Raw genomic sequence first — 64,598 nt, 5'->3', positions numbered from 1 at the left:
CCCCCCCCCCCCCCCCCAATCAACTGAAATTTGTAAAGCAGATATGCAAAACAACAGCCAATAACAAAACACCGAGCAGAGGGATTTCCTTCTTTAAACTGCAGACACATAACCCCTGGAGCCAATACTTTATTTTGATGACGTGTTCTCTGCCTCATTCAGTCCTGTTGTTTTAAAACATACTGAACCCACTGACCTCACAAGCTTCCCCTACATCCTGGTGTTATTGCACGTTATCCATCTGGCTGCAGGCTCAGCAGGTGCACACCAGTTAAACCTCAATCTCTTCAGTTACATGTCTGTCATACATACATTTGGCTAAACTACAGGCCTTAAAAGCTGCTGCTGCTGCTGCTTCTTCTGCCTCACCCACAAACCAAATCCTGAGCGTCCCATCTCCCTCCCGGCCTCGTACGTAATGCTTCTGGCTTCCCTGTGCAGCTGCAGAAGTGGATTAGCAGACGCTGAAGAGATGCGACTAGGAGCAGAACAGTCTGAACATTTACCGTTTCAGGGCTTTTAAAAATGACAAGAAAAATAATCTTCTACAATCATATATTAGATTATGATCCCAGAGCTCTGCTGCTGCAGGTGGCTCAGTAATCGCGTTCAAATCCTGCACGCGCCTAATTACAAGTCAACTCCCAAATCTGTGAGATTCATGCTTTGGTCAATTTTCCAGCATCACAAATCACAACCAAATGCCCCGATAACGTTGATGAAGGGACATTTAGGTTCCAGCTGAGCGTTAGTCCAATCATTCATTCTGTCTGTAACAGTAGAGCATTTACTGCAGGACAAATCCAAATGCCACAACTGCACACACACTCCAAACAGACCGGAATGAGTGTTGCCTGTGCAGCTGAAAGAGAGATTTGAGTCTCACATGACGTTCAAATCCCAACAGTTTGTACTCACTCACACCTGCACTCCAGCACCAGAGGAAACGTAGCTCACACATATATTAAACATGCAGGTAATGCACCAAAAACACGGCTCCTAATGCAAACCTGGGGCAAGTTACACGTTGTGACTTTTCTTCTGGGCGTTGCCTTGGCTCAGCAGTTAGGACACTAACAATGAACCACAAGGTCCACAGTTCAAGTCCAGCTGAGGAGCTTTTTTGCATCTCTCCACCATTTCTATTTTCCTAAAAGCATTATTAACTACCCTGTTCTTTTGCTAATTAAAAACACACCAAACTAGCAACCAGCAAACTGAGCATGCGAAAGCCCTGCACGACTTGCAAATGCATGTGCGACTTGCGAGCGGCAATCGTGTGGGGAAACGTGAATATTGCGCTTGCGCAGCGACTGGGAGGGAACACTTCCTTCTCCACCTTATTATAGTGTTTATTCGCTAATTTAATCTGCTCCCTTTCCCTTCAGTTTCCCCACACTCGCACACACCTACACTTCTTGTCTCTTACTACAAACACACCTGGTTGCGATTCCGTATGTGAAGGAGGCGTGTTGACGAAATAGCCTATGAACATAAAACCAACATGGTAGCTAACTAATGGTATCTGCGCTGGTGTGTTAACGGTTGCTTTGCTTGGTCAGAGCTTGTGAAATATTCACCATGAATGATAACAACTCTTTCTGCGAAATGCTAATGGATCGCCAAATATACCTGGGCGGCCCGCCAAAGAAAAGTCTTTGTGTGGGAAACATTGCCAACCTGTGGCCAGGTAGGTGCTGTTTTACATAAGGCTACTTGCTGAACCTCAAATACAAAGTGAAAAGTGTCCGACGCACTGGGTGTAAAAATTATCATATTTATAATCTTGTTAACTTTTTCTCTCATTAGATAGTTCAGAATATAATTACAATATTTCCTAATTTAGATGATGTTCCAGTTCGGCTGGTTGTTGACTTGAGAGCACTTCTCATTGGGGAACTTTTGCTTCTCTTTTAAAAGGTTAATCCTGGCATTATTCTATATTTCTCTTCTTTACAAATAATCCCATTAAAAGACCATAACCAGCAATGTGTTGGTTCGTCTCTCTTTCTGATGTCCTGTCCTCTCAGCTCAAACCTTTAAAAGCATTTCACAAATAAATATTTTTTTAGAGTCATTTCCTAAAACAGCTGTTCACTGTAGTTTTTAAACAAAACAGGAAGAAATAGTGCATTTGTCTGGGACTATTTTCAGCAGCGGATGAATTTACATTCGGCGCTCCAGCTAGGATTTCAGGCAAGCGGGACGGTGTATGTGTGACTGAGTCAGAATATGGTGTGTTTAAATAGTTTTTGGACAACAATAGAGCTCTGCTGCATCTCAAGCCTGAGCCTTTGAATAAAAAGTGAGGTTAACAAATTTTACACGTCAAAGTAAGGTATTGTTTTGGTCCTCAGATACGGTCTTAAACTACACATTTAAAAACACCACACAGGCTTAACGTTACTTCTTTAACATTTAAAACAGATCTGCTTTGTGAGGAGACGTTGGGGGCTTGATGCTGCCATTGAGCAAGGCAGTAATGACACAATCATTCAGCTCTTCTTTTATCTGAGAGGAGGCAGGCGAGCCTCTCTCTCTCTCTCTCTAAAGAGCTTTTAAATACGGTTTTAATTATATTTATTTATTCAAAAAAATGTATTTCCTCTAAGAATAAAGTGTGAACTATCAGAACAAGTGAATACCGCCACGAGAAATGTTATTAAACACTGGGAACATTTGCTGTTTACAGTTATTTATTATTTATGTTAGCTAGCTGATACTTGATGCTAGCAAAGTTAGCAGGCTAGCTTGGAGGCTAACAGCAGCCGGCTTTGCGTCGGGACACGTTTTAATATAATTTTACGTTTATTGGTAAAGTGTTTGTGTGTTTTACTGTGTTGTATAAGCGTTAGTTGTCAGCTAACCGCCTGGCAGGAAGGCCTGCCTCAGCTAAAAGCTACACCCAGCTCCCACATTGCTGCTAACGGCTGCGCTAACGGTGCTAGCTCAGGCTTCCAAGTCCAGATTCAGTTTTAAAAAATAAATCCACCGGATCGGACAGCCAAGACGGTTTTCCCTGTCCTTTCCCCCTGCTAGCTGAGGATGTTCCGGCAGTAAGCGTTATGAGGATAACGTTAGCCACCTAACCCCCACCCCCCACCAAGCACATATTCTGCACCGATGATTATGTGTTGACACCGGGGGACCCGACATCTGCCTCGGCGGGCAGGAATCCGAGCACCGTGTGCGGGTAAAATGGCTGCCGGCCGAGCGGAGTGTCACAGCTTACCTTCAAGGAAAAAGCTTCTGTTGTGGGCCATGTTTTTTTTTTTTTTACTCCATGATCCTGCTCAGATGAAAGTGTAGCTCTGCAGCTCGGCAGTACGATCAGACTGCCTGGCTCAACGTCAGCCGCAGAAATCTGCCATGCTACCGGAAGCAACAGCCTCGCTTCAAAATAAAAGTTTATCTTCTCAATGATGTGACAACAGAAAATATCCAGAATCAGCAGAAGTGCTAAAACTACCACACTGTGAAAAATCCTCTTTTACAAGTAAAGGCTCTGCTTTGACAAATGTTAGTTAAGTAAAATTATGTGAGTGTAATCAGACAAATGCTTTTGATGTGGAAGACCTGGGTTCGATTCCAGCTGCAACATCCGCCAGTGTATCCTCCAGCAAAACACTTAACCGCTCCAGAGGCATGCAACCTCTGACATATAAAGCAATTCTAAGTGGCTTTGGATAAAATAGTCAGCTAAATGAGTAATTATTAGCATTATAATCAGGAAAATGTACTATGTAAATGTTCAATCAGAATCGGATTTATCGCCAAGTTGTTTTTTCCACATATAAGGAATTTGTTTTGGTCATTAGATGTGCAAAAAAAACTTTAAATAAACCTCTATAAATAAAAAGATACCTAAAAGATATGACACTGACAGATTATATATAAGTAGTTAAATGTTCAATAGAAGAAACAGAATCAGATCTGATGTGTTGTGCAAAGATTAACATGGAAGGGGGACATGAGAGTCTGAGTTATTGGGGGTCCAGGCCTTGTTAAGGAGGCCAGCTGCAGACGGGAAGAAGCTGTTCTTGTAGCTGGAGGTTTTGGTCCTGATGGACCGCAGCCTCCTGCCAGAGGGGAGAGTCTGAAATGGTTTTTGTCCAGGGTGTGAGGGTTCGGCCACAGTCTTCTCTGCAGAGCGAATGATGCGCTGCAGCCTGCCCTCGTCCCTGGCGGTGGCAGCAGCGTACCAGATGGTGATGGAGGAGGTGTAGAAGTGCACCTACTGAACTTCTGCTGCAGAAAGGTTATCCTGCTGGGATTTCTTGGTGAGGGAGCTGAACATCAGCACTTGAGGGCTCAAAAGTACTCAAAGCTTTACAGTACTGTTGTCCCGTAAGGTGGCTGATGAACTGTTCACTATTCATTCTCTTTACTTACATTTATTTATTGTTTGTTTATCATAATCAGAAAGAGCTTTTTTTGCCAAGTAGTATTTTACACGTATGAGGAATTTGCTATGCTGATTAGGAGCTAGACATAAGCATAAACATATACGTAGCTGATATAAACAAATAAAAACATGGAATAAACACATGTGCAAGTCATAAAAGAATATAACAGAACTATTTTTAAAAGAAAAATAAAACAATGTGACAGTTATTTACATGTGCATCACTCCGGCTTTGTGCTGTGCAGATTTGCATTTATATAAATAAATATAATATTGACAAAATATAAAAGGATAATGAGGAATATGTTCAATATTGCAGTATATTTACTACTCTTTTATTTTGAAGGTTATATCCGGATGTCCAACGTTCTCATTTCAGTGAAAATGTACCTACACAGTTCTGCGCTCTGAGTTTGTATATGTCAACTTTTTATTCTGACAGCTATTATTCCCAGTGTGAAAGGCACTATGTCAGTGTCTGCAGGGATATCAATAAAATATTAATAAACTTCACTGTAGCAGATTTTTTTTTTTTTTAAAGCGACAGAAAGTAAAATAAGCTCATTGTAATGTCATTTCTGAGGAATAATGAGACCATTGTCAGGAAAATAAATATTACAAGAGATTTAAAAAAAAAAAAAACCTCAAACATAACTTGTAAATCACAACAGGAAAATGTTGCTTTGTTTTTTATTTGGCAATTCAATTATCAATGAAGAGACGATGATAACAGCTAGATGGCGATGTTCCTCATTAAAATAACATTAATAACCACCATCAGTATCATGATGTCACTGCTCACACTCCTGTGGTTCTCTGCACTGAGTTTATACTGACCGTAATGCATGTTACAGTTATTTTAAACTCCTGCATGTTTGCCATAATGTTGTAGATTATGTGTAAATAAGTAAATGTACTGTACCATTATTATTTCAGACACATGTTTTGACATGTTTTGTTATCAACAGATGATATTGTGGAGGGAGATTGTTTGTTATTACATGTTCTGTGGCTTCAACTAACAATTAATATTATAATATGTTGATTATTTTATAATTTAAATAATCAATTACTCATTCAGAGCCTAAGGTGACGACCTTAAGAGATTTAATTTAAAATGATATGAAACAGAAAATCAGCACCTTGTTTGACTTGTTTCCTTATTTTATCGACTTAAAACATTGTTGGGGATTTATCTTTATTTTTTTCTGCACAAAGTCAATAAATGAAGAACTTTAGTCATTCTATAATTGATTGAAGAAGTGTTGTGCAAATATCACAGTATAATTCTTTATAATATCAGAGGCTAACATATCAAAGATTAAAGAAAACTCTTTCCCCCGTAAATGACGACTTTTGTCCTTTTCACATTTTGTGCACAGAACATAACAGACAAGGTACAAAGTGTTAATCAAACAGAAAGTTTTAGAGGTGCTGGTCGGTGTATATTTGATCTTTTGGTTGGAGCCAGGCTGGCTGTTTCCCTCTGTTTCCAGTCTTTATGCTAAGCGAAGCTAATAGCCTCCTGACTCTGGCTCAGTTCTTAACACACTGACATAAGATTGGTTTCAATCTTCTCATCTAACTCTTGGAAAGAAAGCATATTTCCCGAAATGTTAACCATCTCCTTAACACTTAAGACTTTATATAAGATAACAAAGTTACCAAATGAGGCAGTTATATCCTCAGTTCCCATTTTTTAATTCAGAGTGAAATGTGCAGAGTTGCTGGAGTAGCTCATTAGAGTGAACTGAGTCATGGCCTTCCCCTCCGTTAATGCACTGCGATGATTATCACCCGGCAGTTCTCTCATTCATCTGCAGTCCCTCCAGAGACGCAAATTAATGGAGAATTACAGATAAAGCATGAACGGTGGCAGAGGCTTGGTGACTGTGTGAGTGCAGGAGGAAGTCTGGGTGTGGTGAATGAGTGAGTGATGACAATTGTTATTATTATCAAATATTATTCCCGTGTTGCTCTGGGGGTCGTTCGGTCCACATCTTTGGTTCGGACTGAAATATCAACAATTGCTATTGGACACTCATGTTGCACAGAGGATGCGTGATATTGATGTTGGTGACTTGCAGGTAAAAATAAATCACTTCTCCTGTCAAATATCTCATACTTTTCTGCATGCACTGGAACAAATTTTGGTACAGATATCCATGATATCAAGATGAAGAATCCTCTGGACTTTCATGATCCTCTTATTTTCCCTCTAGCGCCACCATGAGGTTGTCTTTTTTTTGTTCTTTATTGCAATATCCCATGCACCAGTTTTCTCCTTTTAGCCTACCATCATCTGGTCAACATTTTATTTTATTTAATATTTGGTTTATGGCAGACGCTTTTATTCAAAGCGACTTACATTTAAGGAACAACATACGAGCATCAATAAAGTAAGCAATACGTGCAAAAGACATGGATGTAAACAGATTTCACTCTGGGGAGTTTGCTGAAATGACGATGCTGCTGTTCTTCTTGGAAGGACAGTCTCAGACATGTTCCAGGATGAATTGTAATTCAGAGGTGATCCTGTACATTTTACATTTATTCATTGAGCTGACGCTTTTATCCAAAGCGACTTACTTTCCACTGTCAGAGGTCGCACGCCTCTGGAGCAACTAGGGGTTGTCTTGCTCAGGGACACATTGGTGGATGGGTGACAGTGGGGGGGGGATTGAACCCGGGTCTCTCACACCAAAGGCAGGCATCTTATCCACTGCCACCCTGTAGTGTCAACATCAGGTCAAAATGTTTTATTTGTCTCTAATTCTACAAATACAGGATTGAATACTTTGGTTAATGTCTCCATTCCCATCATCCTCAGCCGTGATTTGTGTTTTGTGCTAATTAGCAAATGTTAGCATGCCGACACACTAAACCAACACAATGAACGTGGTAAACATTATACCTGTAAAACACTCCAGGATTATCTATGTGAGGATGTCAGCATGCTGGTGTTTGCCTGCATGCAGCTTTACGCCTGAATAATCTTTTCTTTACTTGAAGACATTACATGGCATTGAAGGGCATGTCTTAGATTTCTAAACGTTGGGTTTGGACAGTTGACTGTATAACAGAATTGGACGTGAGCTGCAACGATTAGTCAATTTATCGATTACTTGTCAACTATTAACTTTAGAAACAAACAGCAAAATGTCTCTGTTTCCAGCTTCTTAAATGTGAATATTCTCTGGTTTATTTCCTCTTATATGAGCGTAAATTGAATATCTTTCGGTTGTGGACAAAACAAGACATTTGAAGATGTCATTTAGGGCTTTGGGCAACACTGATTGGACTGACTGATTGAGAAAATAATCGACAGATTAACTGATAATTAAAATACTGGTCATCCACTGGTTTGGCATTTTGGCCGTCGCCATCTTGGTTTTATGGAACCAGAAGTGACCATATTCAGACAAGTGGGTGGAGCTCGGGAGGGATACGCATTGCTGCTCAGCCTGACAGTTTGGTGTGGTAGTAACTTGTCAATCAGCTTGTAGCCCCGCCCTAAAGCCTCCCCTGCTTCCTGGTCTCTGTTCCTCTAAATGGCACCATAATTTACTAAATGAACATCACGCTGTGTTGAAGAAGACTTGAAACTAGCGACTGAGACCATAAACTCATCAGGAAAGTGTTTACTGAGGGAATAAATCAGCTGAGAAGTAGAAACATTTGCTCATAGACGCAACCTGCTGGCCGTTAGAAAGAATTCAGGGTTAAGGCTGTTCAGCACTGGCTTCACTTTTCATGTTTGAGTCAGGTTGCCCCTTGGTTTGGAGGGGAGCTCTTCACAAAATGTTTTACCGTTTCTAAACGTGTTGTTGTTTGAGATCAGGATCAGCAGACTGCATCTGAGCATCGACTGGTGGGTGATAACTGCTTGTAAACTCTCCTTCCTGACCCCGTCTGTGAGCTCAAGTCACTGTAACACAAAGCAAAGCAGTTAATAGAAAACATATTGGCAAAAATGTATATGTGCACACAGTGTCAAACTGATTTAATTAATTGCCTTATTTTGTTGCAGAACAATAAAGGAAAAGAAAAAACAAGTACTGCAAAAATAGAAACATTTAAAAGAAAAAAATACAGTATATTTTAGACTACTGAAAGTAGTAGATGTAGATAAATGTAATAAAAACAATTTAAAATACAGCATTTATCGAACTATTTAAAAAAATACATTTATGTTTAATATGACTGTGACTTTAATATTAATGTGACTCCATCAGAGAAAAAATGGATGACTTGACCCTTTTGAAACATCACCTTGTCTTTCGCTGACCTCCTGTCAGCACGTGGGTGTGTGAACCTCCAACAACTGGTTTTATTTCTTGGAGCGAGCCTTCACACAGCAACATCACGTCTGTGATCGAACATTTCCAGGCAGCAGTAAAAACTCTGGAGGACAAGATGACCTCCAAAAATCTGTGAGTCGTCTTGGCCTGAATACTTTGTTTTATGAACTGCAGCGATTTATTTTTTTACTGTGTTTATTCATAAAAACATCTTTATGCTCAGTAAATCACAGCAGGAGTGACATATTAACACCAAGCATTGATGAGATGATGCTTTAGTGTCAGCTGTGTTGTGTCTGCTGAAGCTGGACGTCGCACTTTCTAACAGCACGCAGCTCAAATTCTCACTGTTTCTCATTTATAACACCCGACGCCGACTCGCCTTTATTAGGAACAAATGTTCTTGTATTTACAGCCGTGTATAAATCACTTTGTGTTTGAAAAGGCTCGCCTGGCCCTCGCCCGCTCCAGCTTCGCTAAAAACTGCTGAGACAGTCAGGAGAGCAGGTCCAAGTGGGTTTTTTTGTGTGAAAACAATGAATAAAGAGAAAATTTGTGAGCGCCCACACCCATTCATTTACATAGCTGAATCAATGCCACAAAATCTGACTCACATTTACAGGCCGACTGCTGACAATAATAAACTTTATCAATGATCATATATTCATCCTCCTGGGCTCTTTTTGTTTGCACTGATTAAGACTCTCACCCTATCAACCACAACTCTTTTATGGCACATGCACAATTACCTCTCAGACTTTGGACATATACACAATGACACCATATTCTGCTTTAATTGTATATTTTATACTTACTTTTATTGTTTTTTATTGTTTCTTTTACTCTTTACGCTACATTCACCTGTGCTGCTGTGCCAATGTGAATTTCCCCTACAGGAATCAATAAAGGGAACATCTTATTTTATCTTATGTATAAGACTAATATATATCACTTTAAACTCAAATATTTGCCTTTAGCAGATCCTTAAAATGTGTCTTTTATTCATTTGTTTGAGGCCTGAAACGTTTTTGTTGTTGTCTTGAATAGAAAGAATAATGTTTGTTTGAATAATTTGAATCAAAGTTGTTCCTGGGGGTGTTCTGTGTCCACGGTCCTACTAAACCTAACAAGTTTGACAAAAAGAAAAAAGGGAGCAAACTCTGTCCACTGAGGAAGACCACGAGAAGAGCGAGCGTCCACCTGTTCTTCTTCTCTTAACGTCAGCATCACAGGACACTTTCTGCTTTGGAGTGCAGATTGTTATTCTTATTCAAGCTCATTATTGTCACCGTGAACTTATTGTCCTGTTTTCCAGCGCTCACCTACACTACGGGGTTACACATTCTTTCTGAGCACCTTTTTCCTTCTTATGTTTGACATGAAACAGTTTCATTCCCTTACTATGAGGTTTTCACAGCTTTAAAGGTTGTTAAACTCTTCTTCTTCTACACTGGCTGGCAGTCTGTTTTGTGTGATCTTGTAGAAGCTCTTTGTTAAAGCTGCATTATGTTTACATTAAGGGAATTATTCAAACTCAAGACACGATTGTTTTGGCTGCATCGTTCCACTAAATGGAAATATTCTGCATGTCTTGTGTCTCATTTCACATGCACATTTACCCAAAATGACATATTTGGTATCTTTGGAAACGTTTTTTAAATTAAAAATATACAAACTATATTTGGCATCACCGCATGATTTTATAATGACTGACAGGTGAAGAATTTTCACACTTTTGGACATTTTGAGTATTTTACAAAACGTCTGACTGGCTGTCTTGATTTGAAATTAAACATTTCTAACCAGTCTCTGCTATTAAAAATACATTTAGAGGATTGTGCCTCCATTGGATGTCATTTTACATTTAAAACCAACTTAATTTGATTTAAAATAATTTGGTCTTTGGAGGCTCAAACGTTATTAAACAGGGCAAGCGGGTGAGGAAGGCCAGCTCAGCGGTGGGGATGTGACTGGACAGTGTAGAGACAGTGGCTGAGAGGAAGATGAGAATGAAGCTGAAAGCCATCATGGACGACCTTTCTCATGCTCTCTATGCTGAGCTGCAGCTCAGGAGCTCCTTCAGCCGCAGACTCATCCAGCCCTGAGCCTCAAAGTGCTTCGGACAATCAGCCATCAGACGCCACAGCACCCAACATCTCCCATCTCCACTGACAGACTTTATTATATTTGACTGTATTATGATTGTACATAATTAAAATGATAACATGCTAACTGAATCCACAGTACTTTTATTATATTTTGTTCCTCTTTCTTTACATTCCTCTGTGCCAACTTGAATTTCCCCTATAGGGGATTAATAAAGTTATATCTTATCTTATTTGGTATCTTTGGAAACTTTGGAATCTCTTCTGGAATTTAAAATAAGCTTCTGTGGGTTTAAACTATATTTGGTGGCATAGCATGATTTTGTAATGCCTGACTCATCGGCAGGTCAAGTAAGTTTATAAATCTGACATCTTGATCCAAAAACGAAACATTTTCTAACCAGTCCTCTGATTTAGAGGATTGTGCAGCCTTGAGTGTTTGTTCGGCTGCACCGCTGGATTGAATTTTTTATTTAAAACAAACATTATTTGATTTAAAATCATTTCCCCAAACTCCATCTTGACATATTTGACTCTTTGGGACCTCCACTAGATTTAAAAGTTAAGGTTTGTTCCTCTGAGACATAGAAAACAACCCGCTAAACCAAAGTAAACCTATAACACTAACTAAACTAATCCAAACCTCATCAAACCAACACAAGCTGAGCCAAGCCAAGCCCCTGGCTGTGAGCAGGAGGAGGAGTGGTCAGGCTGCTGGACTGGCCGACTGTGCAGCTGTTGGGGGTTTGTTAAAGCCTCAGTCAGTCCGTTGGTTCAGCTGCTAACACAGACTGAGAGCACAGGTTAAATATAGAGCAGACTCTAAGAGGCTGAACATCTCCTGTGGCCCGAGAGAAGAACTGATTTTATTTAAGCTGGAAGAAGGAATCAGTTCTAACTCTTCTTCTTCTTCTCTCTCGCCCTGTGAGCTCGCAGACCAAACTTGGAGAGGACGAAGCTTCGCGGCTCTCTCTGTTCACTGTGCCTCCAACTGGGGCTGAGAAGAAGAAACCAAAGAAGAACATTGAAGGAAGATAATGACAGTGATGTTGTGAGTGCTGTCAGTGAACTCATCACGGGGGACTCAGATCATTTTGGGACTGAACAGCTGGGAGCGCTGAGAACAGGTAAGACAAAGTGAGTTTGATGTCATCACTAACAGGTGTTTGTTTTCTCTGCGGTCTTAAATTCAAATTTCCCTTGTAGATATCTGAGACTTATGTAGTTTTTACAGAATTAGTTTTTATTATTTGAGCATAAAAGTCTTTACTTGACCCTGGGAACAGAAGTTTGACAGAAAAATAATAGAACTTTATATCAGTTTAATCAAGTTATAAGAACCCATCATCCTAACGCTGACTTTGACAAATGTTTCTAAAAAGTTTGGACTTTAGTTGATAGAAAACTATTGAATAAAAAAAACAAAAAATTCTAATACATTCGATCAACAATGCATACATGAAAGTAAAATGCCTCTCACACTGTTTAAATATCATATTAAATAAATCAATTTGACCGCACTTATTTATTTAAGTTCTGAGGTGATTTATCTTTTTCTTTTAAAATTATGTTAATAACAGTAATTTTAATAAATTAAAGTGAAAATACTAAATGTGATCTGATAACAATTTTTGTTTCATAGTTTTTTTTTTTTTTTATTAAATACTTTTGGGTTTCTGGACTTTGGTCAGAAAAAGTCACGTTAAGATGCCACTTTTGGGCTTCGGTGACAAGCATTGGAAGTATCAGTACTGATATGCAGACAGAATGACCCTTTTCAGCTCATGTTGAGCTGCATATATTGTTGGGTAGTTTAATTTACTTAATATAGTTTTTAAAAATAGTATTCTGTCATATAAATATAGCGGAGGAAACAAATGCTGTGGCATAAAAACAGCACTAGTTATGTTTCACCACTGGGACACAGTGAACTTGTCTGTTTCTGTATTTATTTATGTTGCTTGGTGATTCGCCCTGAGGTATATTTTTGTGAAACATACTTAATAAACTTGGATTTAATATGACGTGACAAAACAGTTAGTTGTCACAAAACCCTCCCCAGACCTCAGGAGGACCGAAGGCAACACGAGTTCAACATGTGGCAATTAATTTGTATTAATTTGATTAATCGTGTACAGGGCCCCCAAGTTAAAGTCTCGTTTGCAGGACTTTTAAGCACTGAAGTTTATATTTTTATTATTTTACTCTACATGATACATATTCCTCTGTAAATAAATTGTGCAAACTAACTACTGGGTGGTCAATAGAGCCCAACAGATCTGGTCTTGGTGACTGTCATTATTATCATAAATACATGTCTATTTAAAATGTCATTTTTCTTCTTATCTCACTAAATTGACCGCTAAATTCGGAGAAGGAAAAACTTTTAACAAGGAAGGAAAAGGGACAAACCTCAGGAAGAGCCACAGATGATCCAGGAACAGAGTAGACAGCAGCAGAGTTACAATATGGAGAAACAGAATGACTATTTTCACTAAATTCAACATAATATTAAGTAAGTGAAATACGTTGTAATAAAAGTAGTTAGAAGTTACTGGAATGAAGTTGAGTCATGAATGGAGCGGCTGTGAATCAGTGAGTTATTACCCCCCCCACTCACAGCACAGTAAGTGCTTGTTACAGGAAGCCATACATTAGAAGGCATTAATTTAATAGATCTTTTACCAGAGTACTTAAGCTCTGCTCCCTGGGGGACGAGCTGCTCTTACTGATGTGTGGCTGCAGAATTTAAAAACAGAGAGGAGCTTAAAAAACAGAAGCAATATATACAGCTCCATGCAAAGTAACGGCGACTTCTTTAAAGCCACACTGCTGGTGACAATGTCAGCCTGTCTGTCAGTCCACATCCTTCGTCCAGACTGAAATATCCCAACAACTACTGGATGGATTGATCTGAAATTATGTACAGATATTTATGGCACAAGAGTGAGGCATTCTGGATTTTGCACATGAGGAAAAAGACAAACACATTTCTCTCTTCCGGATTAGAATTGTTCACCGTAAACAGGATTTCTTTGTTTAGTTTAGTTTCTGGATGTTTTAACTTCAAATGTAGATGATGATTAACATTCAACCTTTTTACTTACTGTGAAAGGTGAAAATAATTTATCAATCACATGATGTGTTGCATATAAGGAACCTGAAATAGCCTCAGGTAGCAGGTGAATAAAGCTGAGTGGTGTAAAAATTGTGCAGCGTGGGTCCCCAGAGGATGAATCCTACAGACTTTGGTGATCGCCTGACTTTTCATCCAGCGGCAGCATCTAGATGACATTTTAGGTTGTCTTCAAAATGATTTGATGTTTGGCTCCAACAAGTCCTCCAAATTAAATGACAAAATACCAACTTAGCTGACTGATCTGATCAAATGTCTTTGCCTTCAAAAACCTTTACAAACCACTGTTGAAAATAAATCCAGCTTATGATGTGACAAAGTTAAACCTTAAAAGTGCTTCTTTTTGCCACCGACAGGCTCAGACTGTTATACCAGGTGCCTGACAGCATCACGGAAAGGATCCCAGTGGCCTCTGGTCTCAAAGTCTGGCGTTTTGTTGACCTATCAATCCACCCCGACCTCTTTACTTGAACATATAGATCTGTCATTGTTGGGCATTTGTTGAAACCCTTCTGATGCTGCTGTTTTTCTTGGGAGGAGAGTTTTCTCGGGTTTAGTAACAAAAAGGAAGATCATGTAAAATATTCAAAGCAAAGAGATTAGCACTCATTTTCCACAAGTTAGTCTTTGTGTTCCATGTTAGACCTTTAGTGAATTATCTCGGGACAGTCAGGACAGTCTGTTACCCTCCAGGCGACAGGCTGGGCCTGCACTTCTAGTAAAACGTGGAAAATGTGCCCCATCTGATCTATGTTGAATCCACACAATAAAGAGTGGGGCTCTTTGGCTCGACCTCCTCTGTGTTATCCTACCCAGCATGCTTTGCCCTGCCCAGATCTCATGGGACCTTTCTCTCCATTAATAGCTTTTTCCCGCACTGTTTTCATTGCAAGTTCTTTTGAACCATTTTTTTTCTGACTCAGATATGTGGAATGGACAGCACCAATCATTCATTTTCATTTCATTTGCAGAGATATTACATTTTTTATTTGGAGTTGGCCAAATACAAAAGCTGGCCTGTCTGTCGGCAGGATATATCAAGCTGAAATTTATCAATATGTTTCTGTAAAGTTTGATGAAAACAAGGGGCCGATGATTAGGTTTTGGTGATGATCCAGATCTGGGAATTCAACCAATTGTTACACATCATTAAGGGAAGCTGCTGAAATGGTCAAAATATAAATTTTACTTAAAATATAAACAGAAACACACTTTATCATGCATGGATAGTTGTTTAATCGGCTTATTCAACACTTTAGCCTGAAGAAAGTTATCTCTCAGATGCTGGTATTTATATAACCAGAGAAAGTTTTCTTTTCTTTGTTGACCCCCTGACATTTTGTTTCATTCGTAGGCCATCTGTCTCTTCAGGACACATCCATAATCTTTACCCCACCCAAGTGTAACTACGTCAGTAACTACGCCCTCTGTGGAGGAAACTACTCACAGGGTCTTCAGCCCTGTGGTAATGGATGAGTGACACTGCTGTTGAGACTGTAAAGACGTGAATAACGTTAGTCTCGCTCGTTGATAGATTTGACTAAATCATTAACAGTGTTAGTTGATGGATAGTTAAACCACGACGTCACCCATTGGTTTGTTTTTCGAAGCCTAAAGTTTGGTTTTTAGGCCGTCGCCATCTTATTTTTTTGGACCAGAGGGTGGAGCTGGGGAGGGACAATCATTTTTATGCCTGACAGGTCGCTTTGGTACGTGACGTGTCAATCAGCTTGTAGCCCCGCCCTAAAGCCTCCCCTGCTTCCTGGTCTCTGTTCCTCTAAATGGGACCATGATTTACTAAATGAACATCACGCTGTGTTGAAGAAGACTTGAAACTAGCGACTGAGACCATAAACTCATCAGGAAAGTGACTTCTATATATGCAGCCAGTGGAGTCGCCCCCTGCTGGTCATTACAAAGATTGCAGGTTTAAGGCTCTCGTCAGACCCAGAGGCTATGTCCAATTCTTTTCTTGCAGGTTGAGCAGGAAAACCAAGATGAATGCAGTCAGATTTGTGATCTGCGTACATGTGGCTGTGTGAAGTGTATTAAATCTTAGCTGGATGAGACACTTGAAATGACACGTGATGCGTGTTCAGACCCACGCAGGCCCTGTGGGTCGACCCTCTAATGGTCTCGATGGTTAACTTGAAGAATAAAAATGATGGAACCAGAATGGAAAGAAAAAGCATTTATGCTGGTCAAACGAAAACTAAAAAGTCGTCTACCACGAGCCTCCAGAAGGGCTTGAGTGCTCCTTGTCTTATTTCTCCAAGTTTCTGAAGTCTAATAGGGGAATGAACTGAAATATTTCCCAAAAATATTCCCATATTTGGTGATTTGATGAATGCCGTCTAACATGTTGCTTCATTATCTCCCACAGGGGTTCAGTTGGGTTGAGATCTGATAACTGCCATATTTAGTCATATTACAAAGTGTTAGATTATGAGATACATCTGAGGCATTCAGGAAGCATTTTCTCCGCTTTGACCTTCATCTCGACATCATCACGACCTCTGTCAGTTTCCTGGCAGCGTTCGCCTCGAAGTGAGCTGCTTCAGTTTGTAACAGTGTAACTGTGTCTTCCAGCGGCAGACTGAGGCCAACTGATAACACGGGAGTCATGAGATCATTCTGCTAATTCAGCTCTATAATCTGTGTGGGAGGTTTGAGGCCCCTCCCCCCGATCAGCGCCGTCTAGCCTCTTGTTTGGTTTCGTAACATCGACTGCTTTTCCCGTGACAGCATGACAGGGACCAGAGAGGAGGACTGTGTTTGTTTGCTTACAGTTTTCAGTTCCAAAGAGAGAGTTTCAAACAACTGATAACATCATGATGGATAGCGCTGGAAAAGACGAGATGCTGGATGGAAAACTGTTGTTGTTGGTGGTTCTGACAGCTCAGCTCCGGACCCCCAATAAGACCCTAACAAGAGAGACATACAGACAGCGGGAGGTCACTACGCTTCTTTGAGAAACACTGAAGCGCCGACATGCTGCACTCTTTGTCAGTGATCCAGATAACTTCTATGATCTGTGAAACTTAATTTGTAGAAGGGTGCAGATGCCAAATAGTTCCCCTAGAGCTGTGAGGACAGGCGATTTGGTGCAGTCCTCCCATATTCAGCAGACGTCTCCCTGATCTGCTTTGTGTCCCTGCTGTTCCCCTGTGCGTGGCCTGAATCTGTCGGCGCTCTAATGAAATTTACAGTTTCTCCTTTCCAAAATAGTTCTGACCAAGCTGTAACACTCAAGAGCAACTTACACCACGATGGTGTGAGTTTTATTGCATTTGCTCCCCAAATTGGCACATATCAGCTACCGTGCGTTGACTTCTTCATCTGTCTGATTGATGTGTCCGGTGTGAGCTACAGGCGCCAACTGATCCCTGTCAAATGTGGCGAAACAGTGCAGCTGGTGTTTACTGCACTGCGGATTTATCCCAGTGACCAAATGCCGTTAAAGCATGTTCTCCATTGCCATTATAAAAGACACATCTATACAAACTGTTTACAGGACACAAACCTGGTCAGGTCTTTCTTGATCCTGGAAACAGTACATTTATAGTTCGTAGTAAGTTCATAGTAATACATCTGTGAGCTGTTCTTAAGTCCACGTTTCTGTTTCTACACATAATAATAGACGCAACAGTCAATTTTATCATTTCAGGTTCTGGTCCCTTCACCACAGATCTTGTCAGCGCTCGGTGACCTTCATCCTCTTCCTCCTCGCTCCTCCTCCCCTTCAGGGCTAAAGTGAAAGGAGTCTCTGTGCCAGAGGGGCGTCTCTGGGGACTCGTATGAAAAATATATATTGAATCATTTGTAGACATCCTTCGTTTTGTACCTGAGGCGTTGCTACTGTTAGCGTTAGCTGTATCTGGGGCGTCATTACAGCTGGGAGAGCGCGACACGTTGGACACGGTCAGTCTTTTTGTTTTATAATCGCATTGTAGCGCTCATAATCATAATGAGTCAAAACCCATTTTGTTTTTATTGAACGTTTCAAATTTTCATATTTCCATGTTAACCTGCTAAATGTTGTGGCGAGACTTCTGTTTAACTATTACTAATAAAAAAAGGGTAAAAAAGGTTTCTAATGTGTCAGACAAGACACTTACTTTAGGAAACACTCCTTGAAGCTTGAAATTAGCAGATTCCTGTGAGGTTTCTGCAGATTTTGATTCTACATTGTGAAATTAATGCTCAGCGTTAATGTGAATGCATAACCAGCTAAGTGATATGAGAGATTTCATGCATGTCTCTGTCTTTATTGGTTACTGTGATGGTCTGTGACAGTGATGGGAGTCTTCCCTGAGGTCACTTATGGGATGGTCTGAGCCTATTACTCTCTCATGAGTCATTTCATTGTCGGTGGGCCGACCACCATCCACTTGAGATTCATCAGCGTTCGGGAGCTAAATGGCTTGTAAAAACTTTAAGTGACGTAAAATGAGCAGTGGGCAAAGCCTGTTTTACTCTCATGCTACCCTCCTCCCTCCCCCTCTCCCTCCTCCTCTCCCTCTCCCTCCTCCTCTCTTTACTCCCAGAGTTTATGAGGGAAGTGACTTCATGCTCATTCCATTTGAAAGGCATGTGAAAGTTGGCTGCTGCATGTTGGGAGTGATGTCAGCTTTCTGGACTGGTCACCGCTGATTAGAGCTCTTGCACAAACCGTCTTGTCTCAGCCCACGAGTTTCCCCTCTGATGACTGTGGTCCGGGAATGTATTGTGATTAAAGTCGCCTTGGGCAAGATTTTTATGTTGGGTGCAACAGAAAGGAGTGTCTAATTTAAGGTGTCATGATGGGAAACTGTATCTGTGCTAAGAAAATGTGTCCAAATACTGCCAAATACTATAAAAGTAGATGTAAATGTAGTAGCCCAAAATATAGAGCAGCAAGATTAAAATACCTGCAGTGATTTAGAGCAGAGATCTCATTACAACTTATGACTTTTTCTCAAGACGATTATGAGCAATGTTATATTTCCTAGCAAGCTCGCTAGTAAACTAACTCAACTTGCTATCTCTAAATATGGATCCTCCTCTAAATATGGATCTCACTGGGGATTAATTCACTCGTACGCGTAAGTGTGGTTACTTTTCTAAACCTTTGATTCTATTGACAGACTTTATCTCTGAACGAAATTACTTACAAGGCTGTCTGTCACAGGACTAGCCTAGCAGTACTAGCAGTCACCAGCCACTAGACTCTCTAGCTGCAGAGATGGAATCTGGGAAACGTAGTCTAATAGCAAGAAAGGTACCAGGACAAAGTAAAATGTTCCCACTAAGCTTAGTATGTGCAACGGTTCAGACTAGCGCAGGACTGTTTTCTTGATCCCGCTCCTGCAACATGTGTGTTCCTCTACCGCCTGCACCCGCAAACATTGTGACATGCAGAGTAAAAAAAAGGACACAAATGTCAGAATAACCGACATAAATCATTGCATTCATTTTTGTCAGTAACAACTAAAAAGTTTTCTAAATTTCAGACTTGCCTTGCTTTGGTCTTTGGTATTGTATAAACCCGTGTGATGGAAGCCAGCCAGACTGTGCAGTGAGTAAACCTCACTTTACGACACGTTAAGAAACCCAATGGGGTTTAGCCTCCTCGCCAACGTGTCTGCCTCCCGTACCCAAAGTCGCCGGTTTGGGTCAGGCTCGTGCAGTGCTCATTCCTGTAGCAGCCACTTGCACTCACTTTTATCTTATTTTCAACTTAATTTGTTGACTTGTTTGTTGTATCAGTGCGATTGCGGGATATTTTTTAAATGCCCGCTCCCGCAGCTCTCTAGTTCAGACCACTGAGCAGGAAACACAGTCTTCAAAAAGTGTTCATGTGCAAATTGTTTCCATTAAATAAATATTTTACAAACCTTATGTTGAAATAATTTATTTGGGGCGGAGCGGCAACATTATTTTTTTAAAAGTTACCCTCCGGATCTGCGCCCAGGGGAGAGAGGTGAAAATTAAGGATAAAAATTAACATCTCCCTCACAGTGTTGGAGCCCTAGGTGAGATTTTAAATTGGCGTCCACCCCCATGCCCAACCCTAAAAAGTCCACCTCTGGGGTCATCACTCCTCTATCCTTTTTATTTAAGTTATAAATTCCTGGACTTGAATAGCTCCTGTGTTTCAACAGGTTTTCTGCTCATGTTTAAAACTTTCTGCACATTCAGAATCTCTCCCACACATCTCTGACATGTCGAGAAAAAAGTCATAATATTACACGACTAAACTCATAATTTAATTAGAATTCAAAATATTTGAATATAAGTGTACCGGTCCTATACTCTGCTGTGCATTACTGATTGCCCCGCTGGTATTATCCCCTTTTAACCATTTGACCTACAGAGTTTGGGACTGCATGTTGTAAAACTCTTCGCCCAACCCTGTCACCTAACAATTACGTTCATATTCTACAAAAATTTGGTTTGAAGGAAACTTATATTCACTGCCAATTTATTTTCTAACGAAAGCTACGTTAGAAATTATGGTAGTTTTGATAAAAAATTGTTTTCAATTCTAGAACCAAGAGCATGACCTTTCTGTGACCATAACCGAGTATCTTAAATTGCCTAAACATAACCATAAAAATGGTAATCATGCTTTAGTTCCTCTTGGTGTATATGGTACAGAAAACACTGCACATACAGCTCTACAGCGTCTCCATGGGTGTGTTTTGACATACCAGTGTTTTTTGTTATAAACAAGAATAAAATAGTGAATTAATCGTGATTATCATTATTAATTCCCTCTTGCCAAAGTTGTCTGACAACTAACGCAGATAAATGACAACATCAGCTCTATTAGAAAAGTTAAAGATATGTAGAGCAAAGCACTGAATCTGTCTGAGTGAACCTTCAGCAGACGTCCGCTTAAAAGATGAAGCCTTACTTAAGAAAAAATACTCTCAGCGCTTGGCAAGAAAGAACATCTTTGCGAATGACCTATCTTCCTGTCTTCAGCAGATAAACTTTCCTGCAGGACTTCACACATGTAGGCAGATCTCTGAAATAACTTGTCCGCATTAAGTCCAAACCTCTGACCACATTTTCACACGTGGTTTTACATCAAACTGGGTTACACGTTTGATTTCTATTTCTGTAGCGCCCTCTTCACGGCCCCGCTGCTCACTCATCTGCGGACCCTGAAGACCCCCATATAAGGCGGCAGGTAATGAAGGCAGGGTCGCTGCAGTCAAAGGCAGAGGTCGTCTCATATAATTTAAATAAGGGAGCTACTGCAGCTGCTGTTGTTTTGAAGTTTCAAACTGTTCAGCTGTCAAAAAGCACACAGAGTGATGTGCTTACTTGTAGGTTAAAGACAACATTGGTACTTAAATAAGGTAGTTTGCAAAAATAGCTTTTTACCATATCTTGGAAAAAAAGCATCATTTGTTTCGATATGTATGATTTTTTTAAAAATAGGTCAGGGCAAAATTAAGCCTGAGGTCATTTCGTGAAGATACAACTATGTTTAAATGGATGATTATTTGTATTCAGACGTGTCGTGTTGTTTTGAGACACTTCCTCTGCATCCGGAAATTCCAAGTCTATCCAGCTGAACGTGAAGGAAGTTGAACTTCAAAATATTGTTTGTCCTGATGAGATTTATCACGTCTGCTCGGCCCGTGTATATTACCCAAGTATTTTTGTTTGACGCTTTATGCAGACAGATAGAATGTCAAAAATGAACAAGTATAACCAGCTTCAGCCATGCAGAGCCTCCAAACCACATCCATTATCCTAATTTGTTGGCGGGAAGGAAGTATAGCAGCTGCAGATCATAGTAGATCAAAAATACATTGAAAATGTTATTACAGGTTGCAGTTTGAGGAACTATTAAAGGTTGAGTGTATGAGTTTTAGTGGCATCTAGTGGTGAGGGTTGCAAATTGCTCACTGTGCATTCATGTGCTCCTCGGATGATCTAAGTTCCCGAGATGTGAAATCGTTCTTATGACTTCAGTGTGTGTTCCTGTGCTCTTAAGTTGGAATGTGGAATCAACTTGGACGCTACTACAGAGATGTGTTGGATTAACATCATCATATCAATTTGATTTCTAAATCCAACAACAAAAAGGCTGTGAAAACTTTCAACCTATGGTCCTCTATTAATATCTTAATATAATATAGACTACCTCTGGCAAAGTTGTTATTATTTGTGTTTTCTTATATATTTTCATACTGTATACTTCTTTGTGTCCCACGCACACTTTATTTCTCTTTTTGCAATAAAGATTGGATTCTGATTATTCCGACACCACATATAAAATACCACATACCCTTTGCAAGTGAGCAGGAGAAGCTGAACGACACACTCTATCGGCTCTTGTGCTAAATAATCCGTGCCTATTTGTCCAAATTTACTTTTAATAAACCAGACGACTACTACTACGACTTCTTCTTCTTCTTCGTACGCGTTGAACGTAGTGAAGAAACGCGCTCTGTAGAGCCGTTTGTCCATTTGGGCTACTGTAGAAACATGGCGGTGCAACCTGGCGACTTCCATGTAAGCGAACCCGCGGTGTGTGTAGATAGAAATGTCTCATTCTAAGGTAATAAAAACATAACGGTTCATTATGTAAGGTCTTTACACACCACTGAAAACAGAGTTATGGATATTATATGGAATTACTGTTTAACAGAAATGAGGACAGGACACCTTACAGCTAAAACATATTTTTAGACATTGATGTTGATATTTATGACAATCAAAATGTAGTTTTTATACATTTATAAAATGAATAATAAATATCTAAACATCATATTCAGTATCATCAGTAATAAGTTTCACATTTTTAAGTACCAGGTGACAAAATAGTAACAAACAAATACAGTACAAATCCTAATAAAATCAGTATGGATCCGGCTACTGGTGTCAAGTTTATATGTGTGAGCCTCTAGAAGTGGAATCTGCACGCGTGTCTCTAAAGTCTGATGGCCGCTCAGGACAAATTCACCTTCACCTCTCAATGGTGAACTTACGATAAGCAAACAAATCTTTCAAACAAAAGTTAAGCAGATGCATTTAAGATTTTCCGTCTTAAATCTCAATATAGAAACAGTGTTACTGACAGCACGTGCCGTTGCTGCAGGCTGATTTTAATTGTCCTATTCTGGACATCGCCATGACGTGCTAAAGATGGTAATGTGAGGACGTAGTGACATTTAAGCCTCAACTGTAAGTGTCACTATTTCAAGCACGGGCGCTTGATAGACTGATATTAGTGAAGCACTGTACAGTGTATTTCAGCCTGCAACGTCAAGTGGTTTTCCGTGGATTCATTAAACCGAAACGCTGATGCAAGTAAACTCTTCTGGGTTCTTGCAACACTGAATATGAACATAAAGAATATGTCTTTTTGTTTCTGAATCATTTACTGTGCAGGTAAATGTACTTGTGTCACCAGAGATATCTACCGGTGCAAGCTTCACACTGTGATATCACCCTGGCTGGGTCAGAGAGGTTGTCTGTGACTGAAGAGACGTGAAGGAGGATCCTTACTGAAACCTAGCGATGGTGCAGTGGATAAAATACATGCCTTTGGTGCGAGACAGGTTTGATTTCCACTGTGAGACATCCAGTCACTTTACAAAGCATCAGCTGAATGAGTAAATGAAAAGTGAAATTGTAAAGTCAAACATGTCAGCTTTGTTATCGTTTTGGCCATGTCAGTGGACTGGTTACAGGGTGGCAATGCCGGCCTGCCGGGTCGTCCAACCTTTTGGTCCAGGCAGAAACTAACGGATGATTTCCATGAAATTTTGCACAAAAACATTCACGGCCCCCAGAGGATGAATCCTTCTGACCTTGGCGATCCTCTGTCTTTTCATCTGGCGCTATCATCAGGTAAATTATGGGTTTAATTCGCAACATTTGGCCTCTTCTTCTTCTTCTTCTTCTTCTTCTTTTTTAATGGCAAATGGTAACGGGGCGAATCATTACTGCCATCATTTGACCATGATTGTCGCCCGTCAAAAAATCCACTGGCTTGTTTGCTCACTTGTCTTCCACTAAATAAAATTATTAGAAATAAATACAAATTAACGTGTTTTTACTTTTACAATCGCAACCACTGCCTGCTTCCTACATAATAGTAAGTGTGAGTACAGAAGGATTCAAACTGAGACACAGCATGAGCCTGAGAACAGTCTCACAGAGCTGTGGACTCTTGGTCTCGTTGCAAATATCAGTGTTTCTGCAGGCTGTGCCACGAGGCCAAACGCTGTGAAAGTTTTAACCTTGTTAAAATATCAGATATCTGTCCTCAAGATCACAACTACATTGTCCCATTATGATGAGATACTGATCATTAATCAGTCATTTGTTGTTCTTGTCAGTTCTGTTACAGTTTGCCTGCGCAGACAAAGGTTGTGAAATACGCTCAAACAATTACTTTGGTATGTGTAACCGGTGCTGTGAGTGTGTTGTGTTTAGAAACACAGAGGCCCACGGCAGGATATATTTGGAGGCGATCTCCGTTTATTCTGACAAAAGATGTAAATAACAAAATCCTCTGGCCGATCGTGCAACTTGAGCACTGACTTTCTGCCCTGTCTGTGGAACAACACACTGAGCTTCACCTTTTCCCCTCAGGTTTTTGCTTCCTTACTTTATTATGCACTCTGTATATTTACTGTGCATATGACGGACCTACCGTAGCATGCTGAACCAGAAAACACAGACATTTCTATGACCATGATGTCACTTACCTGCAGGTAAGCTCCCCCGTTCACAGGGAGGGAAGAAGGTGAGTCTCAAACGTTACGTCAGGTTACGACTATCTACACAGAACTTTGTGTAATTATTATACTACTTATTATATACATATTTCTGATATCACATATTACAGATGACAACATACCTGCTGATCAAAATGTTTATTTTCAGGAGGCCCTCTGTTGTAAATATTCTTTAATGTCGGTATTGATTAGTTATGAATCCACTCAATATTAGAGCTGCAGATTTTAAACAATATGTGACTATAAATTAAACCCAGTAAGGGAGATAATGACTCAGTGTCGCTGTTGTGTTTTAGTATTTTCATTTGATAAATACCTGTAGATTGATGTGCCATCATGTCAAGTAAAAACTGAAGCCTAAAATAAAATAATCTCACCACAGGGCCCACTTTGTAGCTGACTGGACCTTTCGACCATTTTACATGATCTTCCTCAGCAGATGGAGTTTACATAGTGGAATTGCAGATTATCAATTGTCCGTTTTTTTAAAAAAACACTTGAATTACTATTTTTTTTTTTTAAATTGAGCCACACAGTTCATTCTCGATCTTGGAAACTGCAGTTGACAAAATAATCCCGAAAGTCCATTTAGTAGCTGTTCTGAAGCTTTCCATCATGTCACATGGTCTTCACGAGTAGCTGAAATCTTCTTCTACTGCACACATTACATCTTCAATCACTTATGTTATTTCTGTTGTGAAACAGTACAACACACTGGTAAAGTGTGTATTTTTAGGATAATATTTATCATTATTATTTCATTATCACTAACAGCACTATTAATATTATTGTTTCTGCCTAACTTTTAAGCTGCTTATTCTTGTCCCCTTGCTTCAGGGTCATTTTATTTCCTACCTGCTGGTATTTTATGGGGGGAAAGTTGAGAGTGTGACGGTAACGGGTGTAATAATAAATAATAATAAAAAGCGTGTCTTAAATGAATCCTGAGAGAGTGAAGTTGGGTTTGTTTACTGTCTTGCCATTTCAGTGTTGTTTAACCGCAACTTATTATTATATACAACCCAGAGTGACTGAATTCAGGATTACAGCAACAACCCTCCCATCTAAAACCAGGAAAACACTTAAATCTAATTCCCCTGTTGTAAATACACTCAAAACTTTAAACAGCAGTTTAAACTGCTTGTGAACCTGAACCGCCCAGCATAATGTGCTGTGGCTAAAAAATCCCTACTGTTGGAAAGTTTCTTGAGAAACCACCTTTTTCGTCCACACAAAGGCCACAGGAGCTGTTACCTCCCAGATTTTTCCCCACTCACACTGTTTTATGAGCGCAGTTGGATAGAAATAAACCTCCAAACAGTCGGTGCCCCCTGCCAGCTGCGCTCATAGAGCAGGCAAACCTTTGGCTGGTGGCTGGTGGAGTTTCCCAGTAAGACTGACTCTTCTTACTGGGTTTGAGTTGTGGTAGCTGTGTGGATAACTGCTGCCCTGTTCCGCCACAGCATGGTGTTACTTTATTATTTGTGTTGCACATTTCAACAACAAGGGAATTCAAAGGGCTTTACGTAAGTCACAACAGCAGGAAACACATCAACAACATTATGCGACGATAAATGTAATTTTAAGTAAAATAAGCTTAGATTAAAGATGAGTTGAAGTGTAAGCAATAACGAGGAGTTGAAATTGCAGTTAAAATGTGAATAAAACAAGCTGCCCCACTGCTCAACAGCGGCTGTATGTAGCTTGTGTTGAAGGCCGCAGACACTCCTCCGTCGTTGCTAAGCTCACGGAAGGTTTTACGTGAAATAAATCTGAATAATTAAGATTAAGTTCTGCATCACTCTGATGTCTGCAGCCTGCAAATGTGGAAGTTTCTCCTTTAACTTTCTATAACAGCATTTAAAAAATACTTAAAATACTGTAAGTCATACTGTTAAGACAAATTAAAATGGGCCCAGTAGACTCAGTACATCTGGCATACACATTTTCACAGTTTATAAGGGTTGCCTATGTTTAATTTTTCCCCGTGCAGTTTCATAAATGCATCGTTATGCAGCTCATGTACAGGCGCAGTCAAGCATTTTTGAGCTGATAAACAATGGGGAGGATTGTGAGAGAGGAGGTCCACAGATTTTACTGGCAGATCTGTTGTCAGAGGAGAAATAAGGACTTCAAACCAGTGATGCATTTAAGGTCAGACGCATTTAGGGAATAATGAAATCTACGATTAAACTTTATTACAGCTCTTAGACAGATCGAACAAATCATCATCTAATTCTGAGATAAATATTAAACAGTGGGAAAATGACAGAAGTGTGTTTGTTTTGGCTCTACGGTAAAGTTATCCTACGCCTGCTAACAGCCTCCGGCCTCTGAGGACTCTGTATCTGGAGCCCTCCTGCAGCACAGATGACTGACTACATTACTTTCCCCCTTATGGTGAACGACTGCCAGGCTTCTGACTGTTCCCTTATATAGTCATTTTTGAATCTACATGCCTACCTAAATTATTTTGCACATGATAAGCACAAAGTGTGAAGAACGACAAAGTTGAGCTGGTGAGTTTGGAAAGCTGCCATCACTTACAAAGCAGACCATAGGGAGCTCTGCAGAGTTGCATTAAAGTCAACTTGTATTAGATGTAATATTAACCATTTAAAAGCTACTGTTTCAAATTATATCTGTGCTAATGATATATATATATATATCATTAGCAAGAGAAATAAGAAAACCACAGTTTAAAACAAACATATTAAACTTGCAAAACTGAATTCCCTGCTTATTGAGCAGATATAATTTCTTTAATTTAATGTATTTCCTCTTGAAACAGAGTGTTTTAATGCGACATAATACAGCAAAGCATCAATGCTAAAAGGGAAAGAGAGAGGCGGTCGGTTAGTTTAAAGCTTTTAGTTTTTATTTTGCGCTTATACAAACAGCAAAAGAAACTACACAAAACAAAATGATGGCTGACCTGTCCACCTGTCCAGTATTATGAGGAAGACATCGAGAATTCTGTTTTAAAAAGAGCTAATAAAAGATTGTGGGACAAAATCTATCATTGGAGGGCGGGACAAAGGGGAAATGATCGTTAAAACTGGTTGGTTTAATTTCTTTTTTGTCTTTTTCTGGGATTTTTATGAATAAAATGTAAAATATTTGTTGTAATTTTGTCATTTATGTATGCTAAAAAAAAAAGATAATGAATGGCATTTTTACTTTATGCAGACTTTAATTTCAACACATGCAAATGTTTCTTTGTTAATTTCAAAGCCAGCGTTAGAAATTTGCTATATTTCGGTACAATTTTGGCCTAAAAAGTATACTCTTCACTAAAAAGTTATTCAACCGCTTAAGTTTACCATAGTTGTAATAATATGTGTTTCTTCACCCTTGACAGATACTGACTTGTATCCATCTATCCATGGTCAACCGCTTATCCTGCGTACAGGGTCGTGGGGACTGACGTATCAAGTATCAAATAAATAAAGTTATAGATTTTTATGAGAGGTCTAACTTGGCATTAAACAAGCCATGTAAGCCATGTAAAGTAATAACCCTACCAGATGTCATGTCTTTGTTTTTAATCATGAGATAATGAACTGTTCAATGGTGCAGCTTGAGAAAACAATTACTGACCACAGAGGCCAGAAATGCCAGCATGACCAATATTTAACTCAGGACACATCTCTCATTACAGTGAAGCTCACACAAACGAAACATGACGTGGTGGATATTTGGTTTCTGCTCCGGCGTCTGTGTCGCAGGGAGTGACCGTACGTGAACCGTGTTTACTGTGCTGAGGCGCTTTAAGCTGGCGCGATAAACAGGCTGTTTGTTTACATCAAGTGGCGTTGCGGAGGAGTGTGGGAGCTGCAGCTGTGAAGTAAAATGGAGGTTCAGGCATCCGTGGGATTGCTGATGGATCATAAAGTGATAGCCCTGGAGTGTCCCCTTGTTGGACTCTGGACACAAGTGGGGAGACCCTAATAATACCCCTTTTAAAATTTCACCAAACAAACAGCTGCGTCTGCTGCTCAGGGTCCAGCTCACAAATAGAGGCCAAGGACGGACATTAGATTTAGTGAAGTGTTTAAGTTGTAGTGGGCTGCATTAACTTGAAGATGAACAGGCCACTCACTGGGACAATGTTGGTAACTCCTGATGTAAAGGAAGCTGGGCGGCTGTTCTGGAGTCCAGTAGGCCTATGCGTTGTATGTAAACATGCTAACGTAGTCTGTTATCAAAGCTGTAAGTTACAGGATAACACACACTGTCTAAAGCCCCCGACACACTTGCTCTTTAACAATGCGTAGGTGTAGACAGGCGTCGGCGACGCAAAAGGCATTCTTCACATACTTGCCTGCGTACTTTGCGTGTACCTGGAGGATTAAACATGAATCCACTAGGGGGCGGATCAGTGCCCGACACTGGATCATCTTCCTTGACAACCTCCGAATTTGGTCGTAAACAAACCAAATAAAGTGACTCTCAAGGAGGTTGTGATTTTAATGAGACATCATAACGATCGTGGTAATTGCGGACTAGCTCCGGGAGTTTTATTGTAAACATCTCGCCATAAATCTCCTTTTTTTTTAAGTCTGCTGCTGACCTTCTTCTTCTTTTGCGTTTAATGACGGTTGGCAAACCAACTGCATACCGCCACCACCTGGACTGACCCGTCTGTCAGCTCGACATACTGCCCCCACGTTCATGTGCCAAACTGCATCTCGCGGACGCGTGGCGTTAATTTCTGGAGACGTGCACAACCTACGCTCCAGAGGAACGCATGATACGCAATCTTGCGTACGTGAATGCGTAGTTTAAAGCAAGTATGTCCAGGCCTTTAGAATCTACAGCCATGCTAACTTCCGCATGCTAACAATTTTATGCTGCTGTTTAAGGAGCCTAATGTGTAGGCTGTGTTCCAACACGTCCTCATAACCAAATGACAAAACAGTTGATTGTCAATTGTCCCAAAATGACGCATTGCCTAGGTCCGTTCCCCAAAACAATATAAACAACAACTGTTGAAAAGGCGCACTTGACCTTAAGTCACATGACGTCAAACATGTGGTTAAAGTTGTGAAACAGTGATAATTAGGTTACAAACAACGTATTTTTCCTGACATTGATTAAAAAAAAAATCACATCTGAGTCAAAGATAGAAATAACAGAAGATTGTTCAGCTGCAGTGTGAATTTTTCAGAAACTTTTTCTCCAGACGAGCTGCACAGAAACATCTCACCAGGACACACGGGCCGTTGTAGAGACACTTGTGGATTCTGGGGTCAAACCTGTGACCTTCTCGCTCGTGGATGAGCTTTTTAATCACTAAGACACCCTGCTGCCAACATACCTCATCCACCACAGTCACCCAAAAAATAAATACTCTAGCGCACGCCAGGATACTAGGAGTATTTTATGAAGAGCTTACATTAAAAACAGAGAATTATCTGTTTTACATGTTGCTCTGTACTTGATCCAGAATCTATACTAGGATCTGCTCATCCTCTGTAGTATTGGAGATGGAATAGCCGGTTTTGTACTCTGACATTAATTGTATCTCATTATCTTATGAAAAGGGAAATGTAATGTTGTGGTACGGTAGAATTATAGTTGCTGTTGCCTATAATTGTTATCTTTTTGTAATGCATTTGTATTGGGGAATGTGACCCTGTCAGATTCTCTGCTACTTTACTGTGGTTTGCGCTGCACCAGCTGGCTCGCAGGAGAGAAGCACTGCGGTGCACGGGGTATCTTCAGCTTTTTATACCTCCTTTACCACTTATCCACTGCGGGTCTCGTGTGTCGACCGCGGGCCGCAGCTGTCTGAGGCTTGATCCGGGCTGAAGCGTAAATCAGAGGGACCAGTTTAGCCTCATCGCGTCTCCATAAATACCTCTCCCCCTGGGAGGATCCACAATTTATCTGGCGGGTTATGTTTTTGGTTTGTTTACATTTGTTCCATAGGAATTTGACATATAGATAGAAACCTTTTTTTTTTAAAAGAAATTATAATGTAAAGAAATCCTCAAAAGAGAAAGCCTCAAAGTACATGCAAGACTAGTTAGCCATTGTATATCTACAGCCCTTATATCTAAAGCTTTGATAATAAACTACATTATAATGATAGGTCAGTCATGTAAATGGCCAAAAGTATTTGGACACAGGAGCTTTACACATCATATCACGTGTGACTGTTCAACATTTCATTCTAAAACAATGGGCATTAAACTGCTGCTCTAACAGCCTGCACGCTTCTGGTTTTAGTGTTTCCACCATGTGGAACCTGGCTGCAGGAATTTGGTCCCATTCAGCCAGAAGAGTATGAGTGAGGTCAAACACTGATGCTGTGTGATCAGATCTGGCTCACAGTCGCACACAAATGGTATGAGGGCAAAAACACAAACTGTTGCCTTAAAGTTTGAAGCGCATTATAGCCTAATATATCATTGTAAGCACAACATTTTCAATTCAGTTTTATTTATATAGCGCCTAATCACAACAACAGTTATCTCACAGCGCTTTTCATAAAAGAGCAGGTCTAGACCGTACTCTGTGATAATATTTACAGAAACTCAACAATTCCCACCAAGAGCAGCACTAGGCGACAGAGGCTCGTGGTGGGCGGCCATCTGCCTCGACCGGTTGGGGGTGAGAGAGAGAGAGAGGGATGGGGGGGGTAATGTTTATGGTAATAATCATAATGTTAATGATTATAATAACAATAATAATAATAGGACTAGTAACAATAGTTGTTGCAGCAGAGGGTGTCGAGCAGGAACACGGGGGCAGCAGGTGACCCGCAACCACAGATCCAGACTCCACAGCTCCAGAGCCAGAAACACCTGCAGGAAGTGATAGGAGAGAGGAGAGGGACGAGAAAGCACAAGACTACCAGAAAGGGGAGAAGTTGTGTTAGTAACATGCAATAATGGGATGAGGTTGCATACAGAGGGAGAGAAAAGCATAAATAAACAGGTAGATGAGGTACACCTTTAAGGAGCTGGTGTTTTCCATTTTGAAGACGTCATGTAGGCTTTGTTCTTGCACGAGCAGAGTGGACTGTTTTAGGGACGGTCAAACCCCCCCAAGTGGAATCTACCATCAGCGCTTGACTGTTCTTCTTCATCACGTTGTAAGGCTGATAAGGTCACTCCTGTGAAATGACTCTATGAATCAGAGTTCCTCTCTGGAGGAAAACTGTTTACGCAGATCAGTTTGCTTATCTAGGACTACATACGAGACCGTGCTGGCATGTGGACACTCGGTTCAATTGAGACCTGCAAAACTCCTTTGACGTAACCCGGATGAAAACTTCTACACAACCTGTAAACAAACTGTCTCTATTTACAGACCTCATGCTCACTGTTTACTCACTTTTTGAGTCGTAGAGCGAAGGTCCCTGTTTCAAGATCACTTCAATCCTAATGATGTTATTTCAAAAACTTGTATGAACTTAAATGAACTTGTGTGTTTATATCGACCTGCCCAGGGAAATTATTTAGTAACTCAATCTGGTAAAATATCTTTAATCTCCTTGTGTGTTCTTTTGTACATGGTCCATGACAAATAAATGTAATAAATTAAATGAAATGTTGATGTTGATGTAATTTCAGTTAATATGTTTTTTTTTCCAGCATAAAAACATTTTTCTTAGCTACAAAGTTTTGATTCTACAATATTTCTATAACCTTGAAGACCTCTTCATCATGCACAGATGAAGAGGTCTGGGCTCTAAATGACAAACTTTTTAAAGGGAGCTTCTCATTGGTTGATATCAATATCTATATCCAAAATGCATAAAATCCAAACTAAACTCTTGTTAGCAGCAACGCATCCCCTGCTAACCATTTGTTGCAACACGTCCTCAAACCTAAACAACAAAATAGGTCGATTGTCAGGTGTCCCAAAACAACATATGTGAGCGTTGGAAAGTAAAATGACATAAATCACCGTTCCCCAAAACAACGACAGGCGTATACCGGACCTTAAGTACGTTAAGTTTAGTGAAGTCAAGTTTAACACGTGTGGAAAGTTGTGAAATGGCCGTTGTTTGGTTAGGTTTAATAATAATAATAATAATCTTTATTTGTAGAGCACTTTTCAAAAACAAGTTACAAAGTGCCTTAACAACTGTAAAGACAATAATACAAAAATAATACAAGATAAAAGCATAAAAACATTGAAAAGACTAAATTACACGTTTAAGATTAATATAAAATTAGTAAAATACAATAAAATAAAAGGGATAAAATAAAGTCAAATAAGATCGGGAAAGGCTCTCCTATAAAAGTATGTTATAGGAAGGGACTTAAAAGAGTTCACTGACTCAGCCGACCTGATTTTCTTGGGCAGGTTTTTCCAGAGCCTTTAAGCAACAAAAGTACTTGGTGAAGTTTATGAAAAAGTAACGCAAGTCACCTACGAAAACGTTATTTAACTTAAAACATGGCTTTCTTTCACACAGGACTAGAACCTCGGTCTCCTGAGTGAAAGTCCTGAGTTTGTTTGATGCATCCATCCACCCCACTACCTCCTTCATTGCTCTTTATACTACGTCCCCTGACTTCTTCTGCCACTAGAGGTTGTGGCCTAACAAAAAACAATCATAATAGGCTGCTGAAAAGGCCATTTTTCTGGTGAGGATGGGTTGACTTCACACTAAGGAGGAGCGGCTACAATTCATCGGTGGTGTCATGACAGAAATGATAATCTCCAGTCTGCCAACCGGAATCTCAACAGACAAAGACAAAGACCTCAAATTAAGAACTCTTCCTAAATGTATCTGTAGCACCACAAAAGCATGTGAATGTGTGACATTTTGCTTACTGTAAAAAGTGTCTCGTATGCACAGTATGACACACATTACAGAGCTTGTTATTGACTCGTCCAGACCCCCCCCCCCCCTCTGAAGCCCAAACCTCCAGGTGCTGCTTCAGGCTTGTCTTGGCTTTGCCCACCAGTTCCACCAGTGACTCTTCCAGTTCACCGGTCTGACTGTCAGAGAGAAGACAGTCGGAGATCTTGGCTTCTCTCCTGAAACAACTATTAATAACAGGCAGCGGTAACGTGGTTGCTACCACTTCTCTGCCAGGATTCTCCCTGGCTGAGTCACGGCCCGCTTTAATCCAGACCTGCAGCCTCGGGGAACTTTGGCCTCGTTCAGATCCAATAACATCTAACCTGTTCCTTTGTCAGGACCTCCATAACAACCCCCCACCCCCTAATATCAGCCCACCCAGGTGTGGATTTCATCATTTGTTTGCGACTTTCACAGTCACTGGCAGCTGATTATCGAAGAAAGTACCTTTAAAAATGGACCTTTCTGATTTTTGTTTTTTTACTCTTTAGCCTCACATGATGTGGCATCATGCTTGAAATACTAGCTGACGGATTAAATACGTATCCAGACACAACATCGTGACTGATCCAATCATTTCTTCTTTCTTTTACTTTAGCATGAGACACGAAAATATTCCTTTTCCAAATCCTACTATTATTTTTTTTAGATTTACCTTCCAGGCAGCTCTTGGTGCAAGATCATTTCAGTATGTGAAACTTTGATAGGTAATCCATCATGGTGAACATTTCACTGCCTTTATTTTCATGCTATCATCACTTGCAAATGTGCTTTCGTGGTGCTTTCAAGAACAGTCAAAATTTGAGACTCGGGCTGCCAAAAAGCGTATTAATGGGTTACGTTGCTGGAAAATCAAGCAAAGAAGAGAAATGATAAGCAGATATGAACATTGTGGGAAGGTTGATGAAGACCACACTACAAAAACACTCCACCAGTGAGTTTCTTGAAATGAACTAAAACCCGCGGCTGCCTGTAACAGCGTAAAATAATCTATACATAGAGAAGATATACCGTAGATCCAGTAAAGTATGGGTGACATCTGCCCTTAAAAACATCTGGTTCTCCAGCAGCACTGTTTCATTTTCTATTTTCTCCGTCCTCACAGGTAAACAATGCGATCCAGGAACTGCACCATGGAGGGTCCAGATGACGGACACATCCAGCCCACTAAAGGTTTTATCAAGCAGGAGGAGGAGAACACACTAGAGCTCACAAAGAGGAAGATGAAAGTCCAGCGAGAGGAGAAGGACGGGAGGACGGCGGTGTCTGGATCAGCTAAGAAACCTCAGAGACCTGCACAGAGCAGGAAGGCAGCTCTGCCGGATCTATCAAAGACGGACCTGCTGCATCTGCTGGGAATCATGGAAGGAGAAGTTCAGGTACCAGATTCACTTTGCAGGCCTATCAACCACAACAAACTCATACCTAAAGTCGGGGGCGGGCTGTATTTATAATAAGTGTATTTAAAAAACAACGCAAAATAGGATTTTGATAGGGTTTATGAAAAGTGTTTTGTATTTTGGAGTTTAAAAATACTGTAAAACACTTAGTCTACATGATGACATTATAAAACCGCTGCCTCTGATTGGTGCATGCTCAGTAAACAAACATATGTGTGCACATTGGGCCGTGCATGTGTGAGCACGCACGGACACACAAGCAAATCTATAAGTATGCACACGCCTTATTGTAATTTTAAATATTGTTAAATGTTTATTATATTGATCTCTACTTCCTTTTAGGTCTGTAACTTATTGCATGTACTGGATTTATTTATTTATTGTATGTTTTTTAAAGGTTGTAAAATCACACTCAATAATTTCTGTTTAACTTTAAAAGCCTAACCAGGGACAAGGGGTTGCAAATTAGTGATGGCTAGAAACATGAATGCATGGCATCTACTTTGTATACTTTATAAAGCAATGTCTCATGCATTAGTCCCTGGCAAATAAACAAAAAATAAAACAATCCAGACCCAAAGAAGGTCAGTGTGGGAAACATGTAGGTCGCAAAGTGCTGACCCAAACAGACCTAGAGAGGGTTTGTGAAGGGATTTTTGAAATAACAAAATAAAAAAATACATTAGTTTGTTTTGCTGCTTATTCTTATACACTTAAAATCAGGGTTAATCATTGATGATCTTACATAATCCCAAGCGGAGCTGGAGATGGTCTACTGTTGGCTCTAAATCTTCACTGAGAGGTGTAAAATATGTGGAGGTGGGTGGAGAGTCTGTACTCTCATAAACAAATAGGTGAACATGCTGGGAGGTGGTTTTCTAAAACCCAGACATCTCAGAAGCTGTTGAGTCACTGAACTTGATCGATAACTCCATCAACAAACAGCTTCTTGCCTTTTTAATGACCAGCTTGCTCAGTTACAGCTTCCAAACAGTGAGAGCTGGGGAACTGAGGCGCTATTAACTGAGATGACCGAGGAAGTGCTCATTTGACAATGCCAGCTGAAGATGAAGAAACTTGTCGTTTTACTATAGTCAGCTATCGTCTTTTTCCGAAACATCCAGCTAATCATGAACCTATTTTCCCCTACAGCAGCGTAGGGCAGCACCTGCACCATAAAAAGAGAGGAGGTTGTCATCAGTTAGAGTTTGAAAATAACCTTTGCCGGTGTGGAAACAGCCCACCGGCTGCTGCTGGGTTCCAGTAATGATTTTCTAATGGAGGCACATTTATAAACTCCTCTCCAGAGAAGCAGGATGCTGCCTCACCCTCTGCTTCCATCTGTTTGGGGCGTGTTAAATATTTTCCATTAGCGATGGGACAGAGGAGCGACATTTCACACAGGAAGAGCCGCTTTTGTTCTGCTTTTTTGTTTCATGTGACGACTTTCAGCTGCATGTTTAATTAGAATGTGACAATGTTTTCATTTTCATTGTCATCCCCATCATGTCAAATGTGTTGAAGGAAAATAATAAAACATAAAAACAACCACTCAGGAAACAATTGCTGCTGGTTTGCTAATCCCACCATTAGTGAACCTATCTACTAACAAACTGTGTGTGTATCAAAGCCTGATATAGTCTAGTAGCAGAAGAAGTCAGGTGGTGTAGTTTAAAAAGCTATAAAGTCCATGTAAGGGGGATGGATGTGTCAAGTAAACTCAGGGTGTTAAACGTCACGTGACTTATGTAACGCACTTAAGGTCCAGTACGCCTGACGCTGGACTGGTACTTGCCAACACTTGTACATGCCGTTTTGGGGAACGGTCTTATATGTCGTTGTACTTTTGTTACAATCTGGCTCGAAAGGTCGTGATGAAAGAGGGAACGAGGCAGCATAAATGATCAAAAAGTGACAAACATGACTAAATTAAATATGCAAGGTGTGTCTCTGTAACACAAATAAACCCAAAGCGAGATGAGGCAGTCGGGGTGATCAGGCCACGGTTGATGTCTGGATTGCGGAGAAGGGAGAAGAGAATTTAGTTTGACGAAGTGGAGCTTTATCTCCACTGGCTCACAGGTCCCAGGTGCACCCGATCAGCTATCACCTCAACAGAACAAAGATGTTTAACAACAGTGAGGGATCACTCCCACAGAGTGGCCTCACTGGATCACACAGGAGCCGTCACACTTTCCAACTGACGTATACGTTGTCTTGGGACACTTGAGAATCACAGACATCTTGAGAATCGACCTATTTTGTCATTTAGGTTTGAGGTCATGTCTCTTCTTCCTCTGAGCCATCGAGCTTCATTGTTCTCGAGAAACTATTAAACCCCATCAGTGAGTCTCTCTGCTGCACTGGGTCACATGTTCCTCCATCACCATGAACACACACACTGTAGTTTATTCTGACTCAGTCCCACATACACCGTCCTGCTGCCCCAAATACTCACTAGAGCGCCACATGTGGATTCATCTACTGCTGAAAATAGTCCCCAACAAATGCGCTATTTCCTCCAGTTTGTTTGATATAGACTTCAGTGAGCAGCTGTTTGAAGTGAGATTTACTGGAGATCAAAGGGAGCTGAGAGCCCCAGACAGGAAGCATTGAAAGACGGGCGCATTGTTGGTTTTGGTCTTTTCATGGGGTTTGTTGACAAAAAGAAAAATATAGAATGACACCGGACTTATCCTTTAAGCATTATATACTACCCTCACAGACATTAACATCTAATTTTACATGCACGGTAACATCAGAATCCACTTCGTGCTGCAATGATTTGTACATGCATTTTAAAATCTTTTTTTCAGATGCCTACAAATATAGGGAATCTGCAGATATTGATGACTGGTGGGACACTTTTTTTTGTGAAGGTGTTTCCCTGATTGCGATCCTAGAGCCAAAAAATATCATCCAACCTTTTTTCTCTCTGAGAACAGCGTTGAATTTTATGTCTTTATATAATAAAAAAAAGTGGTTTTGTGGTTTCTACAGTCTCTGTGCAGGAATATGTGTGTCATGGCCTTGAATGAAATGAGACACTGTGCAGAGAACAATGATGGAAATAACTCCCTCTGGTGGTGTAAATCTGACTTGTGATTAATGGGATGTCAGTGATCCACATTGTTGCAGCTGCATCACATCCAGATGATGTTAGAACAGCAGCCAGTCACATTTTTGTTCCCCAGCTGATGTCTGAGCATCACTGTGCAAATATTCAAGGAGATTATGGTTGAAATAGAAACTGTAAATCTTTAAAAGATTTATTTTACCCTCCTCTGTTTATCTCCGGGAATTCATAGTGATTCAGTATAGAGGTGAAACTACTTTATATTTTAAGATTGAAACCACTGGTAGTCGATGATGTTCTATATTTGGCTGTGTTCGTGCTTTTTCAAGTTAAATAAATAAAATAAAACTGTGTTATTAGATAATTGAAGTGTAGAGCTTATTTTGATTTTTCCAATTTTTTTTACAAGAGTTGTTTTTTTTATTTAACTGGATTTTGCTTTTCCAGTTTCTTGTTTATTAGCAGGTCTTAAATGATTTTTTAAAAGTTAAATTTCACCATTTGTTCCAATTCTTTTTAGTTTTATTTGCAAATTACTATTAGACAGCCTTGTTTTGAAGTGATCCACTCAATAAGGATAAAAAAATGAATAACTATATTATTTATAACATCTTATATCATAAATATTTATAAAATAAATAAATACAAACAACTTTAATAAACTTAATTTGAAAGTTACGGTGCATTCATTCCAGAGTACTAACTACAGTATTTAAAGGATCAACGTTTCAGTTTATTGAACCATAAAAACAAGGAAATCACAGTGTTTCTATATTGATCAACCAACGCAGGAAACAAATACTCACAAATAAATAAAAACATCACAAAACTGCTAAAATCATCAAGACGTCAATGTTCTCCTCGTCTCTCAGTTAGTGATTATACGAAGCATTAAAGACTCTGTTGTGTCTCCTCAGGCTAGAGAGGACATCATCAGCCTGATTAAGACCGAGAAAACCAGACCGGAGGCTCTGGAGGCTCACTACGGATCAGGAGTCCCCACCAAACCCCTGCAGGCCCTGCAGAGAGACGGTCTGCTCATCCACAGCAACAACAGCACTGACGACGTGTACGAGAAACCCATGGCCGAGGTGAGAGAGGAAGATGCTGACGGGTTCACACTGACTGGTTTTACTGCTGGACGTGGGTCCGCAAGTCTCAAAAGGTTTTGGACTTCTCAAAGTGACAGCAGCTGATCATGTACAGTAGACAGTATTTCCTGATATATCTGCATTTAAATGGAGCAGTTTAAGGAAAATGAAATACTCTTACAGGAGTTTGTCTTCAGTAATTATTGTCAGATAGTTCCTTCCAGGAAATTATTAGGAATTTACAGACCTGCAGTGGTGGATGAAGTATTTAGATCTGTTCCTTCAAAAGCAGTAATAAAGTAATACCACACTGAAAATGCTCCACTACAAGTAAAAGTCCTGCATTGAAAATATTAAGTTTTATTAGCAAAATGAACTTAAAATATGAAAAACTGCTCATAAGGCTGAAAAATTACATGTGAGTGTTTTTCTATTATATAATCTGTTATATATTTTATATTCATTTTGGTAGTTTAATCTATTTGACGTACAAAACTTATAAGCAACTTATAAAACACGATGCATTGTTGTCATGTTTTGTGCGTAAAGTTTTGTGCTGAGTCTGCAAAGTTGCTAAAGCTGTCAGATAAATGTAGTGGAGTAAAAGTACAATATTTGCCTCTGAATTGCGTTAGAGTAAGTTTAACGTAGCATAAAATGATAATACTCAAGTACAAGTACCTCATATATGTACTTAAGTAAACTACTTGGGTAATTGTACTCACATTTCCCTTTTGCAGACATGTAAAAATAAAGAGTTACCATTTTATTTATCACCATGATGGTCTAAATGCTGTTTCAAAGCTCTCCTCACCTGGCCAGCAATGAACTTCAGGTGGAGAAGGACTGAGTTCTGGTGGGAAAATACTGCGTCTAATAAAATACCAGAATCATTCTAAAAGTTTTAAACTGTAGAATAAAACCTCCAAATTCCTAGAAAAAAGAAAACACACTGAAATCATGACCTCAGCATCCTCCATTGGGATCTCCTCACAGACAGGAACTGGCTAAATTCAGCGACCAGATTTGAAGATAATTTAGTTTAACATGTCAGTGATTAAATACACTGTATATTCAAACTGATTTTAAAGAGTTTAGAGAGGTACAGGTAGACAGGTAGCCGTCACAGATGATACATGGAGTACAAATGTTGTCTGAACTTTTATTTTGGTGGTGCATTTCCACCAGGGTTTATAAGGGGCCTACAGTCCTGTTCTTTTGTGTGATGAATGGCTGAAAATATAATTTGCCATGCTCGGTGAAGTCTGCAGGGTGTCACAGAAAGGCTGAACAAAATGTGCGTAATTGTGTGGAAAGAGTCTCTCTGCTCATTGTTATGCCACAAACAGAACATCCCCATAACCGTAGCTAATGCTTTGGGATATTGTGCTCTGCAGATGTGCTTTCAGAGAGCGAGTTCTTGTTAATAATGAGCGTTGACGTGTCTCCCGTCAGTTGGACCGTCTGGAGGACAAACAGAAGGAGACGTACAGACGGATGTTAGAGCAGCTGCTGCTGGCCGAGAAATGTCACCGCCGCACCGTCATGGAGCTGGACAACGAGAAACGCAAACACACCGACTTCATGAACAAGAGCGACGACTTCACCAACCTGCTGGAGCAAGAGAGGGAGAGGTGAGGGCACAGAGCGAGAGTGTGTTTCACCACTGAGTGTGTCTACATGCACACTGGGATCCTCAGTCTTATTCTGAGTTTGATCAAAGTCAGGATTGAGGCTGGGAACCATCTGAAAACTTTAGATTTTAGAAACAAAATTATACTTTCGAACAACATTTCTCTACAAAAGAAGTTCTCATGTTAAAGAATAAAGCCGGCATTAGTCTATATTTTTCTTACTGTCAACAAAATCCCATGAAAGGATCAAAACCATAGACGTAGTCATTGTGATGTCACCCGTTGGTTTGTGGACTGCCGTTTTTAAGCCTCGAGTTTGGTAGTTCATAGTTCATAGTTCACCGCCATGTTGAGTTTTTGCAACCTGCGGCACCGGACGTGACCATATTTAGACGAGACGTTGGAGCTAACGGCCGTGTGTGGAGATCATTTTAACAGGGCTGATAATTTTGTCAAGCTAAAACTAAATGTGCTCACCAGAGAAAGTGAACAGCCAACTCCTAAAGCACTTTTTCAATCAAAGATAATCCCGCCCTGAAGCGTACTCTGCTTTCTGGTCTATTTCCCTCTAAATGGGACCATAATTTATTAAATGAACATCATGTTGTATTGAAGAAGACTTGAAACTAGCGACTGAGACCATAAACTTATTATGAAAGTGTTTACTGGTGTAATAAATAAAAGCCTCATTTTACCATTATTTCTAATGGAGCAGGACTTGTTTTTGCAACCAGAAGAGTCGCCCCCTGCTGGCTGTTCAATAGAATGCAGGTTTAAGGGACTTCCGAATTGGCTTCACGTCTCAGATCGGAAGCTCGATTAAAACCAAGACCTTAGTCCGTCTTTTAACACTGTCAGACATCCTGTCTGTGTCTCTCAGCTCCAAGCCCATTGGATCCTATTTTTAAAACAGCCTGAAGTATGTATTTTCATTTTTTAAAAGACTTAGTCATTTCCTAAAACTCACTGCTCACTGTAGTTTTTAACAAATATTACACAAACAGGAGGAAATAGTGCATTTGTTGGGGACTATTTTCAGCGGCGGATGAATCCACATCTAGACATTATTTTATGTGGGACTGAGTCAGAATAAACTACAGAGTGTGTGTTCGTGGTCATGATGAAGGAACATGTGACCCAGTGCAGCAGTGAGGCTCACTGATGGGGTTTAATAGTTTCTGGAGAACAATGGAGCTCAGAGGCTCAGAGGATAAAGAGACATCAGGCTGTGTTACACACACAGTACGTGTTACTAGGATACAGTCATGATTGGCATTGGTCTTTCCATGGGGTTTGTTGAATATAAGAAAAATACAGAAACAAATCAGTTTATATAAATGTATTTTCTAGGAGGACAGGGAAACACCCACACTGCACAAAGGTTTAAGCTCTGCTTTTTTAGCTCATAGTTTTGTTTCACTGTTTTGCTTCAGTCTCAGCTCTGTCCTCTTTTCCAGCAGTTTACTGCAAACAAGCTCTGTAATAATCCCGTCGTACACAACCTGCCCAGCAGCAAACAGCAGACACAGTTAGAGGCTAGCTGCTGAGGAGCAGCTAAAGAGCCAGATATCTATCTCAGGAGCAGGTGGACCAAACCACAGCTAAAAGGAGAGCGGATATTGGACTTAAATACTTAAGTTGCTCCATATCTGAATGTGTAAATAGGTTGTAATGTGTAAACTGTTTGCTAACAAGTTAACCATATAAACTTTATAAGGTGATCATATGTCAGTGTGGTGTTTACAACTTGTTCCCGTTGGCCCAAAATGTTTTAATGCAGATTAAAGTATACATGATGTACATATGTAGTTCAGGAGCAAGACTGTCTGACAATGGCACAGACAGAGTGACCAGCATGATGCATCTCCAGCAGAAGTAGAACCTAAATGTCAATCTGAGTGACTTGTAGTACCTCAGACCCCTGCCTGGTGGTGGCAAGTTAGGACAAAGCTGCTGAGATCACACATGCTGCTGAATGAGAGTCATGTCCTTTACTGCACACGATGAAAGAACCTCAGGTTTTTGGAATCTCTTTTATTTTAAAAACCCTCATGTGTTTGTAAAAGTGTATGGAGAAAAACGCATAGCTCTTTGAAAAACATGCGTGTTTTGCAGATGTATGTTTATTTATCTTGTGGAAGGCTTCAGATAAAACCCAGAGCATCAAGGGTTTTGGATGATGGTTTTGATAGGAAGGGTGATGAGTCGCGCCTTATCAAGCTATTGAATGCACACAGCACAAAGCACAGCCACAACACGAGGCTCTGAGTTTCTGCAGAATTAAAGGTGTGCAGACGTGTATCTTTCACATAGGCTTTGATTCCTAGTGTTTTGCTCTGTAGCAGAATAAGACTGGACCAAGGTCCACGAGACACGTACTGTTTTCACAGTAAGTAATGTGTGCATGTATAATTCACTATGATCTAATCACAAAAAGCAAGAATTCTTTTCCTTATTGTGATTTAATTTACTATTTCTATCTTTTTTTTCTTATGGACAACTTATTGACACCTTGAGCTGCAGTTTGTTTTTATGCTCCTACCTGCTGGGACAGCCTCCATGAGGACTCTTGCTCTCATAATAAGCTTTCAAACATTATTTTTTTCTGTTGCCTTTTAATAATGAGTGTTACACTGCATCATTTTCAATAATGGAAGACCGTTTGTGTCAGAATCAGACTCAGCGTTATTGGCCAAGTTTGCGTAAACATTCAAAGAATTTGACTCTGGTTTTAAGTTGCTCTCAGTGTTACCCACAGAGCAATTTACAGGGATATGCATACAGCAAAAAAAAATCACAACCAACCTGAAAAAGATTTTTAGGCTTCTTCAGTTCTGACTGACTGGCAGGGAGTCCCCGCTATTTAACCTCTGTGGGGTTGTTATCAGGTTGATTGATACCGCTTGGTTTGTTAGTGATCATGGCTGCTGTAACAACAGTTGTTAGGGTCACATGAGGCCAAGTGTGGTTGACCGTCATTTGCATTGTCCGCACTGCCTGAATTCTCCCAGAAGTAGAACAAGAAGAACTTAGTGATGAAACACGCTCTGTAGCGATAGAAATGTCTCATTCTAAGGTAATAAAAACACAACGGATCATTATACACCACTGAAAACATAATTATGGATCTTATATTGCATTTCTTATTACACACTGGACCTTTAAATCAGGATGATATCACTGTAAAAAAGTTTCTCTGCATCACCACAGCAAACACAAAAGCAGCCTGATCAGCATCCGTTTGGCACAAATTAACAAATGCAGAAATAAATATTAAAATATATAAATAAATTAAAAACAAATACATTTTGGTAATGAAAAAGGTTAATTGTGTATGTTTCCTGGGAGGAGATGAAGGACAGCTTTGTAAATGGGGGATACAGTAAGTGGTGTCACAAACGTCCTCCCCTGTTAAGAGATAGTCTCTTAACAAAATGGTCTCCTTGACTCCTTGAAAATATGTACGTTGTTGATCTCAAAACAAAGTCCTTTATCCTTCAGATATTAGTTAGTTACTAGTTATATTTCAGATGTTTCTGTTTTTCATGCTCTTCCTGCTAAACAAGCTCAATAAACTATTTTAAATCCTTCCTCGGATCAGCTGGAAAATTCATCATCACAAAGCTGAAAACAGGGCTGTTAGACATTGATGGATCATTGATGCCAATGTTAAAACAGCTCTGCAAAACTCTACCTTCATAGTTTGGAGAGGTGTTGATTCAACTTTATGGATAATTTGGATCCTGTAGTTGAAGTAAGATTGTCACCGATAAGATGTGCGTTCCACAGCCCTCCTCTGAGCCTCCTCTGATAACACATTCCTGTTGGCTGCAGTCAGCATGCAGATTCACTGCAGGTGACATCATGAATGAATGGGTCGACCCTCGACACAGAGAGGCTGATGTCATTCCCAACAGAGATCCTGCTGGATGATTCGAGGCTCTGTTTGTGTAACAACTGTCATGGGACAACTACACAAGAAAAATGTTAAACCTGCTGCAAAAAGTGTCAATGTTTTACTCTAGTTTTACTTGAGGAAAAGTTAAGTTATATGTGCAAAAAATTGTCTTCACTCTTTTAAAAGCTACCCAGTAAAGGCTCTATTATTTTTTACAGACAGTGAGACGGCAGAAACATGTTCTAAGCTAAGCCTTTTGTAAAAGATGGTACTGTGTTTTAGAAATTAGATTTTCTTCTACCATTCCAGACTTCCATTAGTTTCCATTCATTTTAATAGTATGATGTAATTTTTTCTTTTTTGTTTCTTTGTTGTGCAGTGCAGACTTTTAAAATACGATACAGACTTGATGTTCACTCTGATCAATTAATTAACCTCCAAGAGTCTGCTAGTTGTTTTTCATAATGTATAAAAATGAAAAGAAAACAACGGCTGCCTGGAATGGTAGATTCAATTAAAAAAACCTGAAACGGCGCAGCACTGGTCCGCAAAGTTAAATCTGCAATGCAACACATTCTCACTCCTAACTCACCTGATACGGACGCTTGGTCAAGAACTCTTGGCGTAGCTTTCCAACACCCTGGGTACCATTTAGAGTCATTTTTGCACATGTAGTTCTCCTCAGTCAAGTAAGCAAGAATAAATTTCCCAGCAATTTCTGGATAGACTTTCAAAATAAAACTAGTGGTTAATGTTAATTGTGAAATGTCGCAAGTTGGTCAGGTTTAGGCAACAAAACTACGTGGTTAGGGTTAAGAAAACATCATGGTTTGGGTTAAAATAACTACGTTATTTACGTGAGTTCACTGAAAAGAATCAATGTTGACGTCTTGTTTCACACGGGATACCAACCTCCTGGGTCAAAGTAAGTCCAGTTTCTGACCCACCTGTCCACCCCAACCACCTCCATACTCTGACGTTATTTATATATTACACTTACTTTTAGCATTAAAAAATAATGCTAAAAGGTCTTCCCCCAATGTGATGAACTATGATGCTAAGAAACTATCCAGTGCGTTACAAACGGACGCCAACGGGTCTTGACCATGCGTCCATTTGTAACAACTCGAGAACAGCTTGTGCAAACGCTGATTTTTGGCCACTTGGGGCATCAGAACCAAGCTGGAAACACAAACCTGACATATTATCACTTTTTAAATGGATATGGCAAACTTGTTAGCAAACAGTTGCTTATTTACACATCAAGCAGTTACAGAGCAACATAATCATGCCTTCGGTGTTGTGTTTGTGTCCAGTATTCAGTATCTTTTAGCTCTGCTTTGGTCTCCACCAACACCTTAGAAAACATATCTGGCTCTGTAGCTGCTTAATGTTCCACTTTCCTTCCCAGCTAGTCTCTAACTGTGTCTTTCTTCTGCTTGCTGAAGAGCAGGTAGTGAACTGCTGATTGGAGTTAATCAAAACAGTGAGGTTTTCAAGCCATAGAAGAAAAAAACTAAGAGCTGACATTAAAGTGCTCCTTAGAGCTGAGGGGAACTGCAAAGTCAGGTAATAGTTCTTTCTCGGTGGGTTTGTCACTACAAGTTACACTTTTCATACGTTCTGTCACTGCTATAAGAAGCAAAATCGTGAGGAGACATCGTTAAGATCCTTTAAGGGAAGCTTACAAACTTGTCAAAATCATTTTTATCATGCTTTTGTGCCATAAACACAGGAAACAAAAACACATACTGTTGACAGTTAACTTTATGCTGCGTTTAAAATGTTTCCTCATTATTTTGATAACTTCAGTAGTATATAAATTCAACTTTTAGGAAAAAGGAGAAGTGTTTTGAGAAGTTACCAGTAAATCATGTCTGTCTTCAGAAAAATGTAGGTTTGATCCTCTGTAATTTCACAGTGGTGGACATTTCTGATTCATGTAAAAATGCAGGGTAAAAAAAAAAAATCCCATTTCTATCCCCTCAGTCAACAACAAATGTGCCTCCTCGGGTGTCAAAGCGTTCTTTCGACTCGTCTGTTCAGAATGTTAATAAGGATGGTAATTATTGCGGCTATAATTAGCTGCAGATCAGCATCTTCTGGTCTTATGTGTTTGCTGTGGGCTCAGCTCGGCTCTGTTTTATGAGTGTTTGGGGCTCTCTCTGCCTCTCCGACAGGCTTCTGTCAGCAGTGAGGCTATGAATAGACCCGAACAGAGAAAGGCTTTCTGCAGAGCAATCATCTGCCAACGAGGTCATAATGACAGATACTCTGCGTCCTGTGAGCGAGGGGGAGCACTTTGAGGTGGATGAATTTCAGAGGATTAGCTAAGGCTGCACTTCGAAACATCTTTGCATTAAAGTCCACTCATGGGGGAAGTCGTAATAACAGAGGAGTGTGAAATCCTGATTCTGATGGTTTTCAGAATTTTGGGCCTGTGCTATTTAACTTCTATAACAAATGTCATCAACATGTTGTCATTTGTTTTAAAGCCTTGTTTCAAGTCTTGCCGATAGAAATTAATGAAAGATATCTTAGAGGATTTAGTAAGTGATTTATTTCCACATCTCAAAATTACAAGCATGCCAACAAAAGTGCAAGTATCTAAGCCACAAAATATAGGTAATTAATAGTGCTCTTGCATCCTGGAGCAGTGAAAGAAAGTTTCTGTGCATCTGTAAGCTCTTTGCGCTGCTCATATTTGGCTCATTTAGGAGCCTCTGCAATGCAAACCACAGGCCTCCTCTGCTGTCTGAAGCTATGATCTCACTCACATACAATTTAGCCACTATGGAGAATTTATACCCTTGTCCTGTCCCTTTGCACGATACAGGGGGATTTATAATGAGAAAGGCTGTGCAAGTCTGGCATTGTCCTCTGCGAAACAAAAACTCTCGCCTTGCATTGTTGCCTCATTTCTATGGAAACACTGCTGGCTGCAAGACAGACAGGAGACAGTTATGTCAAACTGAAGCAACATTTAATGAAAAGGATAAAAAAAGATGAAAAACAAAGAAATGTTTGAACTTAAAGGCTTAATGTGTTATGTCATACCTGCTGACCAGTCGTCCCTCCTCCTCAGAGGGGGAACAAAACAGGCAGACAGAGGAGGAAGAGCTTGCTAAAAAGCCTCCCCCCCCTGGCTTGAACCCGTCCCCCTCAGTGTCCAAACAAGGGCAGGGCCTCTTTGGCCATATATGGAGCGGTGGATGACATCACCAGCCAGCGGAGCGGGGCTGTTTAGTACAACATTCACCTTTTTCATTGTCCACTGTTGACATGTTTGGAATGTGATGGCTAATTCCCCACGGAGTCAGGGCCCCTCCTTCCTTCCCTCTCTGACCCCGTGAGAGACTCAGCAGCAGTTTGGCTCCTGCTCAGCTTTAAAAACACACTCAGATATGGATCAACCTGCTTTGCATCACAACTTGTTGGTAAGTTGACCAAAGTTTCAGGGGAAGATGTTTTTGACACTGGAGGATCAGACGGTAAAGGGATGGAGTCCGTGAATGGAATTTGCAGATTTGTTTTCTTTTTATTGAAACTTGTTGTGCAGTCTGAGACCTGTATTATGTATCTGATGTGACATTTGTTCATGTGGGTCTCATGAGCATGAGACCCACATGAAAGGGTCTCATGCTCATGAGACATGCAAAGACTCTCTCAGACACACACAGACTCCCGCAGAGATTAGTTAATCATCTACCCACAGGACATTAACTCTGGCAGGTTTCTCAGAACTTTTGGCTGCTGTGCAGTGTCTCTTAGTATTGCTTTATCTCAGGGGTTTGGTGCGTTGAAATTTGTGAAAGTGTGAAAAGCATCATACGTATAAAGATTCTCATTCATCCAGATACATCAGTAAGATCTCTATTATGTCAAGGCAACCAGATTTTCTTTTTTATTCTTATCTGTCAGCCAAAAGCCAGGTGAAATGTGCCACACTTACATTGAAAGTGGCTGTGATGAGATGCAAAAGGAAAAAAGGTGAGAGACAGGAGAGAATTAAGATTCCTGAGATGTGTCGGTCGGAGCTTTGTGTATGTTGCTACCTAGCTTACAGGTAACATTTTTACAGTCATTGGATGTTTGGCAAATACACACAGAGACTATAAAAACAATCCAATTGTCATATTTGTGTGAATAACAACACAAAAATTTGCTTGCACCTTAAAAAGTAACTTAACACCCACTGAAAATCTTGTTTTTGCTGACCTCCAGTGGTTTAAGTTCTCACCTTGCTGTAGTGATGTACAGGTGGACTCCAGCATCCCATGACATTACTGGTGGGTGTGGTAACAGATGCACAGCAAATCACTGTTTTTCAGCCCGGTTACTCTTTAAAAGAGAGCAGACTCAAACATAGTGCGTGACAGATTGTTAACCAGCATCTGACCCCCCCCCCTCCTTTCTGATGTTTGTGACTGAAACAGACAATGCGACATTCACACCCACTTCACGCAGTGATTGACTAGTTGTGCGTTGTTGAGAAAGTAGGCAGTATTTGAAAGCTGCTCTCAAGCACTGTTTTTTTATTCTTTACACAAATACTCCCATCACCAGGATTCCTTTAGAGAAAGTATGTCTCCATTTGTATAATTAAATAGGTTTCGTGTTTGGATAACACTTCATACAAATGAGTTAAGTTCAATCTTAGTAGGTGGCGCAGTGAGTAAACACATGCCCTTGGTTTGAGTGACCTGGGTTCAAATCCACTGTGAGACCCTAATGCGTGCCTGAGCAAGACACTTATCCTCTAGTGGCTCTAGAGGCGTGCGACCTCTGACATAAATAGCAATTGTAAGTCACTTTGGATTAAAGCGTCAGCTAAATGAATAAATGTAGTACATCTAGATGTAAAAATCAACAATTTTTCGTACAAGCCTGCACATTAAGTTCCTTTTTGTTTTAGTACTTGTGATCAGTGATATTGGTGGACCCAAAACTCTCCAGTTCATAATTATTAGGATATATGCCAGTGTCAATCCCATAATTGTATTTTTGACAAGCAGCATTTTTGACCATCATGGAGCCCACTGATACCTACATGAATGAAATCCTGTTAGAATTATCGTAGTTGACCGTGATCAGCTGGATGATCAAGCTCCCAACTCAACATACCTGCATATTAAAGTTCCTGACCTGCAGGTATAATTCTTTACTTTACTCTAGACCGGGCAGGGTAAGATCTCTAAGCTCTGATCTGCCTGTTTGTTATTTCCTTTGTTTTCTTGTTATCCTGCTGCTGCCTTTTATTCTGCTTCCTCGCCTCCCCAACCAGGATCAGGTATGCTCTCTCAGCGTGGTCTGGCTTGTTTAGAGATGTGCACCATATTTCCCCATCTGATACAGGAATACAGTAAACTATAGAGTAGTTGACACGGTGGTTATTTTAGTTTGGTCACAGAGAGTTGACAAAACAAAACTTTGTCACATGAGGGTACCACGAGGATCCTTTTCTGCATCCGATGATTAATTCAGGATTGGTGTCATCTGCACTGAAAAGACAATATAATATAATAATATAAATATGATATTTATATGATATAACATATATGATTAACCCCACTGACAATTTGCCTCTTTCTTAGACTCAAACGACTGTTGGAGCAGGAGAAAGCTTACCAGGCTCGTAAGGACAAGGACCACAGCAGGCGGCTGGAAAAGGTCAGAGCGGAGCTGGTTAAGCTGAAGTCCTTTGCCCTGATGTTGGTAGACGAGCGGCAGCTGCATATTGAGCAGATTGACCAACAGAGCCAGAAGATCCAGGACCTGACTCAGAAGCTGCAGGATAAAGAGCAGCGTTTGGCAGCGGTAACCGACACTGCCAAGGAGGACGGCCAGAAGGTCCTCAAGCTGGAGGTCGAGCTGGAGCATAGAGCAGCCAAGTTTGCGCAAGAACATGAGGAGATGACTGCCAAACTGGCCAACGAAGAGTCCCAAAGCCGACAGCTTAGGCTGAAGCTAGCCGGATTGTCACACAAGATTGAAGAGCTGGAGGAGAGCAACAAGGTGCTGCATAAATCAGAGGAGGACCTGCAGGAGCTTAGGGAGAAGATCAGCAAAGGGGAATGCGGGGATTCGTCACTCATGACCGAGCTGGAGAATCTGCGGAAGAGAGTGCTGGAGATGGAGGGCAAGGATGAGGAGATAACCAAAACAGAGACTCAGTGCAGGGAGCTGAGGAAAAAGCTGCAGATTGAGGAGAACCACAGCAAGGAGCTGAGGTTGGAGGTGGACAAACTGCAGAATAGAATGGTTGAACTGGAAAAACTGGAGGGGGCTTTCAATAGGAGCAAAACCGAGTGCTCTCAGCTTCATACAAACCTGGAAAAAGAGAAACGTGTTGTGAAGGATCTTGCCGCTGAGCTGGAGAGGGTGAAAACCCAGCTGAAAGAACTAGAGTGCTCAGAGTCAAAGCTTGAAAAGACAGAAATGGTCCTCAAAGACGATCTTATGAAGTTGAAGTCCTTCACAGTTATACTGGTAGATGAAAGAAAAAACATGGCGGAAAGACTTAAACACGAAGAACAGAAAAATGATGATTTAAGTAAGATGTTAAAAGCAGAGCAGTGTAAGGTTACGGAGGTCACCGAGAAGCTGATAGAAGATAGCAAAAAACTTCTGAAATTCAAATCAGAAATGGAGATCAAAGTGACAACTGTCAGTAAAGAGAAAGATGAGTTAAAAACTAAACTTGCAAGTGAAGAGGAAAAGTGCAGGGTGCTGAATACCAAGCTAAGTGGTATGAAAATAAGAATAGACGGACTTGAGGAGACAGAGAGGGAAATGCAGAAAAAGTGGGCCAACAAGGACAAAAACAGAAATCCAGATGAAGACAACAAAGTAAAAGAGCTCACGATAGAAATTGAAAGACTTAAGAGCAGGCTAAAACAACTTGAGGTGGTAGAAGGAGATTTAATGAAAACAGAGGATGAGTATGATCTACTGGAGAAGAAATTCAGAACAGAGCAGGATAAAGCAAATACCCTTTCTAAGCTACTGGAAGAAATGAAAAGTCAGATTGCCAGAAACAAAGCCATTGAGAAAGGTGAGGTCACGAGTCCAGAGGCTGAGCTCAGAATTCGCTGCAAGATGGAGGAGGCTAAAACCAGAGAGCTGCAGGTGGACGTCCAGGCCCTGAAGGAGAAAGTCCATGAACTGATGAACAAGGAGGACCAGCTCTCCCAGCTGCAGGTGGATTATTCTGTCCTCCAGCAGAGGTTCTTGGAAGAGGAGGAGAAGAAGAAAAGCATGAGCCAGGAAGTAGTCAGCCTTACCAAGGAGCTTGAAGCCACCAAGCGCTACAGTTGCGCCTTGAGGCCCAGTATGAATGGTAGGAGGATGGTCAATGTTCCGGTTACCTCCACTGCAGTGCAGACAGATGTGATGGCCAGTGAGCCTGCTGAGGACGAGACGGCGGCAGGCTTTATCCGGAAATCAGTCCTTGAGGAAAACCATTTAATGAGCAACCTCAGACAACGGGGCCTTAAAAAGCCAACTGTTCTTGAGCGATACCCTCCAGCATCAGCAGAACTTGGGGCAGGAAAATCCTGGATACCCTGGATGAAAAAGAAGGAGGCCATCACACTCACTCAGACCTCTCCTGAGATGACCATGTCCCAAAAGCCAGGCCAGCCACTGCACATCCGAGTGACCCCAGATCATGAGAACAGCACTGCCACCTTGGAGATCACCAGCCCTCGGGCAGAGGATTTCTTCTCCAGCACCACCATCATCCCGACTCTCGGCCTTCAAAAACCGCGCATCACAATCGTCCCTAAACCCACAACTGTGACCTCAAAGAGCAAAGGCTGTGAGCCGACGGGAGGTCTTGATCGAGCCAAATCTCCAGTCACAATAACCACAATCTCCAGGGCCAAGAGTCCGGACAAGACCAAGGACCGCAACTCTGACAGCCTTCAGTCGCCGGTGTCCATCATCACAGTCAGCGCCACTCCTGTGGCTGAAGCATGTGCTTCACCTGAGCCTCACAATGTTACCACAGGCCGCACGGTGATCAAGGTAACCCCGGAGAAGCAACCTGGGCCAGCTCCTTACAGGAAATACAATGTCAAGAGCAACATCATCACAACAGAGGACAACAAGATCCATATCCACTTGGGTCCACAGTTTAAGAGGCCCTCTGAGGGCTGCAGTAGTTCAGTGTTGACGCTCAGAAGCTCAGAAAGCAGCAAGGAAATGTCAACAGGGACGGTGCTCCGCTCCCCAAGCCAAACCTCACTGGGGAAGACGGCGCCAAGCAAAATGACAAGCAGTATAACAATCACCCCCATCACCTCGGCATCCTCCAGGCCGACACAGTCAGTGGTGAGAGCTTTAGAGATCATTATGTTTGATGTCCTCCCTCTTTCGGAATACGTAGAGACTCCACAAGCATACAGACATAGAAGACATTTTGCCTTTTATACACAAACAAAAAAATCTGAATCATGTATAATCTTTTACGTTGCAGTTCCTTCTGAAATGTTTCACAATGAAATCAGGTGGTGTGTGCTCCCTAGATAGCACTCTCTCCAGGTATAAACAGTGAATTTATAAACACACGATCTCACTGGTATGAACTAACACTGGAATGATCTTACATCCCAGAGAGGCCTCTCTAAAGCTAAAGATACACAGGGCAAATTTTAGAGCAATGTTGCTGGGCAACCAGGTGAGACACAGGCCAACGGACAGTTGGCAACAACCAGTCAGAGGCGCAAATCTATTGCCAGGGACACGGACACTGCAGTGATGGTCACTAAAATTTGTGCAGCTGTGACTGTTATCTTAGCTTCAACAGTTCTTTTTCTTAAGTAAGAATCATGTAAAGCACAAAACTGAGTAGATACTCTGGTTACTTTGCCCCATTTACTACATTCATTGATTCATTTACCTACATGCATTCCATCGTTCTTCTTTTTTTGATGTGTCAGCTTTCAAAATGCTAGAAGTATATTGGACTGTACAATGCGACCAATTTAGTCGCATATGTCCCTAAAAATAGATACCTGCGAACCGGAAAAATAATTTACAAGCACAGTGTGTGAGTAAAGATTGCTACTTTACTCGCCCCGCGAGAAGGATCAGTGTTTTCAGACACACATGACAACTTACTGGCGTAAAAAGACGGCTCCACTGCCATCTTATTTGATTTTTTCTGAAATCGCCAAGACCTGTCACGTGATCGAATGCTAACATTCTAATTGGAGGAGCTCAAAAATAGCCAACAACCGATCTAAAGTATGCAGATAGAAATGTGTTGCCCATTCTCTGTGGGAAAGTGCCTGAGAAGTATTGCCCAGCAACATTGCTCAGAAGGTTGCCCCATGTATCACCAGCCTAAGGGTCTTGTACAGACAGACACAAATTTACCAACTGACAAATTCACTCCTTTTAACCAAACACGGGCAGGAAGCGATCCATTTGGATGTTTCACTTTTGCTATTTAAGAAATGTACAGATGAGCAGCCTTGATCACTCTCTAATAAGATTACCCAACCTGATGTCAATTAATATCCAAGAAGACCAGCTAGTTAACCCTCACACACTTGTTTAAATGGACCCAGTAAGCATTGATTTGAGAATTTGCAGGTCACCAAATCAGAGGTGTCGAGCCCTGATTCAGGACCATCAGTAACTTGGACATTTCAATCACTTAGTCAGAAACGCAGTGGATGGGTAGCATTCTTCTTAGCAACTTTATAAGGTGAGAAAAGTACAACACATTTGATCTAGTCCAGGGCGGGACATGGTGGTGTGGTGGTTAGCACTGTTCCATCACAGCAAGAAGGCTCCGGGTTCAAGCTGGTTGGCTGGAAGTTTGAGGACTTTACACGCTTGCATGGGTTTGTCCGGTTTCTCCGCATTGTCCAGACATGCAGGTTAGATTAACTGGCAACTCTTAATTGACTTTCTGCGTGTGAATGTGTGTCAGCCCTGTGGTAGACTGGCTACCTGTTCAAGGTGTACCCCACCTTCTCCCCATTGTGTGCCGGGATAGGCTCCAGCCTCCCCTCAACCCTGCAAGCCAACCAAGGGAGGTCTCTTCTATGAAAGTCATTGACTATAACAACTGGAAACTATATTACAGCAACACAATCTTTAAATATTTAGTCCTAGCTAGAGATGTTTCTTGAGTTAGTCATGCTTTTTTTGCCACTTAACACACGCCTGGGATTGTTTTTTCCCACCATACAAGTTGCTAAGAAGATTGTCTACCATCCTGTTTGTTTGTATTTTCATCATTTTTCCAGAAACAAATTCTACAAGCTGCTCCGTGACCAAAATGTCTGAGTTATGATAGGTGGTGCGTGATCTTTTGTACAGTGATCCTGGAACAGGGCTAACCAAAACCATGCTAACTGGGAAGCTCACCTTGTCCTTATGTGCAATCCCTGCCTAAACACAACAGTGATATCTACATCACAGTTACAAATGAACAGTTAACAGATCAACTCTGTAGTTTTTGTGTACCTTTGGTCCAAATCCTTTCCTGTGTCTTATGTCACTTTGTTGTTTATTCTCCAGCCCAGTTCGGATGTGCAGTCAGCTCGGGGCGCCGCCACACGGATCCCCGTGTCAAAAGGTATGAAACCGAGCAGCAAGGCAGTTCTGGGTGTGTCGACAGTGACAAGGTTAGAGTCTCGGGCCGAGAGCCAGTCAATGAGAATCGAGCTGAGGAAGTCGACGGTTAGCGGCTCGGCCTCCGGAGCAGGAGGCAAGAGCTGAGGGCTAAACACGCTGCCATTGCAACGTCTCACGATCAAGTTTGTTGCCAAATCTGCTGCCACATATGAGCTCAGGCTACGTCAGTGTACATACACAAATGAGACTCTGTGCGTGATGTCGCCTAAAACAACACTATTTAATTTCATTCAGATGTTCAGTTTGTATTTACACGTTTTCAGGAAAGATTTGATCTAATTTTAAGGTCATAATTATGTGTTATTTTTAATTGTTTTTCATGAAGCATCTCTTTGCATGTCTCTTTTGCATTAGAATGCATTTTGATTAACTTCATCTTGGTAACCTTTGGCAGTAGCTCTATTCGCACTTATTCGCATCATGTACATTTTTCATAGCATGTGTTTATTTCACCACTGCTTTTGGAGGTTTCCAGTCACTGAGGCACTGTGCATTGTTTGTGACAGTTTGAATTGTCATCATTTGTGGCACCAAAATAAAAAACTATTTATCTCTGAACCAAGTGTGGCATTGCTTCTTAGTATTCATTTATTCATGAAGTGTGTGAGGTTTGTGTGAGAATCAAACAGGAAACCTCTATAATATTAACCCATGCTGCTATAAAAGCCATGAAAACTAATTTTCATGTTCATGTACATTTCATGTGATGTTTCCATGGCCTGTGTGAAAATTATTTACATTTACATGATATGGATGTAGAAAAAAGATATATTAAACTCCAAACAAAATGTACCGAGTCAAGCACTGAGTTCGAACATAAAGCTTCATAAATCTTGTTGCTGGATAGATTTAAGGTGGTGACAGAAATTCAAGGTTCTGTCCTCAAGCCACTTTACACAAACTACAAAAACAACATCATATTTTTAAGGTAGAAAGTAGTTTCAATGAAGAAGGTTATCCATGGGTAGTGGGGAGTACGGAGAGAGATATCTGAGGCGTGATCCGCTGTTCTGACTTGTATGCTGCCCTGTCAAAAGATGCAACCGTAGTGCAAATCGATTGCAGAGGCTACCACACTGAAGTGGGCTTAAGTTAAGTTATTCTCATTTCAAACTGACTCATATAGTGTGCTTCTTTTCACACTGTAATGTTTAAGCCCACCAAATATACGCTTATGGGGTTAATAGGTACAATTACCCTAAAGCAAAGCCCACGTGTACATGCAAATATCTACATGCTTGCAGGCCAAAAGTCGCAATGAAAAAATTATTTTTTAGATTTTGCTCACCATCAGGCTTTGTCTCGATGGCATGCCTGACAGCAAGGTTGCACAGTTTTAACGACGTGGAAACAGAAACCAAGATTGTGGGTTGTGCACATGCGCATGCGCAGGACCGCTAAGTCGAACATCTCGATAGGTTGCATAAATTGACAGAACACCGCAATTTGCTTCAAAATATGTCATCTGAACACACATCATGAAACACATATTTTTAGATACAGGGTGACTTATGATATCATTATCTGCAATGTCCATTGCAACTAAACATGTATAAACATTAACATTTACTAGAAATTAATTTGCCTGAAAAGAAGTTTTCTTCAGTATCAAAGTAATCCAGTGAAAGATGTCTGTAAATTCACGGGTACATTGCAAACAGTAACTGCTAATAGCTAATTTGGCATACTTTTAATGGTGCTAATTTGCGAAAATGAAAACAAATTTGGGCAAAACAGGAACACAAGTTTAAGTACTGTAGACTCCATTGCCCTCAGTGTCGACTCCTGCTCCAGAGCGACGGGGATATTTTGCCTGTGCTGTTTTTTTAAAGGTAATTTGTAATTCTGTCAAAAACGAAATTCACCTCAACCCAGTTGTATTGGAGTGGGAACAGAAATACCACATAAATGTCCCTGATTTGATTTGTGCTGTGGACCTTCCCTCTCTCCATATTTTGTTAAATATGCGCTAACTGTAAACTGTCCAACAAAGGCGAAACAAAAACAGCAAAAAAAGACAGTCAGAAACAGATATCTTGAGCTTTGGACATATAAAACCAAATCTATCAGCATGGATAGATAATTATTACATTTAAACCATTTAAATATATTTAAACAAATGTAAACGTTGCAAACAAACAAGATATTACCAGAGAATAAGTGAGTAATTCATTTTGGTGATTTGGGTGAACTGATCACCCAATTTGAAAAAACTGCTGGTTCTACATTTTTGTGAGGAAATATGCAAATAGATACAATAATGATTTGACCTTTTGGACATTGTTGGACATTCAGGTTGTCCCAAAAATATTCATGTGCTAATATAATGTTTAAGTGAGTGTTTTTAAAGGAGAAGAATAGGAAAGTAAAGATGGTCAAAGTAACACAAAGATCTAATTTCTGCAAATGACATGTCAAAGTTACTGATGAGCTCTCCAGACTCACTGATGGATCAGGATAATTGCTCTGTTCAATTATGCATGATAATGTCATTGGCTATATTATATTTGATACTTTCAGCATAACACAGGAGACTTAGTGAGGTTCCAGCTCCCTCTTGTGGACAAGTAGAAAAATACAAAATGACTAAGTATTCTCTTTTTCGCAGGGAGAAACTGATACCATTTAGAAATCTCTAAATCTCTAAATCAGATTATTCCCACAGTAGAGGCGTCACACATCCTCTAATGATTGTCTCACTGCAAAATCTGATTAAACACAAATCAATAAACTACAATTATCTGCAGCCTATCATGTTTTCTAAAATTGGGCCGGGCAGAAAAAACCCCTCTGCTGCCTTAATTCGTTTCTAATAACCAAACAGCCAGGTGAATTAGACAGTGGGAAATACTGCTGATGGAAGGAAACAAGGGGATGAGAGAGGGACATTAAACAACACAGTGAGGACTAAGAGATGAAAATGAGATCATAACAGACTCTGGAAGAAGGATCTGGTAAACAGGAAGGTAAACATTAAGAGAGTAAAACACTGATTCATAACAAGCAGAGTGTTTTTGTTTCAGCTGCAGCACATTGGCCACGACTCCCCCGAGGCTGCGGCAGAGAGATTTAGGTGGATCAAATGTTCTTCCTGGGAACAAGTTCAGAGGCTGAGCAGGATTTTTAAAATCACGTCTGAGCATGATCTTCCTGTCCGCAGTCCCTTTTCCACTGAGAAAACTATTTAGAAACAGCTTTGAGCAGGGCTGGGTGATACACTGAATACCAATATCATGACCATTTTTATTATGAGTTCATCTGTTGATTATTTGTTACAGTTAATGAATTCGTTGTTTAGTCTATACAGGTGCTGGTCTTATAATTAGAATATCATCAAAAAGTTGATTTATTTCAGTAATTCCAGTCAAAAAGTGAAACTTGTATAATGTATACATTCATTCCACACAGACTGATATATTTCAAGTGTTCATTCCTTTTAATTTTGATGATTATAACTGACAACTAATGAAAACCCAAAATCAGTATCTCAGAAAATTAGAATATTGTGAAAAGGTTCAATATTGAAGACACCTGGTGCCACACTCTAATCAGCTAATTAACTCAAAACACCTGCAAAGGCCTTTAAATGGTCTCTCAGTCTAGTTCTGTAGGCTACACAATCATGGGGAAGACTGCTGACTTGACAGCTGTCGAAAAGACGACCATTGACACCTTGCACAAGGAGGGCAAGACACAAAAGGTCATTGCTAAAGAGGCTGGCTGTTCACAGAGCTCTGTGTCCAAGCACATTAATAGAGAGGCGAAGGGAAGGAACAGATGTGGTAGAAAAAAGTGTACAAGCAATAGGGATAACTGCACCCTGGAGAGGATTGTGAAACAAAACCCATTCAAAAATGTGGGGGAGATTCACAAAGAGTGGACTGCAGCTGGAGTCAGTGCTTCAAGAACCACCACAGACAGACGTATGCAAGACATGGGTTTCAGCTATCGCATTCCTTGTGTCAAGACACTCTTGCAGATTTCATTTTCCAACAGGACTTGGCACCTGCACACAGTGCCAAAGCTACCAGTACCTGGTTTAAGGACCATGGTATCCCTGTTCTTGATTAGCCAGCAAACTCGCCTGACCTTAACCCTATGGAAAATCTATGGGGTATTGTGAAGAGGAAGATCCGATACGCCAGACCCAACAATGCAGAAGAGCTGAAGGCCACAATCAGAGCAACCTGGGCTCTACGGAATTACTGAAATAAATCAACTTTTTGATGATATTCTAATTATATGACCAGCATCTGTATGACTGTTTTGTTGACTCCATCTGGCACAAGGGCCTTTTCTATAGGCTACTTGAAAGTGGCATTGGAGGAAAAACATATGATTTGATTAAGAACATGTACACAAAAAGTGACGAAGATTAGAAACTGAAAATAACAACATGTAAGTGTAAGTGACTACACTTACCTTGGCCTCAACATTACATACACAGGAAACCTCAACATGGCCGTGAAAGAGCTGAGGGACAAAGCAAGGAGAGCTTTCTATGCAATAAAAAGAAACATTAAAATCTATATTCCAATTGAAATCTGGCAATTTGTACTAGAACCAATAATTCTATATGGCAAATTTGGGCCCAAAACTTAATAATGAATTTGAGAAATGTGACAAAACAATGATCTTGAATGAATCTTTCCATACCGAGTTCTGTAAGAGCATCCTACAGGTGCAGAGAAAAACACCAAATAATCTGTGCAGAGCAGAGCTCGGTCATTACCCCCTCTTACAAAAATACAGAAAAGATCAATTAAATCAGTTAACCCACAAACATCCCATCACAAAGCCCAAACATACCAGGAGCTGAAACCAGAGAAGAGTCCCCTCAGCCAGCTGGTCCTGAGGCTCCCTGCAGTAACAAGTCCCCAACAGCCTCAGGACAACAACACCAACTCAAGCAGACTAAACCAAATTATCAACAAGCAGAAGGAAAAATATATTGGATACTGGAAAGAAACGACCAAAACACAAAGTAAATTCCAATGTTATCTGAACCTAAAAAGAGAATTCACACTAGCAAATTACCTGAGTACGATAAAATGCCCTAAACTAAGAAAAAAGACTGAGTGAGCACAGCCTGGCCATAGAAAGGGGTCGCCACAGACAAAGCTGGCTACCACAAGAGGAGAGACTCTGCTCCCAGTGTGACACAGGACAGGTAGAGACAGAGCTGCACATTCTAACCTCATGCCCTAAATATAAAACACTAAGACAAAAACACTTAGCAAACATTTCCCAAATATACCCCGAATTCAAATTTAAGAAATACAACACCTACATCAGAATGCTGTTTGTGGATTTCAGCTCAGCATTCAACACAATCTCCCCATGAAACTGATCAGCAAACTCAGCACTCTGGGTTTAAATACAACACTCTGCAACTGGATATTGGACTTTCTCACAAACAGACCCCTGTCAGTTCGGATTGGTGGACTCACCTCCTCCACTCTAGTGGAGGAGCCCCCCAGGGCTGTGTGCTCAGCCCCCTCCTGTTCATGCTGTACACCCATGACTGCATCCCCTGACATGAAGAGAACTCTGTTGTGAAGTTTGCAGATGACACCACCATCATCAGCTGGATTTCAAACAACGATGAGACTTCATGTCGGGAGGGAATTCATTATCTTGCAGAGTGGTGCTCAGAGAACAACCTACTGCTCCTGTCTACATCAGTGGAGCTGAGGTGGAGCAGGTGAACAGTTTAAAGTTCCTGGGAATCAGCATCACAGATCAGCTGACATGAGGGCTCTGCAGCAGGTGATTAAAACTGCTCAGAAGATCATTGGTACCCATCTCCTGAGCATCAGTGATATCGGTGAGGTGAGGTGCCTACACAGAACCCAAAGGATAATAAACGACCTGTTCACCCTGCTGCCTTTTCTTTTTTCTGCTGCCACACCACCAGACTGCAGAACAGCTTTTTCCCCCAAGCTATCAGACTCTTAAACTCTAATTCATCCTCAGCACTGCTCCACTGATGATAGTTTATTCCTGTTTACCATTTTTCATAATTGACTCTTTATCAATATATATTGTCTGCTATATAGCAGAAGGAAGTTACAAAACTGAATTTCACTCTATAGCTTGTTATTGTGACAATGTGGTGTCTGAACAATAATGCTGCAATGATGTGTTGAGAAGAAATCCACTTGACACTGTTCTTGATCATAAAAGTTTATTACATCAAGGAGTTCAGCATCAATTACAAGCTCTGCAGCAGCTTAGAGAGTGACCCAGCCCGATGACCACTCTGTCTCTCAAACATAGCTTATATAGGATATGTTTAGGTATCTGTTAGATACCATAGAAGGGTTTGAGTCTGCACATAAAGCTCTAATCCATATAAGGGTACAGTGCTATAGGATATGTGCAGGCACCTGTTAGACACCATATAAGGGTCTGAGTCTCCACATAACCACTAACCTCTGCTCTCCCCTTAAAAGGTCACTAATCCTCTATCCAGCTGCTACAGTGCTATTCTAAACTGTTATGCGTCAAATGCACATATATTATACACCACAACAATAAACCTACAAACCTACAAATTTCTATCAGACACATAGAAACTCCCCTGTTTACTGGGAGAAATGCCAGAATGCCAAATCATTGCTCATCTCCTTATGCCACAAACTGCGGACAACCAGTGTAGAATTCAGGAACATCCTGTCTAAAAATGATGCAGAAAAACTAGTCCATGCATTTGTTACTTCTAGGCTGGATTAATGCAATTCCTCACAAAATTGGTCCGTTAATTTAATTACATTTTTTTTGTTCCTCTCTAAATCACAGATGCTGCAGGGCTGCATAAACATAATGCTGCTGTGTTAAGAATAAATTAATTTGAGCTGCAAGACCTGTGGAACAAGTCAGGATGAAATATTTTATCAAGTGGTGTGTATTAGGTGTACAGATGGGGTGTGTAGTTCACATATACAGGGTAACCCGAGTTAACCACGAAGATAACCTGCCTCTTCTGGATACAAATCTGCACAGTGCATTAATGCAAGAAATGGTGTCTAATGAATATGTTATCTCCAAATGCACTGCCCTGTCAAGTTTGTAAATGTGACTGTTTTTCTTCACTCTAGATGTTCCCTGGTTCAAAACAGTTATTTAATCACTGAACTTGTCCAAACAATGGCATTTTCATCCTGTACATCTGTGTTTATGACGTAATTTGTTGCAGTTAGTACATCTTTAATGACTACAGTATTCACTTTAGCTTCAGCTTTGACCTCTGGCTCATCACTGCTGATACAAGTAGAATCCACAATGTAAATAGACCATTCCCCTTCATTCTTGAAAAGAAATATGGTCCATGGATCCATGTCCACCGGGGAGGGAAAATGGCTAATTGGTCTCAATTTGGACATTTTCACTTAGGGGTGTACTCACTTTTGTTGCCAGCGGTTTAGACATTAATAGCAGTGTGATGTGTTATTTTGACGGGACAGCAAATTTACAATTATACAAGCTGTACACTCACTACTTTACATTGTAGCAAAGTGTCATTTCGTCAGTGTTGTCACATGAAATGATATAATCAAATATTTACAAATATGTGATGGGTGTACTCACTTTTGTAAGATACTGTAAATAATAATAATCATTGGCCTCTCCCGGTTTTCTCCAGGGTCACAGCAGTGTGTTTAATGTTGCAGCAGTTGAGTGGTGCCGGCTACGCTGCTGCCAGATTTGATGATAGATTTACTTCTGAAACAGTGTGGCAGTTCTGGCCAGCAATGCCATCATTTCCCCCTAGTTAATCACTTCTAAATATTCTCTAACTTACAGCAGTTAACGCTGCCCATTGCTAAATTAGATTAAATGTAAATGCTCCGTATTTGTATAGCACCTTTCTAGTCACTTTTACACTACATCTGAGCCTAAGTGCTCAAACAGAAACTAACATTCACACACTGGCGGAACAGTCACCAGGGGCAATTCAGGGTTGAGTATCTTGCCCAAGGACACTTTGACATGCAACCAGGGGGAGCCAGGGATTGAACCACCAACCTTCCAATTAATGGCCAACCCGCTCTACCTCCTGAGCCACATCCAGAAAGCTAACTAGTACCATGTTTTCAGTGGCAGAGCACTAATGTTAAACTACAGTTTAACCGCTCATTAACTTATTCTAAATGTATGTGCAACCCACCTGTCTGTAGTTACAGACGATGTGCCAGAAATGATTAAACAAGAGCAGACATGTAAATACACGTGAGCTAAACAAAAATCTAACACAGTTTTCTGCCAGACAAAGTTATCTAGTTCCTCTTTCAAATGTGCAACATTTGTGTGAAATCTTTGAGAAATGGTTTCTCGTAGTTGAATAGAATTATAAGTGCTGGTAAAGGGATAAACTACATGTGAATAAGCTACATTGAAAGTAGTTATTATGGCAGACGCTAATTCTCTCTCTCTCTCTCTGCATTACAGATTCGAGCAACAAGCATTTATTGATATGCATTGTTTACACGTTCAGTTGTTGAGACTGTAATCTAAGGCTTTTTTAACATAATCCATTCAAGAAAAGGTATTATAGCCCACATACATAACAGCTTTCAATATTGACCAGTTCTAGTCCAGGCGATATATGAAAATTATGTTCATTTTTTCATAAAAGCACGAAACTTGGTACACTTTTACAGTTTGGGTCCCTGAACAGTTTCAGAAATGGAGCCATTGCAAAAACGCCTCATGGCAGCCATTTTACTTTACACCATAACCACATTATTATATTATATTATATTTTGCATCCTATCTCCTGAACCAAACTCTTCCCCTATATTTTGATGGTCAAGGATTACAATGATACCATATACAACAAAATACACTTTCCTGAGAGGATTTTTATATATCTCGGAAACATATGATTGTATTGTTGAAAACAACCATTTATTGTATTACTGAATAAAATATTAGTCAGTTATCAAAGAAACCATAATGTTAATTATTTGAGTTGCTAGCTAGCTAGCTCATAATACATATATTAGCTGGGCTGGTTAGAAGGTAGAGGAAGCCCTTGTCCAAGCCAACATAGCCACCCAGGGAGTTGCAGAGTCTTTCCTGAAAGTGTCCCATGTCACACGGACAAGACGTGCACATCAAGGAACTGCCAGTAGTCTCCACATCCTGATATAAAAAGCCTCCAACCAGAAGCCTCCAATGAATCATTATTTTGTGCTGATCTGCTTGTCAACAAAGACAGCTTGTGTACCATGAGACAGAAAGAAGGTGCTCATTTTCTGGAGTTCAGCAGTAAGGGTGTTTCTGAAAACAGACATCATGAACAGGCCAAATGGGTCCAGC

General features: G+C 40.5%; 2 protein-coding genes across 4 annotated transcripts in view; one reads left to right on the top strand and one right to left on the bottom strand.

Moving 5' to 3' along the window:
• senp6a (SUMO specific peptidase 6a) overlaps positions 1 to 3,362 on the bottom strand; it is a 31,428-nt gene extending 28,066 nt beyond the window's left edge. Inside the window, exon 1 of one of the 2 annotated variants that reach the window (XM_046061633.1) lies at positions 3,233 to 3,362. Coding sequence is in view for 1 of the 2 variants with exons in the window: in XM_046061632.1 (XP_045917588.1) it covers positions 3,233 to 3,263 (31 nt within the window). In the remaining variant the exon portion in view is untranslated. The remainder of the gene's footprint in view (positions 1 to 3,232) is intronic. The other variant, XM_046061632.1, reaches the window with a different exon arrangement.
• An 8,224-nt stretch (positions 3,363 to 11,586) lies between these two features.
• On the top strand, positions 11,587 to 55,832 carry LOC123978398 (filamin-A-interacting protein 1). Of its 2 annotated transcripts, none has more exons than XM_046061629.1 (6): positions 11,587 to 11,938; positions 34,628 to 34,901; positions 38,916 to 39,089; positions 40,545 to 40,723; positions 50,216 to 52,955; positions 55,158 to 55,832. In XM_046061629.1, exons 2-6 carry the CDS (start codon positions 34,635 to 34,637, stop codon positions 55,356 to 55,358), a joined length of 3,561 nt encoding a protein of 1,186 aa, XP_045917585.1. In that variant the 5' UTR covers positions 11,587 to 11,938; positions 34,628 to 34,634; the 3' UTR covers positions 55,359 to 55,832. The 2 variants fall into 2 exon arrangements, with proteins under 2 accessions (XP_045917585.1, XP_045917586.1); XM_046061630.1 differs by having other exon boundaries at positions 11,587 to 11,948.
• The last annotated feature ends 8,766 nt before the right edge of the window (positions 55,833 to 64,598 follow it).

The sequence above is a fragment of the Micropterus dolomieu genome, linkage group LG10 (assembly GCF_021292245.1).
Source record: "Micropterus dolomieu isolate WLL.071019.BEF.003 ecotype Adirondacks linkage group LG10, ASM2129224v1, whole genome shotgun sequence".
Taxonomy (NCBI): Eukaryota; Metazoa; Chordata; class Actinopteri; order Centrarchiformes; family Centrarchidae; genus Micropterus; species Micropterus dolomieu.
This window is presented reverse-complemented; position numbering and strand designations above follow the sequence as displayed.

Excerpts from the sequence above, each read along its gene's own strand:
- LOC123978398 (XM_046061629.1), top strand. The coding sequence starts at position 34,635 with ATGCGATCCAGGAACTGCACCATGGAGGGTCCAGATGACGGACACATC. Across the intron at positions 34,902-38,915 it reads TCATGGAAGGAGAAGTTCAG|GCTAGAGAGGACATCATCAG; the intron begins GTACCAGATTCA and ends GTGTCTCCTCAG. Across the intron at positions 39,090-40,544 it reads ACGAGAAACCCATGGCCGAG|TTGGACCGTCTGGAGGACAA; the intron begins GTGAGAGAGGAA and ends GTCTCCCGTCAG.